Here is a 61,910-nt window from a genome sequence, read left to right on the forward strand (position 1 = left end):
TGGCTGATCAAATCACAGCAGAATTCAATGTGCACCTCAACTCTCCACCAGAACTGTCCTTCACCACAATACATTATTGTGCTCTAAAACCAGGTGTTTCAGTTTCATTGTCCAACCCCTGTATTTTTGCATTTTCATAATGGCTGATATTTTGGAGGCTATTGCTGCGCTTTGCTCTGAGGTGAGAGCGAACAAAGCAAAAGTATGCTCAGAAATCTGTAGCAATCTCGAAGCAAAACTGGAAGATGACGCAGAGGTAAAGTTCACAGCGCTACAGGCAACCTTAACTTCGCTGGAGGGAACGGTGTATGGTCCATTGATACTAAAAATACTAGCAGTTATACTTAGCTTTATGGTAGACACAAGTTAGAATTTAAGCTTCAATCCACAGCTGAAAAAGTTATGTTTTACTGAAATACTCCTTAAAGTAGCACAAACAGTCATTTAACACAGTGTTTGTCATTTGAACCACTTTGCTGGATGTTATCTGTTGGGGGTCTTCAATGGATCCATTCAATAAATAAACACAGAATTTCCTTTTAGTGGGGTTATTATTCTTACATAATCACTTTCTGACCTCTTACCCCAGCTGGAGGTATGGACATCTGATCCTCTGCAGGTTAAAGGTCGCAGTTCTGGCCCCTATCATCAGGGCCATGTGGTATGTAGGGACCTCCCTCACAACCTATAGAAAAGCTCATTACTCAAAGGTCTCACAGTTACAAAACCACACCAGTAAAGACATCTGTCTCTTTAAAATACTGTTCATGTGATTTAAATAGTCTTGTTCAGACAGCAGGTAAAAGTGGCAGTGTGACTCATGCAACTTTTAGGCTGATGCACGTGAAAAAGAAAGAAAGGAAAATGAACAACAGCGGTGAGGAAAGTTTTCAGTGCTGTGTGATTGTGTGCTTATTTATTTATTTTGCTTAAAACTGTTGAAATATGTGCAAGCTGCAATTTTATCATTTAAACAAAAATGTGTGTGTAGGTTAAAGGACAGTTTAAAGTTGATGTCTGTAAGTTTTGGGATTTGGGGGATTTAGAGGCCCTCTCTGGTGAGAATAGGTAATTGCACGGAGCATGCGGTTTCCTTTTACAGCAGATAAATCTGATTCCAGGTTATGTTTAGTCAGAGATAGAGAAAGCGCTTCACAGAAGCTTCACTCCTTTGTTTCTTTGGTTTTACTATGAGTGAATGATCTACTGAGCTCTGAGTTTCCTCTTCTGAAGTCTCCATTGTTCCACCAGCCGCTCGAGTTCAGTAAAACTGAGCCAGATCCTCTTTTAGAGGCTGTACGTGTGATGTAAATACGTAAAGACGCGTGACGTGGCCAGAAGAAGAACTCCTGCGAAAAGTGACCCGATACATCAGTTTTAAGAATGAATATATTATAGATAGATAGATAGATAGATAGATAGTTAGATAGATAGATAGATAGATAGATAGATAGATAGATAGATACTTTTTTGATCCTGAAGGAAATTTAGCAGCCAGTAGGCAGTTACACAACACAGTAAAAACAAACGATAAGTGTAGTACATTACGAGAGCACATTGAGGGATATAAGACTCCAAACTATAAAAATTCTAAACTGAGAAATATATATATATATATATATATATATATATATATATATATATATATATATATATATATATATATATATATATATATATATATATAAATACAAAAACTAAAGAAAGTTTGGAAGTAATCAGTCGTAGATATGAGGTAGTACAGTGAAATAATAAATTAAGTATAGGAGGTATCAGCCGATATGACAATATTAAACATAAACCTGTGCAAGTATTGTATTTAAGTTAGGTGCGTAGTGTAGTGTCCAGGAGTGCAAATGTACAGGATGTACAGTAAGTGACAAGTATTAGACTTAGCAGGGATGGTGGTTCCAGCACACTGGTACCATTCAACACTATATTTTATCCATATTCTTCTCCACTCAGAAATGCTTCTGCTTTCAGTTTAAAAACAAAAAAATACGGACTGACTCTTTAATATGTGGAATTTAAATCTGATACATAGCTGATATGCGACAGTGTGACTCATGTAACTTTCAGGCCAATGCACACGGAAGAGAAGGGAAAATGGATAACAGCGGTGAGGAAGGTTTTTAGCGATGTTCTGGCACATCTGGCATGTTGCAGCATTACGCACTACTTCTCTATGTATAGCTCAATAAATGGGAAAATGTTGTGTTCAATAAAACCATGCAAAAATATATCATTTGTGTGGTATTAGTTTAAGCAGACTGTGTTTGTCTATTGTTGTGACGTAGATGAAGATCAGAATGCATTTAAGTAATCCCAAAGGGTTCACATACTTTTTCTTGCAACTGTGTATGTCTAGCTCCGTTTAAATATTTAATAATAACTTTTATCTTCCTTTTTAAGAACCTTTCAGTGCATTTCCCCAATCAACAGGGTTCAGATGTGTTCTGAGTGCAGTAAAGTGGGATAATCCCTCTCTGAGGAAACTCTGCAGAGAGTTAGCGTAGCCCCCCCGGCCCCTCCTTTAGCCTCCTTTAGCTGCTAACTGGTTCAGACTGGCTGAGTTGCTGTTACTCAGCAGGTTCCCCTGCATGCCTGGAGGCCTGTCCTTCATCGACAGCTCTTTACCCACATAACCCCCCCACCCCCCCCCCCCCCACCTCTGTCCTGCAAACACACACATGTAAACACACTCCACACTGCTCCACACGTACAGCCTATAGATCTATCTATAGACCATGTGTCCCCGATCCACATAGAAACACACACACCAGGCTACGTGCAGACCATGTGTTATATGTAGGGACCCTGCCCCTCCCCCAACACAACCTATAGACCAGCACATTCTTCAGCAAATGTCCCACCAGCCATAAAACTCAGTAGAGTTACATAAGTCCACACCAGTAAAGACTGCTCACAGGATCAATATAGAAGCATACATGTTAGCCTATGTGCAGACTGGCATGTCCTTGGTGTACATACTGTACAGTATCTCACACTGTACAGACAATGGCTGCCTACTATAAACTCAACTTCACATGCACACTGTAAGCAAGGATAAGTTTAAAATACTTGAACGTTTCGGGGAAAAAACAGTTGCCTTAAGAAAATGAAGTAATAAAAAAAATGAAGACAAGAAAAAGTAAAGTTAGCGTAACTGAACCCTTTCAGACCCTGCATCCGTTACAATATAAATCCTATATCCATTCTTTTTTCTAAATTTTGTGTCACATAATAGTAATTAAGATCTGTTATTCATCAAAATAGACCATTAATCAGCCAATGAAAACGTTTACAACCCTATGAAACAACAACTTAGCCCCGCCCACACTGTAAAACCCGGATAAGTTGAATTTACTTAAAGAATTTGAGGAAACTGGTTGCCTTAATAAAAGTTACGTCATGGGTAATGAAAACTCAAGTTATTACAACTAAAGGGGAAGTTGATTTAACTTTTTTATTTTTGTTATACTGTAAGACCAGATAAGATGAGTTTACTTAACTTTTTTAACGCAGCCGATTTGCTCAAACGTTTTAAGTAATGGGGAATGAAAACTTGTTTTTTTTGTAAAGGAGGGAATGTTCTTTTAGTTTTACAACAGTCATTATCTTATAACATTTTTACCACTTTTTATCAGACTCTACACACCTCTAATAACTGACACAGTTTCTCATCAGAGCAGTAAAACTACACTAATAACAACCTTTTACATAAACCATCAAATCCACGCCCACTACACGCCTTTCAGTATCTTCCATACCAGCTCAGTTCTCTTAATGTCCCTCAGTCTCACAGGAAAAGCACAAGGCCAGCATTGTTCCCTAAATATCCAGCACATGTTCATCATATTAAAAAACACTGCTGAGCTTCCATTCACTTTATGTTTGGTTTATGTTTGAGTAAAATGAACATTGTTGTTTTATTCTATAAACTACGGACAACATTTCTCCCAAATTCCTAATTAAAATTTGTCATTTGGAGCATTTAGTTACAGAAAATGAGAAATGGCTGAAATAACAAAAAAAATGCAGAGCTTTCAGACCTCAAATAATGCAAAGAAAACAAGTTCATATTCATAAAGTTTTAAGAATTCAGAAATCTATATTTGCTGGAATAACCCTGGTTTTAATCACAGCTTTTTATGTATCTTGGTTTATTGTCCTCCACCAGTCTTTCACACTGCTTTTGGATAACTTTACGCCTTACACTCTTGGTTCAGTTCAGTTTGGTTTGATGGCTTGTGATCATCCATCTTCCTCTTGATTATATTCCAGAGTTCTTCAATTTGGTAAAATCGAAGTAACTCATCATTTTTAAGTGCTCTCTTATTTTTTTCTAGAGTTATAAATGTGCTAATGCAAACAAATAACTTGTCTAGTCTCTGTAGAGAAAAACTTTCAACAGAATATATAAAATAAAAAAGTGTATTTTTCTAGATTACAAGAAACAATACTGTATAAATTTATACAATTGTAGACCAAAATAATGTATGGAGTTGTAGAGGTTCCTAATGGACTCCTGGGGTAATAATCTTATACAGTTCTGTATTGTCTGGTGATGCTGCTGGCCATGTCACAGTATCTGTATTGTCTTCAAGGTAAGCTCTTAAAACAGCAACAGTTCTGCTGGAATAGTGCACCAAATGTATTTATATAGCACCTTTTACAACAGTTATTGATCATCTATCAGTCTGGAAAAGGTTATAAAGTCATTTCTAAAGCTTTGGGACTCCAGAGAACCACAGTGATTCACTATTATTCACTAATGGAGAAAACACATGGAACACTGGTGAACCTTCCCAGGAGTGACCGGCCTCCAAAAGGGCATGAACAACTCATCCAGGAGATCCCAAAAGAACCCAGAACAACATTTAAAGAACTGCAGGTCTCACTTAAAGCCTCAGTTAAGATTAATGAGTGTTAATGATTCACTAATAAGAAAGAGACTGGGTGAAAATGGTCTCCATGGGAGAACTCCAAGATAAAAAACACTGCTGACCAAACACAACACAACCACCCGTCTCACATTTACCAACTAACATCAAACACACCACAACCACCCGTCTCACATTTACCAACTAACATCAAACACAACACAACCACCCGTCTCACATTTACCAACTAACATCAAACACAACACAACCACCCGTCTCACATTTACCAACTAACATCAAACACAACACGACCACCCGTCTCACATTTACCAACTAACATCAAACACAACACAACCACCCGTCTCACATTTACCAACTAACATCAAACACACCACAACCACCCGTCTCACATTTACCAACTAACATCAAACACAACACAACCACCCGTCTCACATTTACCAACTAACATCAAACACAACACAACCACCCGTCTCACATTTACCAACTAACATCAAACACAACACAACCACCCGTCTCACATTTACCAACTAACATCAAACACACCACAACCACCCGTCTCACATTTACCAACTAACATCAAACACAACACAACCACCCGTCTCACATTTACCAACTAACATCAAACACAACACAACCACCCGTCTCACATTTACCAACTAACATCAAACACAACACAACCACCCGTCTCACATTTACCAACTAACATCAAACACAACACAACCACCCGTCTCACATTTACCAACTAACATCAAACACAACACAACCACCCGTCTCACATTTACCAACTAACATCAAACACAACACAACCACCCGTCTCACATTTACCAACTAACATCAAACACACCACAACCACCCGTCTCACATTTACCAACTAACATCAAACACACCACAACCACCCATCTCACATTTACCAACTAACATCAAACACAACACAACCACCCGTCTCACATTTACCAACTAACATCAAACACACCACAACCACCCGTCTCACATTTACCAACTAACATCAAACACACCACAACCACCCGTCTCACATTTACCAACTAACATCAAACACAACACAACCACCCGTCTCACATTTACCAACTAACATCAAACACAACACAACCACCCGTCTCACATTTACCAACTAACATCAAACACACCACAACCACCCGTCTCACATTTACCAACTAACATCAAACACAACACAACCACCCGTCTCACATTTACCAACTAACATCAAACACACCACAACCACCCGTCTCACATTTACCAACTAACATCAAACACACCACAACCACCCATCTCACATTTACCAACTAACATCAAACACAACACAACCACCCGTCTCACATTTACCAACTAACATCAAACACACCACAACCACCCGTCTCACATTTACCAACTAACATCAAACACAACACAACCACCCGTCTCACATTTACCAACTAACATCAAACACAACACAACCACCCGTCTCACATTTACCAACTAACATCAAACACAACACAACCACCCGTCTCACATTTACCAACTAACATCAAACACAACACAACCACCCGTCTCACATTTACCAACTAACATCAAACACAACACAACCACCCGTCTCACATTTACCAACTAACATCAAACACAACACAACCACCCGTCTCACATTTACCAACTAACATCAAACACACCACAACCACCCGTCTCACATTTACCAACTAACATCAAACACACCACAACCACCCATCTCACATTTACCAACTAACATCAAACACAACACAACCACCCGTCTCACATTTACCAACTAACATCAAACACACCACAACCACCCGTCTCACATTTACCAACTAACATCAAACACACCACAACCACCCGTCTCACATTTACCAACTAACATCAAACACACCACAACCACCCGTCTCACATTTACCAACTAACATCAAACACACCACAACCACCCGTCTCACATTTACCAACTAACATCAAACACAACACAACCACCCGTCTCACATTTACCAACTAACATCAAACACAACACAACCACCCGTCTCACATTTACCAACTAACATCAAACACACCACAACCACCCATCTCACATTTACCAACTAACATCAAACACAACACAACCACCCGTCTCACATTTACCAACTAACATCAAACACAACACAACCACCCGTCTCACATTTACCAACTAACATCAAACACAACACAACCACCCGTCTCACATTTACCAACTAACATCAAACACACCACAACCACCCGTCTCACATTTACCAACTAACATCAAACACAACACGACCACCCGTCTCACATTTACCAACTAACATCAAACACAACACAACCACCCGTCTCACATTTACCAACTAACATCAAACACAACACAACCACCCGTCTCACATTTACCAACTAACATCAAACACAACACAACCACCCGTCTCACATTTACCAACCAACATCAAACACAACACAACCACCCGTCTCACATTTACCAACTAACATCAAACACAACACAACCACCCGTCTCACATTTACCAACTAACATCAAACACAACACAACCACCCGTCTCACATTTACCAACTAACATCAAACACAACACAACCACCCGTCTCACATTTACCAACTAACATCAAACACAACACAACCACCCGTCTCACATTTACCAACTAACATCAAACACACCACAACCACCCGTCTCACATTTACCAACTAACATCAAACACAACACAACCACCCGTCTCACATTTACCAACTAACATCAAACACAACACAACCACCCGTCTCACATTTACCAACTAACATCAAACACAACACAACCGCCCGTCTCACATTTACCAACTAACATCAAACACAACACAACCGCCCGTCTCACATTTACCAACTAACATCAAACACAACACAACCGCCCGTCTCACATTTACCAACTAACATCAAACACACCACAACCACCCGTCTCACATTTACCAACTAACATCAAACACAACACGACCACCCATCTCACATTTACCAACTAACATCAAACACAACACAACCACCCGTCTCACATTTACCAACTAACATCAAACACAACACAACCACCCGTCTCACATTTACCAACTAACATCAAACACAACACGACCACCCGTCTCACATTTACCAACTAACATCAAACACAACACAACCACCCGTCTCACATTTACCAACTAACATCAAACACAACACAACCACCCGCAGGGGCGTAGCAGCAAATTCTGGGCCCTGTACACTCTCAATGTCAGTGGGCCCCTGTCCATGCCAGTACACAATGAACGTGGATTTTCATGGGCCCCTCTTTTTACTCGGGCCCTGTGTAGTCAGGTCCACTTTTCCCCCCACTACCACGCCCATGACCACCCGTCTCACATTTACCAACTAACATCAAACACAACACAACCACCCGTCTCACATTTACCAACTAACATCAAACACAACACAACCACCCGTCTCACATTTACCAACTAACATCAAACACACCACAACCACCCGTCTCACATTTACCAACTAACATCAAACACAACACAACCACCCGTCTCACATTTACCAACTAACATCAAACACAACACAACCACCCGTCTCACATTTACCAACTAACATCAAACACAACACAACCACCCGTCTCACATTTACCAACTAACATCAAACACAACACAACCACCCGTCTCACATTTACCAACTAACATCAAACACAACACAACCACCCGTCTCACATTTACCAACTAACATCAAACACAACACAACCACCCGTCTCACATTTACCAACTAACATCAAACACAACACAACCACCCGTCTCACATTTACCAACTAACATCAAACACAACACAACCACCCGTCTCACATTTACCAACTAACATCAAACACACCACAACCACCCGTCTCACATTTACCAACTAACATCAAACACACCACAACCGCCCGTCTCACATTTACCAACTAACATCAAACACAACACAACCACCCGTCTCACATTTACCAACTAACATCAAACACAACACAACCACCCGTCTCACATTTACCAACTAACATCAAACACACCACAACCACCCGTCTCACATTTACCAACTAACATCAAACACAACACAACCACCCGTCTCACATTTACCAACTAACATCAAACACAACACAACCACCCGTCTCACATTTACCAACTAACATCAAACACACCACAACCACCCGTCTCACATTTACCAACTAACATCAAACACAACACAACCACCCGTCTCACATTTACCAACTAACATCAAACACAACACAACCACCCGTCTCACATTTACCAACTAACATCAAACACAACACAACCACCCGTCTCACATTTACCAACTAACATCAAACACACCACAACCACCCGTCTCACATTTACCAACTAACATCAAACACAACACAACCACCCGTCTCACATTTACCAACTAACATCAAACACAACACAACCACCCGTCTCACATTTACCAACTTACATCAAACACAACACAACCACCCGTCTCACATTTACCAACTAACATCAAACACAACACAACCACCCGTCTCACATTTACCAACTAACATCAAACACACCACAACCACCCGTCTCACATTTACCAACTAACATCAAACACAACACAACCACCCGTCTCACATTTACCAACTAACATCAAACACACCACAACCACCCGTCTCACATTTACCAACTAACATCAAACACAACACAACCACCCGTCTCACATTTACCAACTAACATCAAACACACCACAACCACCCGTCTCACATTTACCAACTAACATCAAACACAACACAACCACCCGTCTCACATTTACCAACTAACATCAAACACAACACAACCACCCGTCTCACATTTACCAACCAACATCAAACACAACACAACCACCCGTCTCACATTTACCAACTAACATCAAACACACCACAACCACCCGTCTCACATTTACCAACTAACATCAAACACAACACAACCACCCGTCTCACATTTACCAACTAACATCAAACACACCACAACCACCCGTCTCACATTTACCAACTAACATCAAACACAACACAACCACCCGTCTCACATTTACCAACTAACATCAAACACAACACAACCACCCATCTCACATTTACCAACTAACATCAAACACAACACAACCACCCGTCTCACATTTACCAACTAACATCAAACACAACACAACCACCCGTCTCACATTTACCAACTAACATCAAACACAACACAACCACCCGTCTCACATTTACCAACTAACATCAAACACAACACAACCACCCGTCTCACATTTACCAACTAACATCAAACACAACACAACCACCCGTCTCACATTTACCAACTAACATCAAACACAACACAACCACCCGTCTCACATTTACCAACTAACATCAAACACAACACAACCACCCGTCTCACATTTACCAACTAACATCAAACACACCACAACCACCCGTCTCACATTTACCAACTAACATCAAACACACCACAACCACCCGTCTCACATTTACCAACTAACATCAAACACAACACAACCACCCGTCTCACATTTACCAACTAACATCTTAATGATCTCCAGAACTTTGGGTAAATATTCTTTGGACTGACGAGACAAAAGTGGAACTTTTTGAAAGATGTGTCACATTCGTTACATCTGGAGTAAAACAAACATATAATTTCAGAAAAAGATCATCATACTGAACGTAGTAAAACATGGTGGTGGTAGTGTGTGATTAGTGTGATGATCTGGAGCTGCTGGACTTTAACTTGCTGTAATAGATGGAAGCAGGAATTCTGCTGTTTATCAGAAAATCCTGAAGGAGAATATCCTCCATCTGTTCCTTAGTGACCTCAAGCTCAGGAATACTTGGGTTCTGCAGCAGGACAATGACCCAAAACACAAACAAGTTCACCTCTGAATGGATTTTAAAACAACTAAATGAAGTTTTTGGAGCAGAGATCTAGTTGAAGTCTGATTGAGATGGTGTGGATGATCTTAAACAGGAAGTTTATGCAGGAAAATCCTCCAATGTGTCTGAATTAAAACAATTCTGTAAAGAAGAGTGGAACAAAATTCCTCCACAGAGATGAGAAAGACTCGTTATCAGTTATCAGTAAATGCTTGACTGTAGTTGTTGTCGCCAAGGTTGACACAAACTAGTTATTAGATTTAGGGGGCAAATACTTTTTCCTTTAAGAAATAAAACCATCACTTAAAACGTGCTTTTTATATTTACTCAGGTTATCTTTAGCCCTATCTGGACAGGATTAGTTTCTCAAGGGGACGTCTGTTAAAAATATTTCACATTTCTACTTGTAGCCCGTGGAGAAAGAGAACATCCAGGACACAATGTAAAATGTTGGGGTTCTTTTATTTGCAGGATACTTTCAGGTTGTAATGAGTAACTCGTCCTTTCTAGCTTTTTTTGAGCAGAGTAAAATATAAAGAAATAAAAATAAAAGTTTACATCAAAAATATACGGCAGTGGGTGAACGACTGTAAAACACAAAAATACAGAGATAGAAATTGACATTAGAAAATTTAAAAATTAAATACACAGCCATTACATCCAACTTAGTTTACAAATTTCTGAAATAAAATACAAAACTCACATCTCAGATCCCTTAGAGACTCCCCGAACACACCAGGCCTCTTTAGCCCTCAACCACCTGCTTACAGGTCATCTTCGAAATAAAATATAATAAAATAAAATAAAACACAGATACACATGAATTTTGAGTTACAGTCTATCTTCTGTTTAAAACTAACACACTGTATCTGTCTCAAACGATTCTATGGCTGAATGCAGCCCGCATGGCCTCACATTAAATCTAAATGCATCTTCGAAAAGAATGATCCATTCACACAAAATATGGTCATCCTCAGTTTATCAATACTTTTAGGAACAGTTTTATACCTATATTAGAGATTATAAATGAAAGATGACTTATTTACCACAAGATTAACTTTTCTCCAGCCAATCTCTGCTCTGCCCAGGAGAACTGCTGCTCACAAAATGGCCTCAGGTAAATAAATGGGAAATATAATCACCCACAAGACCACTCCCTTAAAGAGACAGCATCCTTTTACCCAGTGCTTATATAAATGAACAGAAAATAAACATTTATACATTTTTAACATAATACATTGCTTGAAAATAAATGTATACATATGAAATAAACAAAACAACTCAAAACAACTCTCTTTAATAAACAAAAAGAGAACTTTTATTGCCACCTGGCTACATACTCAGTGATTAAACTCTGTACTGCAATTGAAAAAACAGGAGGATCAGTGAGTTTTTAGGCTTTCTTAGTCACATGACATTGCGGCGTTCAGTAGCTCCTCCATTTCCACTCGCTGCTGTGTTTTTAACATGGATCTCCATGGAAACGCGCGCCCAAAGTGTAATTACGATGCGTGGCAGTGGACAAAAGCTATTTTATTAAATGCGATAAGACAAAACTCAGGAGGAGGAGTTCAGTGAAAAACAGAAGATAATTCAGCCTGTAATTTTTTATCAGAGGACGTCTGAGAAAAACACATACATGGTCGTTCCGGACGGGAATAAAATCACAGAGGACCACCCTAATAAAAGAGGAAATTACACCAGAACCCCCTGAGAAACTAATTCTATCCAGACAGAGCTTTTGTCTGCAAAAACTAAAGAAATCTGTAGGGGGTAAATTCATTATCATGTCTCTGTATATGCTTGCTAATATGGCGTAAAGATCAAAACAGATCTAAGAACACCAGGAAACCCATAGCCACACGCCCGTATTCCTGGATCTTCATCATTACTTGCTGACAGACAGTTCCCTGGACCTGGTCCAGCTCCGGCTCTGATCCCGCAGTATCTGGTGTATGGGTGTAAATCTGTTCTGGCCCAGTTCGTACCGCACTGTGTGTAGTTAGGTGTCAGTTCTGGCAGGTTTTCCCTCTCTAACGCTCTCTGGCTCCAAGTCCAGAATTCCAGGCCTATATGTTTTCACCTGGAGCGCTCGGATGTCCCGCAGCAGATGTCCCACGTGTCGTCCTGAATAAGTCAGCGGTCACACGTCCATCAGTACGGGATGGAGGGAAACGTTTGGGTTGTCGTTTCATCTCGGCCATCTTTCAAACCTTCTATCCAATCATGTCAGTGATTAGCGGAGCTGCTGTCAGCTGCTTCCTCCAGAGACAGACTTATTTATAATCTGTTGCTCGGATTTAATGTTAATAGAATTAATCTCTATAGGGTCTTTAGTGATTGCGGATAAAGTTCACACAATTATTTAAAGGGAACATATTGTGCAAAACCTTTTGAGTACTTCTGTATTTCCATTTTAAAAAATTATGCATCCATTTTCTGTGAATCAGCTGAAAGAGTTTGGCATCAGGAATCATATATGGCTTCTTATTTTGACGTCACATTAAAATGAAATGTGCATAAAACCATGCAACCTGGCTCCACGCATTAGCCAGCAGACTTCTTCTGAGGGAGGGATCTGTACCTACTTGTACCTGGAGCTAGCCTTTTTGTGTTTTGCCATTTAGCACAAGCTAAGACCAACATGTGTTTAACACTTAATTGAAAACATGAGCCATGGCCAGTAACAGCTTATTTGCATAAAAGTGACAAAGCCTTTAAACAACTCATTTTGAAAGGGACTGAAACTGGTAAGAATAGAGCTGGTGAGATCACTTTATCTTTATGTGAGGGTGATTTTGTACAAAGAACTTAATGAACATTTTTGTATAGTCCATAAACCTACTGTGTTCTAACTTAAAGAACATGTAAAAAGAGGTATAATATGTCCTCTTTAAGATTTATTACATTAAAGTAACATGTTAGTACATTTTTGTACTAATTTGGGAACAGTGGTGCACCTGGGTTTAACATTGCCAAGATAGCAATACACCAGAAATTTACCTGAACACACCTCACTTCCAGACCACCACACCCATCAGTGTAGATTTATTCAGAAGCACTGTTGCTATTTAAATAATGTAGGACTCTGACTGGGTCACTCCAGAAGACAATTTTCTTCTGTTGAAGCTATTCGGTTGTTTTACTTCTATGTTTTGGGTCATTGCCCTGTTAAATCATCCATCCTCTGTTGAGCTTCAGTTGGCGGACAGATGATCTTAAGTTTTTTCCGCAAAATATCTTTGTAAACTTGGGAATTAATTTTTCTGTTTATGACGGCAATCCGTCCAGACCCTGAGGCAGCAAAGCTGCCCCAAACCATGATGCTCCCTCCACCATGTTTCACAGTTGGGATGAGGTTTTGATGATGGTGTGTTGTACCTTTTTTCTCCACACATAGCGCTGTGTGTCCCTTCCAAACAATTTTGCTGCTGTGGAACATCCAGGTTCTCTTTTTTAGCAAACTTCAAACGTGCAGAAGTGTTTTTTTGGACAGCAGTGGCTTCCTCCGTGGTGTCCTCCCATTAACTCTTATCATTCTTGTTAATTTTTTATCTACTTATTGTAGATTTGTCAACAAAAACGTAAGCCTATGCCAGAGATTTCTGTAAGTCTTCAGCTGACACTCTAGGATTCTTCCTCACCTCATTGATCATTCTGCGCTGTGCTCTTACAGTCATCTTTACAGGACTTTACCACGCCTAGGGAGAGTAGCAGCAACAATGCTGAACTTTCTCCATTTGTAGAGCGTCTGTATTACCGTGGACACATGAACATCAAGGCTTTTAGAGATACTTTTGTAACCTTTTACAGCTTCCTGCAAGTCAACAATTCTTGAACGTAGATCTTCTGAGAGCTCTTTTGTGTGAGGCATGATTCACATCAAGCAATGCTTCTTAAGAACAGCAAACTCAAAACGGGTGTGTGGTTTTTTTTATAGGGCAGGGCAGCTTTAACCAACACATTTAATGACCATTTTTATGCATAAATCCAAGTAATTCCAAAGGATTTCCATACTTTTTCTTGCAACTGTACATTTATTTGCTCACCATGAGCAATACAATGGTGAAAGCAAGCGACCCAATACTTTTGTCCATATCGTACACGTTACATAAACTACTTTACGACTATTTCCTTTTCAAAACTGACTTCTGCAGTTTTCCATGTTCACCTCCACAGCTCTGGAAGATTGCAGCAGATCATTGTTGGGAATGTGGTTTGGGAGTGCTTATTATAACTCACTCCCAGCACAGCGAAAAGTCTGAAAATAATCATCTACAAAACAAGACTCTACACACCAAAGAAGAGAGAAACATTTACAAGGCCTACGTATTACTGCTAACTTATAGTTGCAATAGAAAAACTAAAGCAAACTGTTTGGATTTACAGGGATTTATGCACTGATTAAGGTGGTATAATTACAGAAAAACACAATATATTGAAGCTAATAACACTTCATGTCTTTTAATGAACACATTGAGGACATATCCAAAGAGCAGGCTAGAAAAAGTAAGTGAACATTGTTGTGCTGATGGTTTACACAGTAAAAAAGCTAACTGTGGGGCGCCGAGTGGTCCAGCGGTCTAAGGCGCTGCCACTATGAGCAGGAGGTCGCAGGTTCGAACCCCAGCTCATGCAGCTTTGCCATCAAGCTGCCGGTGCTCAGAGGGAGCACAATTGGCCCTGCTCCCTCTCCCTCTGGGTGGGTAGATGGCGCTCTCTCCCCACATCACTCCTAGGGTAATGTCTGCAGCACAGGGCGTCTGTGAGCTGATGTACCGGAGCCGAGCCGCTGTGCTTTCCTCCAAGCGCGCTGGCTGCTCGGCAATGCTGCATCAGCAGCAGCTCGAAAAGAAGCGGTGGCTGGCTTCACATGTATCGAAGGAAACATGTGTTAGTCTTCGCCCTCCTGGTGTGTTGTGGCATTACTAGTGATAGGGGGAGTCCTAATGAGTGGGTTGGGTAATTGGCCGTGTAAATTGGGGAGAAAAATGGGAAAAATTAGAAAAAATAAAATTATAAAAAAAAAAAAAAAAAAAAAGCTAACTGGCAACCAGCACATGTTGTATTTTTAATGTTGATAGACTAGTCAACCAACCACACATGAACACCAGACCAGAATAATCCTGTAATATCCTGAACATCACCTCTTTCAGATGCTCTCCTCTGGTAGAAGACTCAGGACCATCAAAACCTGCACAACTCAGCATGCTAACAGCTTCTTCCCCAGAGCTGTAGCGCTCCTTAACCATAGTTAGACACCTCACACTTTAGCCTATAAACTTAAATTCATTAACTTCTACATTTAAGAGCTTCCAAACTTCACTGAACTGGTACTGGCTCTGGTATTTTATGGTGCATAGCTTCTGCGTTTCTCAGCAGAGGAAACTGACCTGCTTGTTCACGCTGTGAGGGTGCGAAAGCAGCTCACAGAGTTCTTGCACCATTTTAAAAGTCAAATTTAGTGCTTTTTTTAGACTAAAATAAATATAATTTAAGACCAAAAAACTTAGTTATATTTTCTTTGGTAGAAAATAATTTGTTGTATTGGAAATCAGAACTTAGCGTAGCTAACTTGCCACCAATGTTATTTCTAGCATGTTACCTTGTTTGTTAGCTTGCTGCTAATGTTACTATGCTAGCTAGCTCTCTGCTAACCTTAGTTATCTCCCCAGTAATGTAGCTAGATAACTCACTGCTATCGTTAGTATGTTAGTTAGCTAGCTCACCTCTAACATTAGCTAGCTCGCTGTTAACCTTTGTTCTCTTTCTGGTAACATTAGCTAACTCACCACTAAAGTTAGCATGTGCCCTTTTTTACTGAAAATTTAATTAAATTTTAATTTAAGACATTTAAAGACTTTTTAGGAGCTGCAGGAACCCTGGCTCATTTTTATGGAAACAGCAATGTTGTTTTTGTTTTGTATTCTGTTTAATGTTGACGTAAAAGATAGCAATGAACGTTTGATTTTGACATCTGTCTAGGTTGTACTGTATTTTTCCGACAATAAGGCGCACTTAAAAATAGACCAATCCCTGATAATTCAATGCACTTTATAGTACGAAAAATATAGTATTTGGTCAAAGGAGCACCTGTGTTTTCCATTGCCGAGATAGCAATAAGTTGAAATTGACCTGAACACACCTAATTTCCAGACCACCAATCCTATAGGCATAGATATTTTTTACAAGCATTGTTGCTTTTAAAATGACACTCATTGAGATGGGGACCAATGAGTCTAACAGATTCCCCTCTGAATCTTTTTATTTCTGTTTATAAATAAGAGTTAATCCACAGTTACAGTAGATACAGAATCACCAGTTTAATCTGGGAGTCAGATTTCCACAAAAGACCTGTTCTTTTTCTTCTTCTATTGTTTAGTAGATGACGATAGCCTGCATCAATGTCCTGTAGCTGTTCCAATAGTCCGGACTGTCCAAATAAAATGTTTTTACACTGCAACCCATTTGAACAAGACCTTTTCTCTTGTTCTGACCCAGTTTTGGGCTTTTGCAAAACATTTCACACCTGCTTCTTAGTTTTTTGCACCAAAGTGAAAAGCCCAAAGATGCTTACCAAAAAAGGTAGGCATACAGTATTTGAAAATAATGATCAGACCATTAGAAATACATTTGTTTCTACTACTTTACAAGGGGTTAACTTATATTTTCACAGAACTCTACTCAAAACTTGCCTGTTCAGTTTGGTAACAACACCCAACACCACTGTCAGCCAACACACTGTCAGCCAACACACTGTCATTCCACGGAGAAATGTTGATGGTTGGGTGTGCTGAAGCCCGGACGAGTGATGGATGTGACACTTCAGGGCTTTTTTTTTTTTCCAAAACAAAACAGGGACTTATCTAACAGGGTTCATAAGCCCCGCCCCTTCCCCTTTCTTTTTTTCTTCTTCTCTGGTTCCAAACGTGTATTTTTGTCCTGGAGCTGTTAATAAACCTCAGAGATGAGTCAAATAATTCGTGACTTGGCACCAGTTCCCAAAAAGCCCTTGATCTTCCTTCAGAGCCAGGCTTCAGCTGTAGCTCTTAACACCCTGGAGTGCGGTGTTCAGGGGTCAAACAGGTTCTAATGTTTTGCACACGTTTTCACAAGCCTTCACTTCAGTTCTCTATTAGCTTTCAGGTCCGATTAGGGTGACAAGGCTTCAGTCAACTGGAAGCGTCCTGCACCTGAAATTAAAGCATGCCCAGAAGCTATATGGTCTTAAAATAATACTGCACACAGAAAGTTAAAGCTGCTAAAAACAAAGGAAAGCAAGCAGGACACGAGCAGGGTTGCCAGGTCCAACAAAAATATCCAGCCCAAAGTCAGTCTAAATCCTGCCCTTCAGAAGCTTAAACTAGACCAAAATGTCTGTCACACATTTGAAGCAAATGGCAAAACAACTATGAGTGTAAGACTTAATATTTAGTTTATAAGGGATTTACTATCAGTATTGTTACTTATCTTAAAGTTATTAAAAATATTGCAACATTAATGTTTTATTAGTTCTTTTATAACAGTTTTATAACCCAGTCATAAACATTTAATGGGAACATAAATTATCTTCCAGATATCTTCATAGGAATATTTTAGTGTTGACTTGTACACGTTTGCCCTCTGCGTTTGCATAACATCCATGGCAACACCCTTTTTTTTTTTTTTTTTGGTGGCCGCTGTAATTTTTAAAAGTAGCCCAAAAAAAAGGCACCACGCCACTCCTGATTTTTCAGGAGCAACTGGCTTTTCAAACAAGCCTAATTTGGCGGGGAAACTGCGAACCTGGCAACTCTGGTAGCATTAGATCATTATGAAATAAACTTTAATATGAAAACTGTATCTTTAAATGTAAAGTCAAGTGCAATGGACCGTCCCCTGAAGCCATGGCCTTAAAAGCAGGTAGCACAGGTAGCATGACATTATTAGCATTAGCTTTAGCATTAAGTGTTCCTTTAAATGTGAAGCCAAGTGAAATTGACCAACATCTTTAGCCATTGCTCTGAAAATATTACTCCGCACAAAAAAGATAACCTGGCTCTAAATGAAGAAGAGCTAACTGGTAGCATGGGTAACATGATATCATTAGCTTTAGCATGAAGTATTACTTTAAATGTGAAGCTAAGCATATCATTGAAGGATTATAAGTATAGGCAAGATCAACCAACCTGTAAAGTTGTGGCCAAAAGCTAATGAGACTAAAAATGAAGAAAAGCAAGCAGGACAAAGCTAGCATGGCATTATTAGCATTAGCATACAGAATTCCTTTAAATGCAAAGCCAAGCTAAATTGATCAGCCTCTGAAGCTATGGCTTTGAAGGAATACTTTACACACAAAACACTAATGTGGCTAAAAACTAAGGAATGCTAACAGAACACAGCTAGCATTACATTATTAGCATTAGCATTCCTTTAAATGCAAAGACATGCAAAATTCCTACATGCATACTACACACAAAACGATTGTGGCTCAAAATGAAGGAAAGCTAACTGGTAGCATGGGTAACATGATCTAATTAGCATTAGCATGAAGTATTCCTTTAAATGTGAAGCTAATGGTATCCTTTTAGAAAAATAAGTACAGGCAAGATCAACCAACCTGTTAAGTTGTGAACTTGAAGGAATAGCTAATGTGGCTAAAAATGAAGGAGAAAAGAGGAAAGCTAGTCTGACATTACTAGCATTAACATACAGTATTGCTTTAAATGTAAAGCTAAGTGTGTCTTTTTACAAAAATGAGTACAGGCAAGGTCAACCAACCAAGGAATAGTACATACAAGAGAAGCTAATGTAGCTAAACATGAAGGAAAGCTAGAAGGACAGAGCTAGCATGGCACTATTAGCATTAGCATGCAGTATTCCTTTAAATGCAAAGAAAAGCTAAATTGACCATCCCCTGAAGCTATGGCTTTAAAAGAATAGTACACACAAAAAAAGATAATGTGGATAAAAATGAAGGAAAGCTAGCAGGAGACACAGCTACCATGACATTATTAGCATGCAGTAAATTCCTTTAAATGTAAAGCCAAGCATATTATTTTTGGAAAATGAGTACAGACAAGATCAACCAACCTTTAAAGTCATGAACTTGAAGGAATAGTACACATAAGAAAAGCTAGCGTAGCTAAAAATGAAGTAAAGCTGACAGAACAAAGCTAGAAGGACAGAGCTAGCATAGCAGTATTATCATTAGCATGCAGTATTCCTTTCAATGTAAAGCCAAGCTAAATTGACCATGTCTTTTAAGCCATGGCCTTCAAAGAATTGTACACACAAGAAAAGCTAATGTGGCTAAAAATGAAGGAAAGCTAGCAGGTTGCAGGTAGCATGACATTACAATCATTAGCATGAAGAATGATTAGAATGTAATGCGCCAAGCATACGTTTTTTTGGAAAATAAGCAGAAGGAAGATCAACCAAGCCATGGTCTTGAAAAATAAGTTCACATATGAAAGCTAACGTGGCTAAAATCAGACAGAAAAGATAGCATGAACTCAATAGCGTGACTATGAAGCATTCCTTGTGAATGTGAAGTCAAGTGTATGATTATAGGAAAATGAGCGTAGCTGAGATAGACCATCCCGACCTGTTTTGAGATTTTATTAAACACACTTTACATACCAGCAGCAGATTATTTCACATCAGTTCCCACAGTAACGCCCAACTGAAGATACTTTTATAGCCTTAACGTTTTTATTGGAACATTTGTTTAGATGTTAAATGTTGAATATCATGTAAAACAAAGCTGTTATACTGTAATTAAGTTACAAAAGTACTTTAAAATTACTTTTTAGATAGGAAAGTTAATGTTTGTTGAGTTTTGAACATTGGAACAATGGAAAACCAGCCCCAACAACAGCACCAAACCAGCATTAGCCAGTACCTTGACATGCCAAATGTCATGGGACAGAAACTGGGACACCATTGAAGATATGACACTTTGATACAATGTAAAGTTCTGCTGTTCCAAGACTTTTTTGGCATTTCTGTACTGTAAAAATAACATAAAAAGATATGTGGGAAGTGTGAAGAACCTTGGAAAAGTTTACAAAAATGAATCTGTCAGTGTTTCTAAGGTAATAGCTGATCGAAGAATGAGATAAAGTAATATAACTTGATACAATAAGGAAAATGGAACCATATGGTTGCTACTGCTTCGTTAGCCAGATTAGCATTTCTCTCAGCAGGTTAATCACTCAGTCATGAAGCTGTTGTTAGCATTAGCTCATATTTTATAAGAAGATTAGAGACATGTATTGTATGCTACCAAGCTCATTTATTGTCAGTTAGCTACGTTAGGCTAAGCTTGAGCTAAAACAAGAGGATGTACTGAGTCAGACCTTCTGTTGTCCTTCTGTCTGTTAGAGGATGATTACTGTAGGACTAAAGGGTAGTCTTGAGTATTTCACAGCTACATGCTACGTACATGTTAGCATACTGTATTGGGAAAGGTTGTTTTTTGATATATATCAGCACTATATAAAACAATTTTTTACAAAGACCCTATAAACTTACATACACTGACATGACACAAGCCATGGGACAGGAATTAGTATAGTGTGTAGTAGTATAGTATAGTATACTATAGTATAGTATAGTACTATAGTATACTATCAGACCTCACTCCAGCTCCCATAATTTACCTCACCTTACCACAAGGATGCTGGTCACTGTTTAACCAACGTCAATGTCTCTTTGCTATCGTAACGATGAGAAAAGTACACCTTGCGCAACTTGAAACATGCAAAAGGCATGTACTAATTCTCTTCATAAATCATGGGTGTGTTTTGGGCATAACCTGAAATAAACCAATTAGCATTTCACATCTAAATTGTAATTTCCTTCAAAAGCCAGGTGTGCTCTGACATCTGACAGGTGGATTGCTATTTTAACAGTGCAGCACTTCTGCGCATTTTAGCAGAAGTAACTGACCTGTATTGCTGTAAAAATTCACAAAAAAAGCAGGTAATTTCAAGAACAGCAATGTTATTTTATTCTGTAATCTGTTTATTGTTGTTGTAAAAGTTCACTTTAAAAGTCGTGGGACAAAAGTCACGAGACACTGTTCTACATACTGTCCAGTGACATGTGGCATTCAGCAGCAGCATCAGCAGGGTAACAAACAGACCACAGCAAACTCAGCAACCTTTACATCTGGAGATAAGCAGCTTTCAGAAAATCCGGACAAATAACAGATTGAGAGAGAGAGAGAGAGAGAGAGATGGAGGGAGAGAGAGGTAAAGAGAGACAGAGACGGAGAGAGAGAGAAAGAGGGAGATCAAGAGGGAAAGAGAGGGAGAGAAAAAGAGAGATCGAGAGAGAGAAAGAGAAAAATAGAGATAAAGAGTGGGAGAGAGTTAGAGGGAGAGAAATAGGGAAAGAGAAAGAGAGAAGATGAGAGAGACAGTGGCAGAGAGAAAGAAAGAAAGTGAGAGACAGAGATAGAGGAAGAGTAAAATAAGGAGAGAGATAGAGATATAGGGAAAAAAGATAGAGGGAGAGAGGGATATAGATAGATAGATAGATAGATAGATAGATAGATAGATAGATAGATAGATAGATAGATAGATAGATAGATAGATAGATAGATAGATAGATATTATCTGTGTCAAGATAATTGTAGTCATTAGATAATTGTAGTCATTAGGTAATTGTAGTCATTAGGTAATTTCTAGGCAGCTGCTAGGTGGCTGCAGTAGAATTGCTAGTGGTTTCTAAGGTATCTGAATGGCGAAAGACCTAGCGTCTAATGCTAATGCTGCTCCAGCAGTGCTAGCCGGGGTTTGGAGCAGGCTACAAGCTACAGATAAAACTCACCTCTGAAAGGTGAGTATTATCTGTAGTTAGTGGTTAAGTTAGTGCGGTTAGCGGCTAATGCTAATGCTGCTCCAGTCTTGGTGCTGGAGAAACTTGACTGAAACTCCTGTATAACTCTGTACTTCAGCAGAGTGGATTTACTGCTCCTTAATACCTGACTGATAGAATTTATATATAAGGAGCATCGGATTATAAGGAGCACTGATGATTTTTGGGAAAATTAAAGGATTATTGGTGTGTCTTATAGTGCGAAAAAATACATTACTCTAAAAAGTAGCACACAGTATAACAGTAAGCAAAACTTTGCTAAAGTGGAAAGTGTGTGTGTGTGTGTGTTTTGGGTTGGGGTGGGGTTCACAGTGTGTCTGATTGTATTTGAGACAGAGCTGTAGACAGATGTGTCAGAGCCCTGCAGGCCGCGGGCAGTCTCCCACACATCAGCACTACAGGACGGGGGGGACGCTGGACACGTGCTGCTGGAGTCTGCTGGCCCTCGCGTCCTCCAACCCTGACCTGATGCTGAACAACAAGAGGGAGACACAGCAGATCTCATACTTTTTATATATTTTAATATAAATTGACTACTATTCTAAGAAATAGCCGAATATCTGATTCCACTTTTGATATTAAAACACTTTTATTTAACTTTATTTTGTCAAACAACATTTTGAACGCATAGATATTAAACTGCAATTAATCTGAGACTAGTCTGGGATTTTAATTTGCTGAATTTGTTCAAGATATAATATTATTTATAATTTCTGAATCTACACTATATTGCCAAAAGTATGCACAGTCACTTTCACTTTGTTCGTATATCACTGACAGTTGATTCTGGAATATTTACAGGTGCATTTAAAAAAATTGAATATCATTGAAAAGTACATTTCATTTGTAAATCAAGGGAGCAGAGTCTGGAGGAAGAGTGGAGAGACACACAGTCCAAACTGCTCGAGGTCTAGTGTGAAGTTTCCACCAATCAGTGAATGGAGATGGGGATTTTATTTTCCAGCAGTAACTGAAATTATTTTTAAATGCACCTGTAGTACTGAGGAAATGAGTCTCTCAATTAGTCTTCAGCTATTTTATACAGTACATTTCCACCAGTTACCGCAAGTATCTTCCCCGTCGTCAATCGGTTCTGTAGTGTTGCTAGGTCGTTGCCATGATATTGATCGGGTTGCTACGGTACTGCTAGGGGATTGATTAGTAGGTTCTTTTAGTCAGTTGTTAAATAACCAGAGGTGGTTTCTACTGCATTTCTAGATCAGTGATGTAGTGTTGCTAGGCAACTGCACGGCAGCTGATATGGTATCACAGGTCATCGTTCAGGGGTTGCCAGGTGGTTGCTGTGGCACAGCGTGTGGTTACGTGTTAATTTGAGCAGTTAACTGTGGTCCTCATCCCAAAGTTCAGTACAAGATTCATCAAAATGATATATTTTATGCCGGTTCTCTATATTGTTCAGACTCATTTGAGTATCTTGCAACAACTGTTAACTACCAGGATGATACATTTTATTTCATTTTTCCAAAATCAAAAACATTGCCTTCTATTGTGTATATATTAAGGCCAATACATATGGTACATGTTTCAAAAAGCTTGGTTATTTAAAAGTCGCCATCAATACAGGCATTATAGGCTCGTTCTCTACTCTGTATCTACTCAAATTGAGACATTGAGTGTCTTGCAAGAACCACTATGAACAACCAGGACGATGCATCATTTCTATAATCTGCTCAGTGCACACATCACTGCATTGTCTTATATTGACTTCTATTGGCTTATATTGGCTTCTTTTGTCTTTACATACAGTATATTTCCCAAAAAGCTAGCCGCCATCAGCATCTCCCCCGCAACCAATCTGTGCTATAGTGTTGCCATATTGCCATGGTTGGTATGGTATTGTAGGTGATTGCTTAGTAGTTTCTGAAGTGTTGGTATGATGGTTTCTACAGTTTCTAGGCAGTTTCTTTCTAGTCAGTTTTAAAGAATCACAGGTGGTTTCTACTGTAGTGCTAGATCAGTGATGTTGTGATGCTAGGTGATTGTACGATTGCATGGTAGCTTATTAGTGGTATTACAGGTCATCGTTAAGGTGTTGCCAGGTGGTTGCTGTGGCTCGGTCTGGTTATATGTTAATTTGAGCAGTTAACTGTGGTCCTCATCCCAAAGTTCATTATGAGATAAATCTGCATGACACATTTTAGGCCGGTTCTCTACTCTGTTCAGACTCATTTGAGTATTTTGCAACTTATAACCACTGTTAACTACCAGGATAAATTTTTCCAAAATCCAAAATATGTTCTACTACTACTGGCTTTTACTTACTGAACCTGGACTACCCACTTCTGTGTTTGGTTTACATAGGATCTCCGGTCGTTTTACAGTGACTCTAAGACTAGGTTAGTGGCCAAACTGCACTTAGCAGGGCATTGCACATGTTGTAAAGTAACACCTTATTTTAAAACGTTTCTAACTGTTGTCTGTCTCGCTGGTGTCGCAGTGTTGTTAGCCAATCAGAGACGAAATTGCATGTATTAATATTCATGAGAAAGAGCAGAAATCCTATCTTTCCTTCCCTTCCACTCCTCCACTGGACTAGTTGGTCACTGGACTACGATTGCATGGCAGCTGATATGGTTGCCAGGGTGGATGCTGTGGCTCGAAGTGGCTTATTATCTTCATTATAAGATAAATCTGGATGATACATTTTAGGCCGGTTCTCTACTTTGTTCAGACTCATTTAAGTGTCTTGCAACTTAGAACCACTGTTAACTACCAGGATGATACATTTTTATATAATTTTACCAAAATCCAAAATATTGTCTACTACTACTGGCTTCTACTGTGTTTATAATAAGACCTATATATACAGTCCATTTCTCAAAAAAGCTTTGTGATTTTAAAGTTGCCATCAGTATCTCTCCCACGTCGCCAATCTGTGACCCCCTTTCCCTTTGTCTCCATGGCTCAGAGCATCGACAACATCCTGACGCATCACCAGGCCAGCCAATAGGAGCCTGGCTCTCAGGTTCATGTCCTGAGCCTGCCTCTCCGAGCCGCCCCGCCAGAATTTATTTCAGATCATTTTTTGACCAAATTGCTCAGCGATGCGGGAGGGCAGAGAGGAAGGGGGAGGAGTCACGGGCGAGAGGGAGTTTAGAGAAGTACACATGACTGAAAGAAGTCATGGGCACGGGCGAGGGGGCGGGAGGGCGCATTATGACATCACCAGCCTCGCCGCAGCGTGCGCCGCAGAAACGTGCATGGCTTTTTCCCATCAGCCCGCATGCAGAACCCGTCAGAACCGATCGGGATGATGTCTAGACAGTTCAGGAACCCGGATCAGAGCAGGCAGAGAGGAAACCAAGAGGAAATGAAGAAGACTGTGGAGCCTCAGAGCCTCAGGGAGAGGCTGTTTGTTATTTTAGGCAAACTGCATCTCCTTACATCCCAACATACTGTACAAAAACTGCCTTCAGGAGGATAGAGGGTTATTATGCAGTTTATTATGGGTTATTACATTCATGCGAGGTATACTTTATTACAATTTAAATAGGTTAGTTATCACAACAAAAGTTGGGACCCAAAAGTTGGCGCGGAAATAAATATACAGTATATAACATAACATTTTTTTTTTTTTTGAAAAGCTGAGTTTAATTTCTTTATCCACAACTGTAGAATCAAGAAATCACTTAAATAAATCACTGTCTGACAACATGAAGCAGATAAAAGATCTAAAAAAACATATTATTATACCCCCATCTGAAGAAATTTAAGAACAGATGAGAAAACAAAGTCATTGATCATCTATCAGTCTGGAAAAGGTTACAGACGTTTCTAAGGCTTTGGGACTCCAGTAAACCATGGTGAGAGCTATTCCCCAGGTGTAACCGGCCTACCAAACCAAAATTACTCCAAAAGTGCATGGACAACTCATCTACGAGGTCTCAAAAAAACAAAACAAAAAATTGAGATGCTGGAAAATTCTCTAATGAATCTGAATTAAAACAATTCTGAAGAAGAGTGGACTAAAATTCTTCCACAGAGATGGGAAAGACTCGTCACCAGTTATCAGTAAAGCTTGATTGCAGTTTTTTTACTTAAGAAATAAAATTAGCATTTTTTTTTTTGTGATGTGGTTAATCGGAAAAAAACTGCTGTAATAGGCTGTAATTAAGAAGCAATTAAAAAAAAAAAAGTTCCTCAATGTAAAATTGGGAAGACTTTGGATCTTCCACCATCTATATCCCATAATATCATCAAAAGATTGAGAGAACTTGGAGAAATCCCTATTTGTAATGAACTGAAGCAAACAGTCAGTATTCAGGTGGATGCTGGTGATCTTCGGGCCCTCAGGTAGCTCTACACTCAGAAACACTTCCAGAAATAATTCCTGTCTTTAAACACAGTTCACAGTGTTGTAATCCACAGAATAAAACTGTATCAAACCCATCCATAATCACCACCATCTTCTCTGGGACGAATGTCCTTTAAAATGGATTGAGGCAATCTAGAAAACTGTTCTGTGGTCAGATCAATGGTATGGAGTTACCATGTTATGTAATGACTGAGGCAATGACCTAAAGCCTAATTGTTTTGGAGGGGAAGAAAATTCAACAGATAACCAGCACAACACATTTTAATGGGCACGACATAAGCAATGGATAATGCAAAAACCTGCCGAAAATTGTACCTGACTATTTGCATGAATGACAAACGCATTTGCAATATGAGAAACACAATAAAAAATTATGCAATTATGATGTGCACAAGCGACAAGGAAATGTGAAGATTGAATGAACAATTTTAAGAAATTCAATTCTGATCTGAAAAAAATTACCAAACTGACTGAGAAAAATTGAAAAATTAAAAAGAAAACTCAAAATTTCAAGGAAACTTACTGCACTACATGTTTGAGTGTTGAGTGTTGAAGAAAACCACCACCAACTGTGCCACTTAGGAATCTTTAGTGAAGAAATTCTAGGTAAATCCTATGTATTACTAAGATAAAAAATCACTTTATTGTATTAGTCGGCCTAATTTAAGTTCTATGAAATGTGTATTGTAAGTTCTGCTGACTATTCTTTAGGTAAAAAAATAAACAAACAAAACAAAATTATATGACACGTTTTGCATTAATTCAATTCACGTAGATGGCCAAACACTATATACTTTGTTAATGTAAATTAGCAAATGGGAATGTATGATAATGACTACTGGATATCTTGGTCTTGGTCTTAAAGTCAGGACCAAATGTCAAAACCACAGTAACTTGTTCTTATAGCCTTCAACACTGAGGCCAGGCAGTTAACTCTTATATATCTCATACTGTATATAAACCCCAAGATAAAGCCTGTGGAGAATGTCAAACTGAGCATGTGCAGTAGTGCAGAGTAGTTGGCTTGGTCTCAACTTGGGTTCAAATAAAACCTTAAAATTTTGCCAAAACAGATTATTTAAGTTAGACCAACCTTTAACCAGAAACTTAATACAGTAAGTTGAGGCAATTAATTTACTATATGGCACAATTTAATATTTAATATTTTTGTTCAACTGATTTAAAAATCACAATAAAAAGAACAATTATAAGTTTGTTTGTTTTTTTACAGTGTACTTTAGAGCATGTGAACACTATATGGACATAAATAAGACAAATCAATTTCTAATTTTATTTATTTATTTATTTATTTATTTATTTAAGGTAAAAGGAGCACACAGTTGAAGAATCACACATTCGTAAATTTAGAACTCATTGTGTTTGACCTTCCAACAAATAACATACTGTTTCCTCCCCATTGTGGTTCTGAGAAGTCCACAAAACAGGGTTTCAGAAGCTGAAGCTGGACCATTTCAAAGACTTGAGTCTTTTATTTATTTGTATTGTGTTATTTCTGTGGTTGCTTGTACCAAAAACATTTACTGACCATTTCCCAACCTCTTTATTCATTAGGATCTAACAGGATGTTTGTTAAGGCGTCTTTAAGACTGAAAACTTATTTGGTGTAACAATGTTTTAAAATTGGGGTCTCACTCACAGTTCTGTCATAAGCCTTTATCTGCACTGTATGTTGTGCTATTTTTTAATGAGTTTAATATTGTGCAAAAATAAAATTCAAAATTTAAATGTATAATGTGTGAATCAACCTTATACGTTTCAGTTCAGTTCATTAAAATAACACTAATAAATAGAGGTGGGCGATACCGGGAATTTTGGTATCGATCCGATACCAAGTAAACGCAGGGCCAGTATTGCCGATATCGATACTGATACCGATACTTTTTAATATTTAAGCTTTATAGATCCAAATGATCCAAGAACCTAGGATATAATTTCACCAAACATTCATAACAAAAAAAGTCATAACAAAATACTTTAGTATCACAATCAACATTTTTTGTTTAGAAACAATGGAACAGTAACAAAACAAAGTTTAAATATAAAGTAAAAAAATATAAAAAAAATAAAATAAAAATTCTCCCCTCACTAGACATCTTTTCTAGTTCTTTGTTTCTTTTTTTTAATAGAATTGTCATTTGGAAAAACAATAAAAAATAAGGAATTGTCTTCCTTTCAGTGCAATTCAAATGCAAGTTTTTCTTAAATAAACAGTGTAAAAAAATATCACTCAACACTAATCTCCTGAGGTAGAGGCGTGTCGACTCGAGGAGAGCGCTGAGTGGGCGGGGCCAGGCTGAGCCTACCTGCGTGGCGGTTTGGCTGGTTTTGCTGAGCCATGTGACGCATGTGCAACAACAAGAGACCAGAGAGTAGACTGTGGTGAATCTCGTGCGCAGCAGTCAGGGCGTGCGGCAGAGAAAAAAGCTTGAATATCGATATTTTTACACGAGTATTGCTCAATACAAATACCAGCGTTGGTATCGATATTATCGATATTTGGATCGATCCGCACACATCTACTAATAAAACTAATTCCATTCAAACAAGGCTTTTTATTTTATTTCCAGGCACTTTAACATTCATGTCCTTTCAAACTGACCCATTTAAAGTTTAAAAATATATTTTGCCTAATTTGTTTGTATTACACACACTTATTGAGTGATAAAAAACACTAAAAAAGAGGCTACACTGGAAATATAGAAATATAAAATTGCAGAAATATAACATATATAACATAAATATAACATCAGTGTCGGTTTATTCATAAACTCAGAGGCTATTTTAACAGGGCATCATGAGCATTGGGTGTACGATATGGTCCATGATGTGGTTGGTCATTATAAATTATAAATGTTTTCTTCAAAGTAAAATTTTATTTTTTTACTTAAATTAGAACTGATTTAGTTTTGGAGAAAAAAAATGAACGTAATAGAAGGACCAAAAGGCCAAAATGATGATTTTCCACTAGGTAACTTTTAGTTGCCTTATTTAGCTTTTAGCTAAACTAGCTAACCTGGCTAACTGAAAAGAAATGCATTGCTTTGTGAAACTTGACGATCCCTGCTTTAACATATTAACTCAAATTCTCAGTATGCAGTCAGTTATCTATAACTCATGGTCCAGGTTTAGCTTTTGTCAGCAGCAGTGAACCAAAAGTAGAGCAAAGGAAGTGTGTGTACATGTTGCTAGCACGCATGCTAACACAGGTCCACACGCTAGCTTACACTTCCTCTGTAGCTTCTCACGCTAACTGAGTTACCCTTTAAAACATTCAGTCCTAACAGTGAAGACCATGTACTGACTCACAGCTGTTTTTGCTGAAAAATAGCTGTATTTTCAAAGGACTTTAGCTGACAGTATAGCTGGTAAAATGAACACAACCAAGAGGCTCATAAAACACACCAGAGCAAACTACATGGTCACATTTTAAACCTGCTCTTCCAGAACCAAGTTCTGGAAATGGCTCTTTATCTGGGAATACTGGATAATACTGGTACATGTTTAGGTGCTTTACTAGTACATCTCTAAAAACTTGAATATTATTGAAAAGTTACTTTATTTTCAGTTATCTATTTTAAGTGTTTATTTATTTTATTGTTGATTATGGCTTATAGCCAATAAAAACCCAAAAATCAGTATTTTAGAAAATTTGAATATTATATAAGAACAGTTGGCAGTGTGGGCAGTGTGCCAAGTCCTGCTGGAAAATGAAATCCTCATCTCTATAAAAGTTGTCAGTAGCAGAGGGAAGCATGAAGTGCTGTAAGATTTTGTGGGAAAACAAAACTGCACTGACTTTAGACTTGATAATAAAACACAGTGGATCAACACCAGCAGATGTTGCACATGTCTCTCCAAACCATCACTGATTGGTGGAAACTTCACACTAGACCTCGAGCAGTTTGGACTGTGTGTCTCTCCACTCTTCCTCCAGACTTTCCTTGATTTCCTTTAAATGAAATGTAAAATTTACTGATGATCAGTGATGGTTTGGAGAGACATGTCTGTCATCTGCTGGTGTTGATCCACTGTGTTTTATTATCAAGTCTAAAGTCAGTGCAGTTTTGTTTTCCCACAAAATCTTACAGCACTTCATGCTTCCCTCTGCTACTGACAACTTTTATAGAGATGTGGATTTCATTTTCCAGCAGGACTTGGCACACTGCCCACACTGCCAAAAGTACCAATTGGTCTTAGTTATATAATACTCTAATTTTCTGAGACACTGATCTACATCATATATGAGTTTCACATTTTAAACAGAATTACTGAAGTAAAGTAACGTTTTTTGAGATGCACTATGCCACGTAGCTACCTGAGCATTCAGGGTCTGAGAGATCTGGGTCTGTTTAGAGATTGCATGAGCTCGAAGAGGAAGCTGCCGTCTGCGGTTCGAACCACTTCCTGTTGGTGCAGATGGCACGCTCCTGTGGACAGCTGGCTGGATGCAATACAGGAAGTGATTTTGCTGAGGCAGAAATGATACCAATCAAAGTCTAAGCTCTTTAGCTACTTAGAGTTATGAATTGTTATGTTGCAATCTATGCATGAGGAGTTACTTGGTTTTGTTTGAATAGCCTTTGCTGAACAATGTTAAACCTGGCAGTTTGCCTCATTGGGGCATATTTGGGAAACCATCAACTGTGCACTGTAAAGCTTGATTTAGAGTGTGTTAGAGTGTCTTTGCTATCGTAACGACGGGAAAAGTACACCTCTTGTGCAGTTTGAAATGTGCAAAATACATGTACTAATTCTCTTTATTAATCATGAGGGTGTTTTGGGCATAGCGTGAAATAAACCAGTCAGTGTGTCTCTTGCTCATCATTCCCTTCAATAGCCAGGTCAGCTCTGACTTTGGCGGATTGCTATTTTAATAGCACAGCTACCTCGACCAAAGTGTTTCGAGTGTGTGTTGGGGATGCATCTGTTTTAACAATTCACTGCTAAGATAGCAATAAATGTCTGACCGTTGACGTTTGTCTAGGTTGTATTCAGGCATTGGCGCACCTGTGTTTTCTGTTGCCAAGATAGCAGTACCCCAGAAATTTACCTAAACTCATCTCATTTTATGACCACCATGCCCATCAGTGTAGATCACAAGAATGTGTTCAATGTCCTCATCCTATTAGCATAGCCGCCACTTAGATATTTTGCATGTCATGTTTTTGCTAATTCTATGCTAAAAACACATTCCTCTTACTCATAACATAACATATGATTGTGAGGTTGCTGGTTCGAATACAGGTCATGCAGCTTGCAATCAGCTGCCAGAGCCCTGAGAGAGCACAATTGGTCTTGCTCTCTCTGGGTGAATACAGTAGATGGCGCTCTTTCCCCTAATCACTCCTAGGGTGATGTGGATCAGCACAAGGCTGCGTCTGTGAGCTGATGTATCAGAACCGATTCGCTGAGCGTTCCTCCAAGCGTTAGCGCTGTGATGCTACTCAGCAATGCTACATCAGTAGCAGTTCAAAAAGAGCTGGAGTCTGACTTCACATGTATCGGAGGAGGCATGTGCTGGTCTTCACCCTCCTTATTTTGTGGGATATACAGCTGAGTGGCAGCTGAATGGGCGGGAAAGTTTGCGTAGCAAAATTGGGGAGAAAAATGAGAAATGAAATACATATTATAAGAAAAGTGCTATTCAGAGAGTAAGAGATGTGTTATTATTAAATAGGTCCCCATAAAATCATATATTATTTGTCTTATATATTATACAACCTTGTTACTCTAATAAAAATTGTAAAATAAAATAAATTGTTCAGACTGATTCATAGCTTGATTTTGTTTAATTTCACAGCTTTTATTCGTTCATTTATTTAAAAATAGCAATATACATTCATCACAATAAAATTCATTAGTAACAATAATACAGTTTCACATCGTTCAAAAGTTTCACACTCATGCATTCAAACAGATTAGAAAAGTCACAGTCAACACTTAACTAGGTACTTTACACAGTTTTAACGAAAACACACAAAATGTGAGGAATACAAAAGAAAAAAGGAGTTCCGATAAAGTAGGAAAGAATAAAAGTCCCTTAAACGCGTTGATTTGTTCCAAAAAAAGTGATTTACAGGCTACTTTATAGTTTGCATTGCTCTGGATAGTATAGTGAAAGTGGTAACAGCATCAAACACCGAACAGATAGATATTTCGTTTTTACTGGTCTTACAGTGTACAGAGTTCTCAGAGTTCGCTGTGGCACCTCATCTGCATCTATACCGCCTTAAAGAACAAACTTTTCACATGCCTTTTATGACCATTCGTGAATATTTAACCTGCTGTCGATGGTTACGTGGTACAGAAAGCTCCTGGTCTGTGGTCGATACTTGTTTAATACATTAAAACACAGTATTCAAATAGTAATAATAATATTTAGTATTATATTCCTTTAAAAAGCATTGGTTCTTATGCTAATAGATTATTCCCTTTAAAAACGTTATTATCCCAAAAGGTCTTACAGAAAAACACACAGAACCATAGGGTGTTTCAAAATAAACTTTTTGGAGGAGTGTATACCACAGCAACCACCGACATCCAGGCCTCAACAGATTAGACTTTCTTTCTTCTTCTTCTGACTATAAAACCTGCCCCCTATCTCTATGAAACGCCATCTTGGACAGTCGTTCATTTGTTCTCCAATTCCCGGCTACGCTAAAGCTGCGATCTGCAATCTGCAATCAGAGGATCGCCTCAACAGCAGCCCTGAACTCTTGGTGGCTCATGGTGAACGTGAAGTGTTAATCCAGTGACTCAGGTTTACGGTGTTTGTGATCGTGAGTTAGTGTAAGGAAAGTGCCGGACAAACTCTTTGATCTCAGTATCTCAGTCTCTTTCTCTCCAATCTCTCCAATCTCTCCAATCTCTCCAATCTCTCCAATCTCTCCAATCTCTCCAATCTCTCCAATCTTAATCTCCCATTTGGCTTTGTTTGGTTTCATCATCTCCGGGATTCATTCAGACCGGAGTTCAGGGAATCTTCAGTGTCCAGGAACGCGCTGGACTTTCTCCGTCATCTGCTTGGCGCTGTAGTAGGACAGACTGAGGCCCATGATGGCCAGCATCATGGCGATCTGGTTCAAGGCTCGGTCCTGAGGCTGCGTCTGGATCTCGCCGGACACCTGCCTCTGTACAAAACAAAGAAAGAGACAAACAAGAATAAAAATGTTAGCAAAATTACGTATTTCTGGATAAAACAACACCGTGCATCCTTCATTCTGAAACATTCCACTTAGTACTTTGTTTTTTGTTTTTTTTTAGAAATGTCCTATAATAATAAGACCCCCCCCCCCCCCCCCCCAAACGACTGGTCAAACTCCCACATTGTTTGTTCTAAGAAGTCCCCCTTAATTGAGTCTTAATTTTCTGTTCTGGAAATTATTCCTGACTGTGATTGGCCCAGATCAACACCATTTTGACTATTTTGTGTGTTCTGAGACCTCCCCCTAATATCAACTCTTCCACCATCTGACTGTGATTGGTCACTGCTAGTCACTGCAATGTTCTGAGACCTCCCCTGACTGCAAATGCTTCAACTCTTGATTAGGTCCACATGTTCGACAGTTTTAGGGTCCTATTCTACACCCTGCATAAGGTGTGTCTTGATGGTCTTTGCCATCTTACACCCAGTCAACAGTCTATCTTTACGCCATGTGCCAACGCTGTTAAAATAGTCAGATTTTAGCGATAAATCTACACTAATGGGCGTTGTGGTCTGGAGGTAATGACAACTAGCACACTGATTGGTTTATTTTATGTTCTGCCCTAATCACAACCATGATTATTTAAGAGAGTTAGTTTGTGCCTTTTGCACATTTCGAGCTGTGCAAGGTGAATTGGCTGGATTTAGCAACAAGCCCTAAATCCATCTGTGTGGTACGCAATTGGCCTATGCGCTACAGATCACTAAAATAGGGCCCTTAAGGTGTTTAGACACCTGAAAGTCGTATCAGAGTCCGCATCAAGCATTGTGTCTTTGTTGCATTGTATATAAAGTATTTGGTGTGGTTAGCTTTGTCAGTTTTCACACTGCAGTTTAGTGATTAGGCTAAAGAGCTTTACTACATCCACTGGCCATCAGCTTTGTTGGCGGAGTCTCTCTATAATTCATATTAATTGGTTTATAGAATGTTAGTTATGTTAGATTTGGGTGAGTTGCTTTGTTTTTCAGGTGTTGTGCTGAATTCTAGCTCTCACTTTTCCCAACATGCACGCGATCGCCCTGCAGCAGAATGAGTGTAAAAGATTATCCTTAGACTAGTTTTATTTCTGTTTGTAAATAAGGGTTAATCTGCTGTTACAGTAAATAATTTATTCCCAGTCTAAGCGTTTGTGTCCATACTGCTGCGTGATGATCCTGCACACCAAGAGGAGGTGGATTTTGGCACAACACCACTTTTTTTTCTTCTCAACTTCTTGTAATTGGTCTGAATTCATGGAATAATGAATAATTGGTCATGGAAGTGTTTCACACGGCAGGAAAACTGGACCATGGTTCAGTAGATTCAGACAAAGAATACCTCTTTTTGTTGGACCAAACTGTGGTCTTTGTTCCCTGGTTTACTCCCATTTAACACATACTTTTTTGGTTTGGTAACCCAAACTGTCAAAAAGTCCAAACCAGTCCAGAAACAGCAAGAGCCGTAATATAATTTTTTCACTCTGAATTACAAGAACTGAGATATGAGCTTCCATATCTGGCCTCATAACCTTCGACACATCTTTGCACGCCCTACTTCATCATTATCAATTCTTTAAACTCTTAGATAAGTCACACATCAATTCTCCTCCGAACTGTTGGCTGGTGAACCCGTTTCTCAGTTCTGGTTTATCGTCCGCAGCTAAACAGCCTGATTAAAAAAGAGAAAAGCGGACGTCCTCTTATTCCGAGCATTAGCGCTTTACTGACACTTCATAAAGCCACAGTAATAACGGAAGCTTTTATATACGGCCGTGTGGTCGGATGAGCAACTGGAACAGAGTTATTAAACATTTAGTGAAGGCTGGGTGTTTTTGGGAAGGAGGGGGTGGAGCTTTTAGGCGTTTACAGAAAGTGGTTCTGACAGCTGGTCAGATGGAGCATTTCTTTAGCAAAAACTAGCCACAGTGCTAATTCATAAAATCATATATTACTGTTTTATGATATATTAAGTATGATACAATACGGCACACCACTAACTTTGTCAACTTCTAAAACAGCATTTAATATGAAACGATATAAAGAGGGAACTATCTGACTTATTGTCCCTTGCAATCAAATCAGTAGCTCAGGCTCAAAAAGTGAGTGGTGGGAGTTTTGTACCCACTTTTCCTGAGAAATGTTATAAAATAAATAAATAAATAAATACTTTTAGTGAAAAATACATTTCATATGGTCCTACACTGCAAAAAAAAGATCAGTTGGGGAAAAACTAGACAAATAAATATATAAATTGAATCCTATATGCTTATATTAAGCAAACAAAGTCTGCCAATGGTTAAAGCAATTTTTCTTTGTAAGATTTTTCAAAATGAGTCTCAAAATGAGTGAAGTAAGACCTCAATCAAGCAGAAATCACTGATTTTTGGCTTCAATTTGGACACAAGAATCGGAAAATGTGACCGCTGCTTAATTTGTGTAGACTAATTAAGATCAGTATTTCTTATATAAGCAAAATAACGTTAATTTTTTACAGAACAATGAATGAGTTAAATTAGTTCATTTTTTGGTTGCAAATACTTTATCACATAGGGCCAGGTTGCTTTGGGGTTTTTTTTAACCATAATAAGTGAAATCATAATCATAAATGAAATCGTAACGGATACAAAAAAATGACTTTTTCTCTGCGCATATATATATATATATACATATATGCGTGCAACTATATAAAAAAAATAGGAATAATTGCATATATTGCCATATACATTCATTTAGTATGCCCGGAAGGTTATTTATAAGGAAAACAAATATATATATATATATATATATATATATATATATATATATATATATATATATATATATATATATATATATATATATATATATATGATGCTATACAATGTCAATAAGCATTTTTATTGGTCCATTAATTTTTTTATACATTTTTACACAATGTAAAGAAAAAAATGGCAAAAAATGAAGGTACAAGTTTTTTTTTTTGGGTGAGACAGCTGCACTAATAACTGAATCACTGCTATTATATCAGTAGCTCAGGGTTAAAAAGTGAGTGGTGGGCCTCAGCGGGGGTCCACATAAGCCATACTGTAAAAGCCCAGTCTTTCCAGTTCAAATGCGCTTTAAACACAAAGCGATGCCGCCCCGCCCGGCGCCAACTGGAGCAGAAAACTGATGCGGATGTTGAACGACAAGGTGGCGCCGCTAATCAGGTTTTAACAAGCCTCCAGCGAGAACCATTAAAACAGACAGATTAGAACCGGACTTAGAGACGACTAAGAATAGAGAGATGCGCTGAAGGTGCTGAAGATTAAGATGCTTAAGTGCGATTTATTTACTACTCTCACTCTTACTTTAGGACACGAAGCGATATGAAGTGTTTTTGGGTGATATTGTATTTGTATAGTGTGTGGAATGACCTTCAATAACCAGAATAAAGAGAAAATGTAAATTTTTTTAACAATTAAATTATTAATTTTAGCAGATTTCATCAAACAAAATCAACAGATAAGTAAATAAAGCCATTTCTATGTGCTTAATCTTGACCGTGGTTCTCACGCTATTTTTGCATTCCCATTCGTGCGTGTGAAACCCAACCAAACAACGCACCGGAAACGTCCGAGCTGGTATTTCCAAAGTTAACAGGGCCTTAATTCAGCTCACCAGCTCTATTGTGCCGCGGCGACAGTAAGCCAGCCCAGGATTAACCTCTCACAGTTAACTGAAGCTCAGCAGGGCAAGGGCGAGACGGTGAATTCACACTGGATGCCATCATCCCATAGACTGGGGCACGTACTTATCATGAATGATATTTTTTATTAGGTATTATTCATTTTAAAGCCATTAGAATCAAATTTCAAAGCAATATTAAGGGTTTTCTAATCAATCCCTGACTTTGACAATGGCCAACACTACTATTGGTTCATTGATTTTATCAATAAGGCTCATTATTTTATTTATTACACAACAATATTCCATTGTATTGTAATAAATGATACATATAGTAACCTTACTGTGTATTTTTTATAGAGAGTGTACAAAACACTGGTTTAATTTAGTAGATGTGCAGCTAAAATGGAAAATAAAAATTTTGTATTATGCATAAAAAAGTGATTTTTTAATTTTGAAACATTACAGCTCTCTGGAAAACATTGAGAACATTAAACGATTTATAGCTATATGTTTCAGTAAAACAAACATTGTTGTTTTATTCTATAAAACTACAGACAACATTTCTCCCAAAGTCCAAATAAAAATATTGTCATTTAGAGCATTTATTTGAAGAAAATGAGAAACGGCTGAAATAACAAAAAAATATGCAGATCTTTCAGATCTCAAATAATGCAAAGAAAACAAGTTCATATTCATAAAGTTTTAAGAGTTCAGAAATCAATATTTGGTGGAATAACCCTGGTTTTTAATCACAGTTTCTATGCATGTTTAGGTATGTTCTCCTCCACCAGTCTTACACACTGCTATATACCATATATATTGGTATATACATATACCAATATATATATATATACACGTACCTGCAGGAGGCGGAAGTATCCAGGAGTCAAGCGTCCCAGTCTAATGATCATATTTGCAGATTTGAGAGTAGGACACTGGAGCGAACCAACAGCTAACGGCCACGGATGGACCTGGAGAGGAAAAGAGACAAAAATTAGTGTCATCTTTAATAAAAATTGATTGATTCCTCTTTAGTACACTGTATTATTTTATTTTTTAAGTGTTCCCTGTATTTACAGAAGAACAGAAAGTAGGGCCTACAAATGTCTGAGATGTTGAGAAAATGAACATAAACACAGAATTGAGAATTGAAGGCTTATATCAGATTTTTAGACATATAAAAAACTAATTCAACCAAAAATAACCATATGAATTGAGGAAAATGGGTAATGTACTGGTCGGATTGTGTTCAGGTAAGTAAAAAAAAAAAAAAAAAAAAAAAAAAACATGCAAATGAACCTTTGTACAATAATATTGGTCCAACAATTGCAAGGAACGGGTACAATACTAAAAATACACACAGAAATATCTCTTAATTAAAAGGTACTAAAGACAATTAAGGGTAGCACACAAGTAACAAAGGGAAAAACAGTTTTGTACCATTTTTCTTTGAATTATAAGTGAAAAAAATGAATTTCGCCAAAAAATAAAATGGAAAGAAACCACTTTACTCAAAATATGCAAAATATGCTACATAGAAGTCAAATGATAGGCACTAATAAGGGCTTTGAAGGACTTTTATGCTTAAAAGTAGCCAGAATTGATTCAGCTAAAATTACGTATTGAACTGGCTCAATTTTAAGTGCGTACATTGTGACACCATTTTCTACCAATCAACACTTGCACTTTCCAGATCAATTCACACTAATTTTCAGTGTTTTTTTAGCATTAATGGCTAAAATTAAAGTCTGATCTATGTTGCATATGTTTTCGCTGTCACGCCAAAACCAGTCGACGCCAGACAAAGGGAACATATCTACCCCTGGGCGACGACGTCAAACCTAACTAAGTCCAGCTGATCCTGATCTCAGACCCCTGCAGAGAGTCCATTCCACATGCGTGCCTGCTGCACTCTGACACTTCATGTGGGTCGGGTTTGGGTTTGACCTACTTGGCGCTTGCCAAGGTAGCAAAAAAAAAAATGAGGGAATGTGAGACTTATATAAGCATGTTTGAGCTGGATCTGACCAGCCGTGGATGCAGAAAACTGACCGCAATGAATCAGAAAGCAAGCTCAACTTAAAGAGCTACGCCAATCCCATCGTAATTACAGACACCAGTACAGGAATTCCCATAAATCTGTCATCAAGGGTGAGTAAATAAAAAACATAACAGCTTGTTAAAAGCCAGAAGCTTTAAAATCAAATGTTTTGGTATCAAGTAAGGTTGGACAAGAATAAAGAAATGAAAGGGGCAATTTTACGATGTTTGATTTGTGGCAAAAATCTCACAAAAAGGTGCCAATGAGTCTCAAATCCAGTTTGCACTGTTAAAATACGAGTTCCTTGAAGAACTTTTAGGGATTTTATGGTCTTAGCCAATCTGGCAAAGGGTAGGGACCAAAGCAATCACAAAAAGGCAGTCTACACTGTTAAAATATTTTAGTTTAGTGTGGAAATTTTGGGGGTTCTTCCATTTTAAACTGAGGAAGATCCCCATAAGGTGCTTTGAAGACCCTTCAAGAAAGCACCAAAGCCTTTTCTTGAAGGTTCCTCCACACTTCTCAATTGAAACCCCCCTTAAAAGTTCTACAGAAGCTTCAACAGGTTCCAAACAAAGCAAAACGCTCAACATGTGTAGGAATTGAACATGGCTACCAGGAAGAGGGAACACAAGGTACAACACAAGGTGCAAATACGCATACTCCGTGCAGGAGAAGTCTGCCAACCTGGTTGCACTTCTACTTGCTGAAGAAGTGAAAAGCAGAATCAAAGCAGCCCGACGGAAGATCTACAAGTTGCTCCAAGGCAGGAAGGAAAGTCCCAACTGACTCTTTGAAGCTCTGCGGTTGCAGAAGCCAAGCAAAGCGGACTCCTCGTAGAGTGGAAACCGCCGGGACGAGGCAGGCGAGCGCACCGGGATCTACTTTGCGACTGAGGAAGCTCTCGCTACAGCTTTTCCCTTTTATAAAAGCCCATCCCACCCAATCAGATAGAGTGACTGACTCTCTCTCTCTCGCTCTCTTTCAGTAACTCGCCCCGCCAGCTGTCAGAATAGATCATGCTCTCTGTGGCTTCCACTGGGTGCAACACTACAGGAAAAGAAGAAAAAATAGAAAGAAAGAAAGAAAGAAAGAAACACCTCCAGGTCTTGTCGGATACAGTTTGCCCATCTGTTCAACGCTCCACACAAGCTCACTCACTGCAACAAGATCTCCAAGACCAAAAGGTCCAGAAGCTTGCTTAGCATTAGTTCACACATTTGGTCAAACCATTCCTGCAAGAACACCCAACATTTAGTCTATACTGGCCACGAAACCCCAATCTCTCCTTTTCCAGGACCATCTAGACAACAACATTAACAAATCATGAATTTTACCATGCCTCTTTGAAGTGAAATAAGATGGACTAAGAATAAAAGGTCTAGGATCAGTCTTGGTTCAATAACGCTATTGCTGGCTTAACCCGAGTGTTTGCATGATTGGCCAAATGACGCTCTCAAAAAATGTGTACAACTTCCAATTAATCAAAGTCACAAAACCCCACCAAGACTCCAACTACAAGCTTAATAAATGGCCAAAGGGACCTTTGCTTGATTGGATGGCTTGACCAAACATTTTTTGAGTGATTAGTCAATTTAGCCATACTAAACCAGCAGTAACATTATTGAACCGTTATTAGCATGGCCAAATTCACTAAAAACTTACAAATATGACATGTCAATCCATTCCATTTTGAGAAGACCCAACCAAAATACTCCATTCTTGCCTCTTAAAACCTTTACGATTCCCGAATAACCAAGACCCTCTACATAATAATGAAGACCACATTAGCAAATGCTAACAAGATCAATGGTTCAGAAGCTTGGTCCAATAATGCTGACTGAATACTCAAGAATGTTTGGTTTCCATGCCATTTCTTTAACAACATCCAACAAGAAGACGTCTATACTGGCTTCTAAAAACTGGTACAATTCCCAATTAATAAAACCTTAAGATGACGACAACGACCTTAGCGAATGAGTCATGTTCATCCAAAAGGTGCAGGAGATTGGTCCAATGATGCTACTGCTGGATTAGTATGGTGAAGAAAGTGACTGATTATGCACAAGTTGAGACCAAACATTCCTTTAGTAACATGTAACAAGTATTCTAATACTAGGCTCTATAAAGCCTGTGTGATTCCCAAATTATGAAGTCCCAAAACCAAATCTTCACCCTCACCAAGACCATCTAGACAACAATGATGACATTTGTAAAATTCTCAAACATAGAGTCTTCAGTCAAGCCATTTCTTTAAGAGTATGCAACATGTAGTCTATACAATTCCCAACTAACAAAGTTCCAAAATCTCATCCCCACCCTCACCAAGAGCACAAAAATAACCCAAACAACATTAGCGAATGCTAGCGTGCCTCTTCATGCTGAAATCCCCATCTCTCCAGTCACGTACGCCTTCCGTGCTAGCGGCTCATGCTGAACCGCATGGCCCTGCCAGCTTTGTTTTGCTGTTATATAACCCTATTCCACTTCGCTTGCATGCTAGCCACTGTTAGCATCCCCGCGGCTAGTCTGCCACATATGACGTAACAAAAGGTCACTCTCAAGCATCAATCGCAATGCAAAGATTCTACTTTAATCTCGCTTAAAATCCAAAAAACACGAAGCAGAATCGGATTAGGTCCCCAAAACCACCATCAGACCTTTTTAACAGTGGCTGGCTCCATTTAATCAGCTGAGAGAAGAGTCGGATTAATTGGAATTAGCAAGCCGCATTAATAGAAGGGCAGAAAGGGCAAAAAGAGGACCACCAGGAGCCCACAGCGAGAAGCTGGAGGGGTTTTCTCTGGCGGAGATCAAACGCTTGGCTGAAAAGGTGCCTCTAATCCGTCAAGTCAAGGTGAAGCGTGGTTACTACAGTAAGCTGTCTAAGCAGTTTGTTAGCGGTACCTGCAGATAATCAGATTAAGCCACTGGGCTTTCTACACATGGTGGAGAGTCTTGGCTGGAGGTCTACGGCATACTGGCCGTGTCAAGGTGACGCGAGTTAACATACTTCAACTGCTTTACTTGGAACCTGGTGGAGGAATGCCTGCACTGCGTTGTTTAAACTCAAATGATTTAAGTCTGTTTTACATAAAATTGGATATTTCCAAACAATACTCAACTATTTTGAGTTAGTTGAACATTTGTGGGCACATTTACTGTGCTACTCAAACTGAGATCTTGGAGTTGAACCAACTCCTAACAACTGAGAGTTTGGTCTGTTGCCATTGGCAGCATATTTTCCATTGGCTTCTGCCACAATCTATTTGCATACTGGGTGTGTCCAACAGTTTCTGACAGTTTTCTTTTTTAAGGCAACCGTTCTTGTGTCTCCTAGTCATTGTTGTTTTTCTAGCCATGTGCTCTTTTTAAAGGGTAACTAAACCTCAAATCTGAAAATTGCTGAGTGATGTATGGGTTTAGGGGCAGGGCAAAAGAGAGAGCTAATTGGCTGAGCTGCTGCAATTAGTATTGATTGACTGATCTGCATATTGTGATTATGTGTCTGCTTACAAAATTATAGCACAGTTGAACCTGAGAGGGCACTGCAGAGGCAGAAATTACTACAATAAAAAACAAGTTTTTAAAGGTTAGGAGATGTTTATACAAATTTTAAGCAAAACTGATATGTTTCATTACTTCAAAAGGAACATTTTTCAGCTACTAATAGAAAAAAAGTGGTTTAGGGTTTAGTGGCTCTTTAAGCACATCTTTAAGCCCTGTTTTGCTTCTCTGTTGTCTCTGTCCCTAGCCCCACCCTGTAATTAGTATTTCCACCTGTGTTTCATTTATGACCCAGCTCCCTTGTTACCTTCACCAGGTGTTCCTTGTCTGTTTGTGTATATGTACAACAAGCAGGTAGACAAGTTCTAATAAATCCAGAATCTAATAGAAAGTCTACTTTGTAAAGTAAAGACAGTTACTCCAACAAAAAACAGAATAAACTCTTTTTTTAATACCCTAAATTTCTGAAATAAAACAACGGACGAGCAGGTGTCCCAATACTTTTAGCCAGATTTCTGCTCTGTCAGCTTCATTTCCCCAACACACCTGAAGTAATGAACATGCCCTAAAATCTGCACACCTGGCGACTTGCTAGGACTTGCATCATCAAATTACTCTGCAGAATGAGCTCCGGCAGAGCGACGGGTTCCTCATTTCTCCCTGGTTGTGGTCTGAGCTTCATAAAATGTAACGATTTAGATTCACTGCACTAAAACTAATAAGTTAAAACAAATACAGACCATGTAATCTCACTGAGCTTTATGGATTGAATCACTGCTGCAACAAATTGAATGATAACATTTTGAAGACACTACATGATGATCACACATCTTACACACACATGGCTCCTACTCGTCCAATCAGGGTTTACTGTAAAATCTTGAGCAATTTAACAGATAAAAGTTTTTGAGGGAAAATTAAGGGGTTTTGATAAATGTAAAAATATTGCACAATTAAGCAATTTTTCTTTATTGGTCCAATATTTATTTTTAAGTAGCTTTTTCAATTTTGGTTTGTTTTAGCTGTCCTTTTACTTTATTTTATAGTTTATTTTATTTTATTATAATTTAATATATTATAATATATATAATATATATATAATATCTCTTTATTTATTAATCTAATTTCTATGTATTGGCTCAGCTACACTGTAAATGAGTGCCACCCTCAATGTACTCACAGTTTAAATAAGTGTGAAAAAAAACTGCATAAAATAACATTTTTTACTTTATAAAACTTGATAATATATCATTTTTTAATATTTATATTTTTATTTTCATATTGCGAATGAAAGTATGCAGCATTTTTTTTTATATTATTATTTAAATTTAACCATCAATACTGTGCAATAATGCTGTAATGGCTTTATTTAAGATTAAATAACAAAATAAAATGTAGGCTATTTAGTTTTAAATGGTTTAAAACCATTTAGTTTGTTTTGGGTTCTGGTGCATTTCTGAGGATTCTAGCTCCATATATTTTAAAATGTATTTAATAAAAAACATTTAAAATATGAAAATTAGCAAAAAAAAAAAGTAATTAAAAAGTTTTTTTTAAATATACTACAATCATTTGTGAAATTAAACTATATATTTGTAGTGCACCTTATATACAAAGTTTACAGGTTATAAATTCAGTATAAATATGATACATTTAAATAAAATGTTATAAAATTCATAGCTTAAATATTTAACATATATTTTCATATTGCAAATGAAATAATGCATTTATTATTATTATTATTATTATTATTATTATTATTATTATTATTATTTACTTTTCACATTGCAAATTATTATTATTATTATTATTATTATTATTATTATTATTATTATTATTATTATTATTATTATTATATACTGATTGTTTTCTGTTAAGTGGGCCACTGCAATATGTGACCTTCCTTTTCTTTCATCCATCCATACATCCAGTTTCACTCCTTTATATCTAATATTAGAAACACAACAGACACTCTTTGTCCATCTGAGCTGTAGAGTCCATTGGCTCCCAGCCCGTCCAATGAGAGACATCTCAATAATATGAAGTTGTCTCATTCATTTAAACAGCCAATCACAGCCCTCCATATCTCCCGCTCCCCTCCCCCTTCCTCCCTCAGAGCCCTCCCCGAGTGTGTGTGGTGGGGGTCCCTGTGTGAACAGAGGGTCTCCCTCTGTCTGCTGAGCTGAAAAACCCGCCAGTATTCAGACAATAGAGCCGGCAGGGTCTGTCTGAACTGAGCTGAACAGGAGGACTGGACCACACTGCTGTACCAATATTCCTACATATATTTCAGTTCCTATATAACATACTGTACATATTTATGTTTACATATATTCATTAATTTTTCTCATCTAAAATCACCTTGTATAACAAATCTGTGGAGCTTAAAATCTGGCATAATGAATTTAATGTATGAAACATTTATTAAACTTAAATTAAATATTTAATGGTGTAATTTAAGATTACATTTTTTATTTAATTGTATTTATAGTAATAATTTTATTTATTACAAGCCTTTATTATGTTTTGAGCTTGTGAGGTGGTGAAATTTGCTACTGAGTTTTGAAACACAAATTTACTGATCTTATTTTTGTTTTTCTGAAAATCTATATATATATATATATATATATATATATATATATATATATATATATATATATATATATATGAGCTTTTTTTATTTAACAAAAATTGTGTTTAATTTTCTTCTCTTATGTGGATCTGAACTTTTTTTTTTTAAATCTGTAAATATTGATTTTCATTTTCTCTTTAAATCTGGAACTATATGGATTTAAAATGTATTTTATCTGACAATATGTGGATCTGTATTTTTTTAAAACATAAGTTATGAGTTTCCCAAGTTCAAAATACAAAAAGCATTATTAATAATATAATTTTTAAATTACACCATCAAATACTTCAAGTCAACTAAATGTTGCATAGATTTATTGGTCTGATTTTTGTTTTTCTGAAAATCTAAAAATATATGAATCTGAAGGGTTTTTATGTAAAACTGTTTGTTTTTCTCATGTCTTATAGGGATCTAATTATTTAAAAAATTTAAAATCTTGATTATTAAAAATTATTTAATCTTAGAATGTGTGGATCTGTATTTTTCTGAAAACCATAGGTTATTTTTAATTGTATTTTTAACAGCACTTTAAACTAAAAATGCAGGGATATGAATTGATCTGCATTATAGTTTTTGAAAATATAATTTTTCTCAAGTTCAAAACACTAGAATCATTGATAATAAAAATTTTAAATTATGCTATCAAATATATTAGGTCAACTAAATGTTGCATACATTAACTAATATATAAAAATATGAAATACACAACATTTAGATAATATAAATACCTACAGCTCCTCAGACCCATCCAGTCATCCATCTCCCTGCAACTGTGTCTTTTTTCATGATGTTGACTACGCTGCTGTAGGTTTAAGGTCTCCTGTGCATGTTTTATGTTTAATATAATCATAATATTAATGTTGTACTGCAGTAATAAACAGTATAGTGTGCAGTGATGCTGTTAGGGTTACATCACTGCAGTAAACAGGGCAGATTAACAGTCTTACGCAAGGTTAGGCCATCGACTGCAGCCAGAGACCATCCCTCAGGACCTCCTCCCTCCATCCCACTCTCCACCCATCCCTCCATCCCTCCGCCCATCCCTCCATCCCCCACCTCACATGTCTGAGGCATGCAGCTCTGGTAGTCACAGAGCCCCCTGCTAACATGCCAACAGGAGGTCCTATCCTGTGTGTGTATAAAATACATAATATACAAAAATGACATATACCCACAGTTATACAGTGTGTAAACTACAAGGACAAAAGTCATGGGACACTAACGTATCTTTCATTTCTTTCAAATTTAAGGGTATTAAATGCACATTAGTATTAAATAAATCTATTGTATACTAGTGCATCTCAAAATATTGGAATATCATTGAAAATAATATATTATACCAACTGGTACTTTCGAAAGTTCAGGTAGTGTGCCAAGTCCTGCTGGTAAATGAAATCTGCACCAACACCAGCAGGTAACATGACTCTCCAAACCATCACTGACCATCAGTAAATTTTACATTTCATTTGTAAATCAAGGGAGCAGAGTCTGGAGGAAGAGTGGAGAGACACACAGTCCAAACTGCTCGAGGTCTAGAGTGAAGTTTCCACCAATCAGTGATGGTTTGGAGAGACATGTCATCTGCTGGTGTTGATCCACTGTGTTATATGATCAAGTCTAAAGTCAGTGCAGTTTTGTTTTCCCACAAAATCTTGCAGCACTTCATGCTTCCCGCTGCTGACAATTTTATGGAGATGCAGATTTCATTTTCCAGCAGGACTTGGCACACTGCCCACACTGAAAATGTACCAATTTGTCTTTTTACAAGACACTTTTTTTGGGTTTTTGTTTTTGGCTGTAATAACAATAAAAGAAATAAATATGAGTTTCACATTTTGAATTAAATTACTGAAATATTTTTTTTTTAAGATGATATTCCAATTTTTTTTTGATGCACTAGTATAATTGGTCATATATAATGAATCAATCAGTGGTATCTGTTGTGTCTATCCAATGTGGAATACATATATGGGCTTATATATACTTTGTTTCATACAAGATTGTTTTAAATACATTTCCAAACGTATTTAATACAATTAAAGTGAATTAAAGAAATGAAAGTTTTGGGCCATTTATGTTACACTTTATGAATGCATTTAAAATTTGGGATTAATCACTTAAACAATATCATCATATTAAATATATTCAAACATTTGTACAATCTCTCCAATTTTATATTTTATTTATCTGCCATTATGCAGTCTATAATGATTTCTGTACTCTAAATAAGCTTAATTTTACTATTTTTTAATCATTATTGTGGTTGTAGCTTGTTATGCACAATTGACATATTAAATGAGTCTTTCTATGTTATACTTCATGAAAATGTTGCACCTGTAGTGACCCAATCGTGTCATTAACATACGCATAACACTATGTAATAAATTAACGTGTAAATACTTAGCAGATAGTTGAGCAGCTGGTACCCCCCCATACTACCACCATTAAACAAAACACCCAACTGAGAAAAGCCACAGTTTTACCATCAGACATGCTAATGACCAACCCCCCCAACTCAAGATTAAAGACTGAGAGGTGTCAGGAGTCCTGCTGGTGATTACCTCACACAGGACCAAATGCAGCCTGATTAGATTAAGACTGACTTCAAAAACAATGAGCGCCATTCACTCAGCTCCACTAAAGAGACGCCAGAACTCATCCCTCCACCACAGACGAGTATCTTATCTGTCCTAAACCAAACACAGATAAGAGCTCAGTCAGTTAGAGGAGTTTTTACAATACAGCACATTTACATATATAAACCTCATGAAGACTCTGAGAAAACTAAACTATTCCAGGTGACTCTAAACTGAATTATCACTCTGATTACACCAGTAAACACAAAACTAAGCTTCAGAAAAGATCCAAATATTGAGTCCATACATGGTTAGCAGCTTAAGCTAATTAAAGCTAATTAAACCTGAAAAATGTAAACCGTTGAGGTTATTAAGACTTGATAAAAAGCTATTCCAGCTCAAAAAACGTTGGAACTATAAATAAATATATATGCCCAAATAGAAATCACAAAAGGGATTTGATTTAAAAAAAATGCTTAAATTTTTTTAGCCTATTTGCCAAAAAAAATTCACATTAAGTGAATAAAAAAAATATTATTAATCAATCTTAGGTAAATGTTAACTGTTTTTTACCTAATTTTGATCATTTTTGTCCATTTATTGTAATATTATGACAATGCAAGATTTTGTCGTAAATGTAACACCCAGTGCAAAAAAATTGGATATTTCCAAAATAGTACTTTTTTAGAAAAAGAAAAACATTATTATAATCATTTCTATTTGTCATGAGTTTTTTAAGCAATGCAACACGAGATCAACGGCTAGATTTACATTGTGACAAAGTGAAAAATGGCGAAAATGGAGATGGAGATAAAAGCTTTTTGTGGGCCAATCACAACACACATACATACATGTACCCGCCCACAAGTCACGTTGAACTACACGTTGAGCTGGAACACTGGCTGCGTCCAGAAACCCCAAAAGTGTCTCCTTTTTCCTACCGATCCTCCTCCTCTCCTCCGTGACCCGGAAACTGATTTTGTGAGGCCATCTTGCCGCCTGTCCGAATACCGTAGGAGACGAAAGAAGCCGCTTAAAATCCACCTGTAGTAGGCTTCCAACGGAGGTTACATCAGTGTATCCTACTCCGGAAGACTTTTAAGGATTTTTAATGACATCACTGCATCCACGCCCACAGAGCACGTGAAAATGGGGAAGGCAACGCCCAAATATACGTCATAAACAAAATAATTAACTAGGTTCCTTATCTAATTAAACAGCCAGTAAAGCAGTAATATAATTTATAGTTTAGATAAACTGTATGCTCAGTAAAACTATATTTATGACCCTATGTGTATCATGTTATACATATTAAAACATATATTATTTATAATATATATATAATTTTAATTAATTCATTTATTTACTTATTTATTTTAACTTAGGGACTGATGAGGAAACTGAATCCCTCATAAGGCTGAGGTCAGACAGGGCTGCCAGAGTCACTGGTCAGAGATGCGGCCTAAAATGCGGCTGGGAGTAAACAGGATTTTATTTTATTGGAATATCTGAATTTTTAGCTGTGTGTGATAGTAATGTTCTGAAACGTGCTGAAAGTGAGCGTTGTGATTGGCTCAGTTCATTGGTAGTCAACATCCTATCTAAAAGGGATCAGCTGTCCCATTTCCCCAATTACAGCTCCTTCCCTCCATTCCTCCTCCTCCTCTCCTCTCCTCGATTCCTCCGCCTTCTTCCGGGGTAGGAGAGGAGGAGTAGGAATGGAGGAGTAGCAAAAGTTTCTGGACGCAGCCACTGTGTACTCTCTCCAAGACCCTCCCCCACCTCCTCATGGCCAACACCAATGGCGCTCCATAAAACACCATACCATACACCATAATACTCTACTAGCTTCTACCAGTCAAACAGTTACCCACTCTCTACTGACTTTAGCATTAGCATCATCCAACCCAACCAAACAAGCTCATCCTGTGTTCCATCTTTCCACCTTTTCCCAGCCAAATAAACCAATGACAGCATGCTGGAAGACTACCGGCATACTAACCATCCCCCCCACATCCCCGGCTCTTCATGAACCCAGTCCGTCACTCTTTCTGCAGCCCAGACATTATTCATCCAGCACTGAACAATCCAGCATTCAACTGCAGTGCTCAGACGAGTCCATACTGAACTGACCCACATCTGAACTGACCCACATCCCCCAACACACACACATGCACTCAACTATACTCAACTGAATTCAACTTAAACCCAACGATAATCCAACTACATTAAACTCCACTCAACCAAATCCAACTTAAACCCTACAGAAACGCAATTACATTTAACCCAATGCAATTATTCAACTCAAACAAATTCAGATTAACCCCTCCCCAAATGCAACTCCCCTCATCCAAATTTAACTTAAACCCAACCCAATGCAATTACATTCAACTCAACAAAATTCAGTTTAAACCCAAAATAAAAATAGAAATGCAACTACATTCAACTCCACTCATGCAAATTTAACTTAAACCCAACCCAAATGCAACTACATTCCAACTCCACTTATCAAAATACAATTTAAACCCAAAAAAACCAATGCTACTACCTTCCAACCCAAATGCAATTACATTCAACTCAACCAAATTCAGTTTAATTCAAACGCATTAATACCAAAGGCAACTACATTCAATTCATCTCATCCAAATTCAAATTCAATTCAATTCAACCTAAACCCAACAAAAATGTGACTAAATCCAGACGAATTTAATACATTCAACCAAGTCAAACTACATTTAACTCAACCAAATCCAACCCACACTGAATTCAAGCATTTTCAACTCGACTAAATTTCACATGAACCCCAATAAACTACAACTAAATTAAACCCCAGTTAGTAAAGACGTGTAAGAAGCAGCGGCAGGAACACAGTGAGGTGTAAACACATGATTCAGTTCCTCTACTGGAGATACCGCTCCAGTTAAACAGGAGAAATCAGATCTGATTTAGACAATTAACTTCAGATAAAACAATAAAACAAATCAAATGTGTTTTCCGTCCCACCTGGATAAAGATGAGCTGCTGTCCGGCGAAAGGAGGGGGCTGAGAGCGCGCGCTGTGCAGGAGGTGGGTTATATGTAGGAAGCCCTTCTAGACTATGGATTCAACAAACAGGGGGCGGGGCTTACACGGCACGTGCACCACGGCATGGTGTTTTATTTATTTATTTATTTATTTATTTTATTGAAGCTTGATTGTTTGTCTGCTCCACCAGCATGAGCAACAAGCAAACAATTTATTTTATAAAATGTATTTTTTTAATCAATTCAAAAAGGCTTAGTTGGTGTTTTTTTAATAGTGTATCGCCATAAACGTGTCAAATGTGATATTTTCTACGGTTATTTTTATTTATTATTTTACTACAATATGATATTTATTTGGATGTTTATGCCAAATGCAACAATCTAATAAAAATATCGTGTGTCTAAAAAAGTGGCTACTTTAAAGAGTAGGGGAAAACGTATTTTTTTAGTAATTTATGAGCATTTCTATTGGTTTATCTATTATAATTTCATGTTCTATTCAGTGTACAGATCAATGGCCTGATTTGCCTTAGCACCTATAAGTGAAAATCACAAAAATAATAGAGATAGAAGGTTTTTGTGTCAGTGAGTCAGTGACTACACATGTGACGAATACATACATACATGAACCCGCCCACAAGTCACGTTGAGCTACACTGTGTACCCCCTCCAAGACCCTCCCCCACCTCCTCAGTCAATAGCAAGGGGCCCTATACCATACAATACTCCAACATTATCTACAGCCAGTCAAAAATTAACCTACTCTAGTAAACATCATCATTCTGGGATTTTTCCATTAAAAAGTCCATATTTATGGATGACCAGCTGGTCTTGAGCTGGATTTTTTTAGCCAGCATGCTGAAAGACTAAAGACATACCGACCATACCACGCATCCACCCTAGTTCCTCCCCAGTTCCCCCAGTATAACTGCACACACGAGCTGTAGATAAGTGCTTTATCTCCCCAGTGAGCCCTACCTGCATCTAGTTCTACAGTCCAGACATTACTGAACCAGAACTGGACAATCCAGAATTTAAAACCAGTGGCCAAAACTAACCCCCAACCCCCTAACCAACACAAACAATACTAAACTCAATTAAACCCAACTGAATTAATCTAAAATGCACATAACCCATAAACCAAGCTAAAACCCAACAAAATGCACCTAAATCAAAATAAAGCACAATAAAACGAACCTTAACCCTTTAAAAAAGCATTTAAGCTAAACTTAGACCCAACAAAATTAACCTAAATCCAACAAAATGAACCTAAACTGAACTAAAACCCCAAACAAAAATGAACCAAAACCAAACTGCAGACCAGACATTATTCATTCAGCACAAGACAATTCAGCATACCTGTCAAGTTTTAGATTTAAAAATAAGGGATATTTTCCTCTGTCCGCTTAAAGCCGTCCCACCAGCCCAACGAAGTTTCAGTATCTCTTACATTTTAAAACAGGTTTACAAAAAATCTAAAATAACCACATGTGAACCACTTACACACTACAATTAGATTATAAGAATCTGAAATGTTGTGGACATTCCTACATATGTCATTCTTTTAATACAGCCAAATTAAAAACCCTTTTCTATATCTTTTTTATTTAAGATTTCATGTCTTTTTTGTAATAAATGCACTCTTTTATATGACATATTTTTTATTTATTTAATGGATTTAAAATTGAACAAAGAGTGCACATATTCTGCAAAATGACTGTTGGTGACCTAAAAATGGTATTATGAGCTTTTACTAAAAGGACATGGACCAGATATATTCCATCAGTAAAAATTAGTCCTAAGGGGCCTACAAAATAAATTTTAATTAATACTTCTTCCTTTTGATCACTCCACCCCTGATCAGTTCAGTTAATGTCGGTCCTCTCCACATTTCTAGTTAAACTGAGTCACAAGCTGTATTTTTTTTTATTTTAAGAGGTTTAATCTGTGTGTTTTATTTCGGAGTATTTTTAAGCAGCTATCAGAAAAATCTCATCACAGTTTCCATGATTAGACTACCGTTACCTTTCTTTTAGAAAAATCGCTGCATGTATGTTTTAACATCAGCAGCTCCAACTAGCTGCCTGAACTCACAGCGAGGAGGGCGGGGCTTCCCCACACTGACCCTCCTTGCAAGCTGATTGGCTGTTTCTCCTGAAAGGCGGGACTTTCTCCTTGAACCGGCTCCACGATTGGTTAAGAGACACAGAGCGGTCAGTGCCCTGTATCCTCAATAATATATATATTTTTATTTTAATAAAATACGGGAAATTTACGGGAAAATACTAATACGGTAGGACGGCGGGAAAGAAGAGTAAAATACGGTAGTTTCCCGGCCAAAACGGGAGACTTGACAGGTATGCAATTCAGCATTCAACTACAGTGATCAGAGAAGCCCATACACACCAAATGTGACCCCATCTGAACTGACCCACATCCCCCAACACACACATGCACTCAACTGTGCTCAACTGAATTCAACTTAAACCCAACGAAAACACAACTGCATTCAACTCCACTCATTCAAATACTACTTAAACGCTACAAAATACAACTATACTCAACCCAATGCGACTGCATTCCTCTCCACTCATCCAAATTCAACGATTCAACGTACCCAACCCAAATGCAATTACTTTCCAACCCAAATACAATTACTTTCTAACCCCGAAGCAATTACGTTCAAACAATGCAATTAATTACATTCAACTCAACCAAATTAAGTTTAAACTAAAAAAAAATAATGCAACTCCACTCATCCAAATTTAACTTGAACCCAAAACCAATGCTACTTCATTCCAACGTAACTGCAATTACATTCAATTCAACCAAATTCAGTTTAAACCCAACAAAAATTTAGGTACACAACAACAGTAACACAGTGAGGTGTAAACACATGATTCAGTTCCTCTACTGGAGATACTGCTCCAGTTAATCAGGAGAAATCAGATCTGATTTAGACAATTAACTTCAGATAAAACAATAAAACAAATCAAATGTATTTTCCGTCCCACCTGGATAAAGATGAGTTGCTGTCCGGCGCGAGGAGGGGGCTGAGAGCGCGCGCTGTGCAGGAGGTGGGTTATATAGGAAGCCCTGCTAGACTATGCATTTAACAAACAGGGGGCGGGGCTTACACGGCACGTGCACCACGGCATAGTGCTTTATTTCATAATTTTATTGAAGCATGATTTTGTGCATATGCAAACGAATCATTTCATAACATGTTTATCATCAGTTTTGATCGATTTGACTATTTGCCAGGAAATGTTTATTAATAAAATGATTAGTTCGTGCATTTACCCATAGTTTATCACCAACAATGTGCCAAATGTTAAGATTATTTTGCTACTACAATGTGAGATTTATTTGGAGGTTTATCCCAAATGCAACAATCCAATGAAATATCTTGTGTCTCTAAAAACGATTACTTTACAAGAGTAGGGAAACACGTAAAAAGATTTTTTGAGCAATTTATGAGCATTTCAATTGGATTATTTATCATGATTTATTTTTTTGTTTAATCTACGGAGTAATGGCCTAATTGGCATTATGACAAATAAGGGAAAAACGACAAAAATGGAGATAGAAGGTTTTTTGTGTCAGTGTGTCAGTGGCTACATATGTGACGAATACATGCATACATACATGAACCCGCCCACAAGTCACGCTGAGCTACACGTTGAGCTGGAACACTGTGTACCCTCTCCAAGACCCTCCCCCACCTCCTCAGGGTCAATAGCAAGGGGCCCTATACCATACAATACTCCAACAATATCTACAGCCAGTCAAAAATTAACCTACTCTATAAAACATCATCATTTTGGGATTTATCCATTTTTATGGATGACCAGCTGGTCTTAAGCTGGATTTTTTAGTAAGGCAATCACAGCATGCTGGAGGACTTATGGCATACCAACCAAACCCTCATCCACCCCAGTTCTTCCAGTATAACTGCACACAATAGCTGTAGATCAGTGCTTTATCTTTCCAGTCAACTTCTGTTTTTAAAGTCCAGACATTACTCAACCAGCACTGGACAATCCAGAATTTAAAAACTAGTGGCCAAATTGCCCCCCAACCATAACACAAACCCAAAAGGTACCTAAACCAAACTAAAAGTAACTAAACTGAACTAAGACCCAACATTGTGAACCTAGACCAAACAAAATTTTACCCAAATCTATCAAAATATACATAAACTGAACTGAAACCAAACAAACAGTACCTTTACCGAACTATAATCCAGCAGAAACATTTACCCACAACTAACAAAATGTACATAAACCCGACTAAGACCCAAACAAAATGTACATAAACCGAACTAAAACCCAACAAAGTGAACCTAAACCGAACAAAATAAATCTACACTGAACTATAACCCAATAAAATGAACATAGACCGAACAAAAAGTACATAAACCGAACAAAGACCCAACAAAATGAACCTAATCCGAACTAAAACCAAACAAAATGAACCTACATCGAACTATAACCCAATAAAATGACCCTAGACCCAACAAAAAGTACCTAAACCGAACTACGACCCAACAAAATGTAACTAAACGGATCAAAAAGTAACCGTTTGCACGTACAAGCACGTGCAAACAAAACAGAAGCTACAAAATGTATCATTAGTAAGTTGCGCGCACGCACTCCGTCAGATTGATTGGTAACTGTGATTTAGTTGAGTTAATCAGATGATTAGTAATCCGAAGTCTGATCTCTGCTGTTTGATTTGTCAGCTGCAGTCAGTAAATCAGGAGATCAGAACTGATTAGATCTGATTCTGAAACTAAACTTTAAATTAATAGTAAATTACAGGAGACCAATATTTAAATTCCCTCCCACCTGGATAAAGATGAGCTGCTGTCAGGCGCGAGGAGGGGCTGAGAGCGCGCGCTGTGCAGGAGGAGTGATACAGGAATCTCTACTAGATTTTGGATTCAACAAGCAGGGGGCGGGGCTTACAAGGCACGTGCACCACGGCATGGTGCTTTATTTATTTATTTCGTCGCTCATATAACGATAACAATGAAATTAAATGCGCACACACCCACACCTCTTATATGATATATTAAAATATGGAAAATATAGAAAGAAAAACATTCCATTTACTTTGGCTTTTATTTGGTTTCAGTATAAACCCTAAACCCAATAAAATGTATCTAAACGGAACTAAAACAAAATGTACCTAAACCAAACTAAAACCCACCTCAACATACCTAAACCCGATTAAACCCAACAAAATGTACCAAAACAACCTAAAACCGCACAAAAAATATACCTAAACCCTACACTAAACCAACTAAAACACAACAAAATGAACCTACTCCCAACAAAATGATTATAACCCAACAAAATATACCTAAACCCAACAAAATGTACCTAAACCAACCTAAAATCCAACAAAATGTACCTAAGCCAAATTAAACCTAAGAAAAAATATTCATAAACCATCCTTAAACCCAACAAAATGAACCTGAACTGAATTAAAACCAACAAAATGTACCTTAACCTAATAAAATGTACCTAAACCAAAGTAAACAAAAACAAAATGTACCTTAACCATTCTTAAACTCAAAAAATATACCTAAACCCAACAAAATGCACATAAACAGAACTTAACCCCACCAAAAAGTATCTAAACCAAACAAAAACCCAACAAAATGTACCTAGACCAAATTTAACCCAACAAAATGTACTTAAACCAACCTAAAACCCAACAAAATGTACCTGAACCCAACAAATTATACTTAAACCCATCAAAATGCACCTAAACAGAACTTAACCCCAACAAAAAAGTATCTAAACCAACCTAAAAACCCAACAAAATTTATCTGAACCCAACAAAATGTACTTAAAACCCAACAAATTATACTTAAACCCAACAAAAATGCACCTAAACAGAACTTAACCCTACCAAAAAGTATCCAAACCAACAAAATGTACCTAAACCAAATTCAACACAATAAAATATACCTAAACCAACCTAAAACCCCAAAAATGTACCTGAACCCAAAATGTATCTAAAACCCAACAAAATATACCTAAACCCAACAAAATGTACTTGAACCCAACAAAATGTACCTAAACCCCCCCCCCCCCTGAAAAATATACCTAAACCCAACAAAATGTACCTGAACCCAACAAAATGTACCTGAACCCCCCCCCCAAAAAAAATATACCTAAACCCAACAAAATGTATCTAAAACCCAACAAAATATACCTAAACCCAACAAAATGTACCTGAACCCAACAAAATGTACCTGAAACCCCCCGAAAAATATACCTAAACCCAACAAAATGTATCTAAAACCCAACAAAATATACCTGAACCCCTCCCCCCCAAAATATAATAAAATAAACACAACAAAATATAAAAATAAACCCAACAAAATGCACATAAACAGACCTTAACTCTACCAAAAAGTAGCTAAACCAAACAAAAAACCAACATAATGTACCTAAAACAACCTAAAACCCAACAAAATATACATAAATCCCAACAAAATATACCTAAACCCAACAAAATGTGTCTGAACCCAATAAAATGTACGTAAAACTGGCAGATGTCGGTGATCTTTGGGCCCTCAGGAGGCTCTGTATTATATGAATTTAGAAACTCTTCCAGAAATAACTGTCTGAGATGTGTTGCATCCATTAATTTCCCCCAGGTTCTGCCATCTTTTAGGATTTATACAATTTGTAATATTTCCAAAGCTAGAAGCACCAGTTCTGGTGTAGAACATAAAATCAGCAGCTTTTCATATCCCACTGCACTTTGTCCCCTTCCCAGTTCAGCATTCTTGTTTTTAACGGCCTCTTGAGCCGTCAGAGCATCCCATAATTTACGATCACCCAGCCCTGCTTACATAACCTACGTATATATTTACATATATGTTCATGGCATGTTGACTGTAAATGTCTCTGACCTGCTGGATCCCAGTCTAATTCCTCCAGTGGTTAACTCACTTACTTTTTTCTGTTCGTTTAGTTAATATAGTTATAATGGCGGTGTTGGGCGAAAACCTTGTATCTCAGTTTTTGATTTTCTGGCATGATGTGAATTGCATCAGAATTTCTTGATGAATGGACCAATAGAAATGCTCCAAAAATGACTTGTTTTTTACTCTGACTTCCACTGAAAGTTATATAAAGGCTCCATTTGCAGATACAAGGTTCAACAGTGATGACATATATATATTTTTTTATATTTAGTACTCAAAAACTGATTTTTTTTTTTAAATATATTCACATGCACTCATGTTAAAATTTGTTCATAATCAGATTAATGCAGTAAACTGATTATTAAAGTAGTAATGTAAGCAGAATACTCACAGACGTCTTAGATTGGAGTAAAATCTGATTTAGAAATCTGATAAAGAGAGCTGGATTTTAGCTCATTAATCAGATTTCTTGGTGTAACTGAAAGATTTACATAGTTTTTTATCTTCTAGCAGATGTTTTAAAACAAGCTACAGAGTAAAGTTTTACATGAAGTTTATACCTATGAGTGTATTGGCCATTTGCCAAGTAAAAACAGATTATTATTGCCTAAGGTGATTATTATTGCTTATATTATTATTATCAATTCTATAGATTTTTATAGAGTCTCTCTTTGACGTGTCTTCCCATTTATACATATTTATAGCTAAATTTATTTATACTATTTATATACAGCTCTGTAAAAAATAAGAGACGATTAAATTATGATTTTTTCTTTGATTTTACCAAATTGAAAACCTCTGGAATATAATCAAGAGGAAGATGGATGATCACAAGCCATCAAACCAAACTGAACTGCTTGAATTTTTGCACCAGGAGAGTAAAGCATAAAGTTATCCAAAAGCAGTGTGTAAGACTGGTGGAGGAGAACATAATGCCAAGATGCATGAAATCTGTGATTAAAAACCAGGGTTATTCCACCAAATATTGATTTCTGAACTCTTAAAACTTTATAAATATGAACTTGTTTTCTTTGCATTATTTGAGGTCTGAAAGCTCTGCATCTTTTTTGTTATTTCAGTCATTTCTCATTTTCTGCAAATAAATGCTCTAAATGTTGTCTGTAGTTTATAGAATAAAACAACAATGTTCATTTTACTCAAACGAATATCTATAGAGTGACAGTGAGGAAATGTTACGGCTGGACCTGTTTTTGATCCTTTCAAGGAACACTGGGCTGGATTAAACTAAAAGGGAATAGCGGCCTCTTATGGTCAATCCGCTGAATTGCACTAATCACTGATTTTCCATGCCTTGCGCCACAGTACTGCAGTATTTTGTGTTTTGCTGCCCTCTAGTGGGATAATTTTTACTAAAAATAATTTGTCAGCTGACACAGATGTGCAGTTGCACTTACAAACACATGTTTTCTAATCCCTATAGTACTGTAGAGAACTATAAACATAAACCTATTGGCACCACCATGTTGAATTTAATGGCAGGCATGAACTAGAGCAGCAATGCTCAACTAGTGGGCCAGGACCCAAAGGTGATAAAAAAAATTACAATAATTAATGTTCATCTGATTTTGTACTCGTCTTTTATATTGGGTGAAAAAGAGATAAAGGGAGTTTCTTACTAAGTAAAATATCTACCTAAACCCAAAAATACAACCTAAAACCCATCAATTTAAACATTCACCCAACAAAATGTACCTAAACTGAATTAAACCCACCGAAATATACCTAAACCAACCTAATACCTAACAATATAAACCTAAACCAATCAAAAACCTAACAATATAAACCTACACCCAACAAAATTTACCAAAAACCAACCTAAAACTCAATAATATAAACCTAAACCAATCTAAAACCTGACAAAATATACCTAAACCAACCTAAAAACAATATAGACCTACACCCAACAAAATGTACCTAAACAGATTTAAACTCATCAAAATATATCCAAACCAACCTAAAACCTAACAATATAAATCTCAACCAACCAAAAACCCAACAATATAAAACCTAAACCAACCTAAAACCCAACAATATAAAACCTAAACCAACCTAAAACCCAATAATATAAACCTACACCCGACAAAATGTACTTAAACCCAATTAAACCCAACAAAATATACCTAAAACCAACCTAAAACCCAATAATATAAACCTAAACCAACGTAAAACCTGACAAAATATACCAAAACCAACCTAAAACCCAACAATATAAACCTACACCCAACAAAATGTACCTAAACAGAATTAAACCCATTAAATAAATCCAAACCAACCTAAAACCTAACAATATAAACCTAAACCAACCAAAAACCCAACAGTAAACCCATAGCCAACAAAATGTACCTAAACTAAATTAAACCAAACAAAATGTACATATTACACCTAAAACCTAACAAAATAAACCTAAACCCAAATAAATATACTTAAACCGAATTAAACCCAACAAAATGTACCTAAACAAAACTTAACTTAAAAAAAATCTCATCCTCATCTGATTTCGTACTCGTCTTTTACATTGGGAAAGAAAAAGAAAGAGAGAGTTTTTACTAATGTACTCTAAATACAGAGATATGGAGAGAAGTGAAATATCTAATTTTGTAGCTTTATTTATTTTGAGCAGTTTTAATATCTGCTGAATGCAATCAAATCCTCACAGCAGGAAAACGTAATAGAAAGTTTCAGGTTTCAGAGGAAACAATTAAATGAGCAGGTTTTCCAATACTTTTGAGAATATATTATCATATCCAATATGCTAGTAGGTGTCTCAGGCAGGGATTAAGCCTAATCTTAGACTACATATCTCTTTTCGTGTAGAATCTTCATTTACAGTGATGTATAGTCCAAGACAAGGCCTAATCCATGTCTGGGAAATTAAGCATGTGTGATTTTGTGTACTGCCAGCCAAGTGTTTGGTCAATGGGCTTGGTTTCATTCATTAATATCAAATAAAATCAAATGTATTTGTGCATTGCTGTTTTTTAATCATTTGTTATCAATTTTATCCAATTTTCTGCCCAAATTTGTAAGCAAATCACACAACCCACTCATTAGGACTCCACCTATCCTGTAAACCCGCATGTTGTTTGAACTCAAATGATTTAAGTCTGTTTACATAAAATTGAATATTTCTAAACAATACTCAACTATTTTGAGTTATTCAAACATTTGTGGGCACACTTATACGTTCAAACTGAGTTTAGACTGCTAGAAATAAATCAACTTCCCCTTTAGTTGTAATAACTTGATGTTTAAATTTATGCTAACTCAAGTTTTGCTCAAATTACTTAAAACATTTGAGCAAACCGGCTGCCTTAAACAAAAATAAAAAAGTTAAATCAACTTC

The 61,910-nt window shown here is 37.5% G+C and overlaps 1 long non-coding RNA gene across 4 annotated transcripts; it reads right to left on the reverse strand.

The window, feature by feature from the left end:
* Positions 1-32,757: 32,757 nt before the first annotated feature.
* Positions 32,758-56,541, reverse strand: LOC103039351 (uncharacterized). 4 transcript variants are annotated; one of them, XR_007427170.1, is made up of 3 exons: positions 56,448-56,541; positions 38,679-38,789; positions 32,758-34,117 (listed from the first exon to the last, which is right to left on the reverse strand). It is a non-coding gene; the product is annotated as an uncharacterized LOC103039351 (long non-coding RNA). The 4 variants fall into 4 exon arrangements; XR_001518340.3 differs by lacking the exon at positions 56,448-56,541 and adding an exon at positions 54,612-54,712; XR_002651290.2 differs by lacking the exon at positions 56,448-56,541 and adding an exon at positions 51,578-51,678.
* Positions 56,542-61,910: the final 5,369 nt, after the last annotated feature.

Source organism: Astyanax mexicanus, chromosome 1, assembly GCF_023375975.1.
Source record: "Astyanax mexicanus isolate ESR-SI-001 chromosome 1, AstMex3_surface, whole genome shotgun sequence".
Taxonomy (NCBI): domain Eukaryota; kingdom Metazoa; phylum Chordata; class Actinopteri; order Characiformes; family Acestrorhamphidae; genus Astyanax; species Astyanax mexicanus.